Source organism: Diospyros lotus, chromosome 9 (assembly GCF_014633365.1).
Source record: "Diospyros lotus cultivar Yz01 chromosome 9, ASM1463336v1, whole genome shotgun sequence".
Lineage (NCBI taxonomy): Eukaryota > Viridiplantae > Streptophyta > Magnoliopsida > Ericales > Ebenaceae > Diospyros > Diospyros lotus.
The window spans coordinates 6,090,405-6,162,493 of NC_068346.1; the positions used below are offsets into that span (position 1 = coordinate 6,090,405).

Here is a 72,089-nt window from a genome sequence, read left to right on the forward strand (position 1 = left end):
AACTACTAATAACACAATTAAGTAATGTGACAACCCATCACTACAAGCAAATTAATCAGCCCATCAAACCACAAACACCCCCTTAATTACTTAATCAGTCCTTCATTCCAGATCCATGCATTAGTCATTTTTATGTCATAAGTTATAATAGGGTGTCTATCATGGATAATATATAGAACACATGAATTTTATGATTTTTCAAGAAGTGTGATTATTGATAAATATGTCATGCAACTAAAACTTCTAAAGTTTATGTAATTTGAGTGAATATAATAATAAAATTAAAATTTGTGATTGCTATTATTATTATTTGGCCGAATAAACTATTGTATCCTGAACTTTTAATTTTTAATTTTATCTAGTTTTGACTTTTGCTTTAATTTAATCATCAAACTTTAACTTTTGTTTCAATTTTACACTATTGTCGATCAAGCATGTGCCCCACCTTACATGGTGGCTGATGTGACAAACCATAAGATAAAACTATATATATCGTTTTGGTGAAATTAATAATCAGATCTGGGTGGGCGAAATGGCGGGTTGGATAACCTAGATCTAAGTTGAGATTTGAGTTGGCTGAAACTTCTTATTAATGGTAGAAAACGAGGGAGCTTTAACGAAAGCCGACAAAGGGTGATGATAGGCGATGGCGAAATGGTCAGAGAAGATGACAAAGTAAGGGGCAGACAGTGATAGAGCTTCCAGAATTGACAACGGTGGGAGCGAGATTGGTCGATCGAACTTGGAGGCCGACACTGAAGGCTCGACCAAATAGATTAGAGATGACCGAGGAGTCGATGGTGACGGCGTGCATAAGCCATAGGTGAAGGTGTGTGAGAGCCAGTGGTCGCAATGGTAAGGTGGCCGATGTCTAATGGTAGCTGGAGGAGGCAGATTTGGGCTATTGTTGGCCGCATTGCAGGAGAAAGATAAGGTGATGGTCAGTGTAGAGGTGATCGAGATGGTGTTGCTCTCCCATGGGATGCCGATTTGTACACTTCACCATCTTTTCCGTTTTGGCTGACCGATGGTTGAAGCATACAAATCGACCACTATGAAAGGTAGAAATGGAAGATGGATAGCTGATTTATTAAAGCGTACAAATTGACCACTATATAAATAAGTTGATCTGTCGAAGTGTAGAGATGGGTGGCCGCTGTTAATGGAAGCAAGCTAATGGCTTGATGAAGAGTGAGGAAGAAGAAGGAGACTGGTGGTGGTAAAGGCAAAAACGATGGTGGCAGAAAGTAGAAGGCAAAAACCCTAAGTGATTTGGAGAAGAAGATGTGTTTTAACTCATTAAGTGTTGGGTTAACTCACTAGGTTGGATTTGAATTAGGGTTAACCTGACATCATTTTGTTGATGTGTCTATTATTGGACACATCAACATGCCATCTTAGTTGCCATATATGTTAGGGCACACACATATGATTGATTGAAAATAAAATTGAAATAAAAGTTAAAATTTGATGAATAAATTGAATTATAGGTCAAAATTGAATACTATTAAAAATTAATCATAAATTTAGGAGATAAAGAGTATATTCGGCATAATTATTAATTTAGGTTGGGGGAAAGGGAGACAATAGGCTACATGAATCTAATAAATTTTTAATTACAAATATAGTATCATTACATTTTTTTGTACTATATATTAAGATGCATTATATTCTCTTTCTCCCTATCTTTTATTGCTTTAATTAACAAAAACTTTAAATTAGTTATTATGCTGAGTATCTTCTCTATCTCCTCTAAGCTCAAAACCCCATTATTGGCCATGTAAAATCCTTGAACCAAAATTAAACTATCACCAAATTCCATCATTTCCCATCACCAATATCAAACCAATCCAAATTAAGTTCATTATTATGAAATATTAATTCTACAGATTACACAGAGCGCATTATTACTTATAAAAATGAAAGGACTGAGATCTAAATCTCAGCATCAATCTCCAGAAGCAAATCATGGGGTCCCAAAATGGAAGCCATGGTGGTGCCTTTGCGCTGGGGAAGCAGGCTGATCTTCTTGGACTCCTCCTCAGTGAGTGACCAATCAAATATATCAAGGTTTTCTCTCATCCTTTGCTTGTTGAAGCTCTTTGCCACGACGCTGGCTCCTTGCTCGTACACCCATCTCAGTGACACCTGAAAATTCCCCACCATCCATCAACCATCAATTCAACTCATCAAGGAAATGCCCTTCCTTTCTTTCTTTCTTTTTTTTTTTTTTTTTAATTTAAGAAAAGTTCAATTTGAACCCATAAAATTTTGAAAATTACACTGAAATGTCTTTTATTAAATACAGAAATTAAGTTGTAGAAACCTGGGCAGTAGTTTTCCCTCTGGCCTTGGCAATCTTCTCAAGGACATCACTCTCTACAATTCTGTTGTCTCCCCATTTGGTGCCGTTGGCTCCCAGTGGAGAGTAAGCTGTGATGTGAATTTTCTTTGCCTTGCAGAACTCTATCAGTTTCTTCTGATGCCAAAGCGGGTTCAGCTCCACCTTAATAACCCACAACCATGAAATCAACAGAATTTTATATGAATTAATTGAACTACTAGATATTTTTGGACGGAATCGTCACGATAACAATAACGTAGTATGAATTTATAATCTGCAAATGATAAGGCCAAGTCAACCCATTTTATATGAATTTTGGGTACAAATAAGTTGTATAAATATAATTTTTCTTGTGAGTTCTACTTTTACACACACACACACACACACACACACACACACACACACATATATATATATATATAGAGAGAGAGAGAGAGAGAGAGAGAGAAATGATTTAAGGATAGGACCCCGATTCATATATATGGTGTGGCTCATTTTTACTGACCCCCCATAAGATTTGGGCCCTATAGTTTAATTAATAAAAAATCTTCTTCAAAAATAACTCAAATCATATGGCAATTAATTAGAAGTGAGTAGAATTAATTACTTGGTTGATGGCCGGAGGGATTTTGGCAACGGAGAGGAGCTCCTCAAGCTTCTTGCAGGAGAAGTTGCTGACGCCAATGCCTTTGGTGAGGCCAAGCTTCTGGCACTCTTCCATGGCTTCCCAAACCGACTTGATATCCAGGGGGACTATAATTTCTTTTGGAACTGGGGTTTTGGTTACGTGTTCAGTCAGCCTCACTGGCCAATGTATCAGATACATATCAACATATTCCAACTGCAGATTCCTGTTCACAAACAAATTCTTTTTAACAATTGAAAATTATATTCTCTCCCAATTTTAAGACTCACAAATCAGATGCAGTGATTAAGGCCCCGTTTAATCCTGGTGTGAATCCCAAAAGTAAAAAATATATTTTGAATCTGGTTCAATGTTAACGACTTAAGTTCACTTCAGAGTTCGAAAGCGACTAGAACGATCACGAATCCAGATAATTACTCACTTGAGGCTCATTTTGATGGCGGGAATGACCTGGTCACCATGCGCGAAGCTGCTCCACAGCTTTGTGGTGATGAAGAGCTCGTCACGAGACTTGATAAGGCCGAGCCGGAGGGCCTCGGCGACAGCCTCGCCCAGAGCCTGCTCCGACCGGTAGGCGAAGGCCGTGTCGAAATGGCGGTAACCCGCTCTGATGGCTTCGAGAATGGCCTGTTTCGTGATTTCCAGGTCTGGCAGCGGATACGCCACCGTTCCCATGCCGATGACCGGCATGGTCTGGCCGGAAAAACTCAGAGTCACCTCCGGAACAACTCCCATTTTTTCTCACTTCCACCCTGCAAGTGCACTGAGACTCGGAAGAATTTATAAACATGTAAAGGCGTTGAACAATTCTCCTGGGGCCCACTTGTTGACGATTTTAAGATTTATTTTTTTAGGATACTTTTCTATCTATCTATCTCCAAAATGAAAATAAAAATGGTATTCATGTAGCAGATGACTGATGTGGCATGTCTGCTGGCCGCTTGTTAATTATCATAATTCCAAAATTATAGAATCTAAATATATTATACCAAATTTGCTTAACCCTATTCCTTTACTATAAAGATTAGCTTTTTTTATATATATATAGAAATAAGTTAATTATAGTGACTATTTAGTTATTAGCATTTTTTATGTTTATTTTATTTTTTAAAACAAATGAGTGTTTGAAAATTTGTTGAAACAATACCCAATAATAATAATAATAATAATATAAAAATATGCTTAATCAATATATATACCCCAGGGTTAGTGACTTTGACACCTTATTAATAACCCTAATTAAGAAAGAAAAAAATAGTCATATATTTGGTGAAAATAAAGGTGGGTTTCATACTGAGATGGTTATGAAATATCTTAAAAATAATAAGATATTTATTTATTAAAAATCTTCAAAAATGGTTCAATGTCCACTGTTTTCTTTTATTTATTTATTTTTTTTATTCATCAATGGGCAGAACCAGAGACAACTATTCAAAAATGGGCAGAAGCCAGACACAACAATCGAAAGTGGCCGCCTTCTGGAAGGGTAATTTATAAAAAAGATTTTGAGTCATAAAATATAATTTACTTCTCAAACATGTGAAAGAAATTCATTTTTTTTTAACTTAAATCAAAATATTTATTTTTGTTGATTTCAAACACGAAGGGTTGATTAGTTGAAGTGGAAGTGCCCAGTCAACATGGACGGCTTCCAAATGTCCCCCAAGCTTGACGGTTCACTCATGCATTGTACGCCACGTAAATCATTATTAAATTTTAACATACAACGTTTACATAAATATATGTGAAAATAAAAATTTAAAATAGGCCCCTAAAATATTACTGACGGATAATGTCATTTTTATTTTTGGCCTTTTCTGGAAGACTATTCGGAGCTTTGGGCCAGGAAGCCGGGCCCAGTTTCTGAACCCAGGTTCAGCCCGTTGATCAAAACTGGGCCGCAACTAAAAAAAAAGAAAAAGGAAAAAAGATGATGCATTTACACATATATTTATAGATTAGCTAATTAATTATGCTCCCTAAACGTTGCCTACCTTCTACTATTGTTATTGTTTTCTAGGGTGCACGTTTGATTCCCACGGGAATGTTGAGGGTTTAGGGTTGTTACGGGTATTTTTTGGACCACTTTTTATAGATTGGACTTGACTCAGTAGATTGGTTCAATCTCTCAAATCTCAATAGGGCCAAGGCAGAGGTCCTCAGAGTAAGGTTGCACATCATCGAAACCTGAGCTTAGACCACAGAACCAAGCGAACTCTCAGCGATGTTTCTAACTCGCTGGCTTAATCGTTCAACTCACTGGCTTAACTGTTCAACTCGCTGGTTTAACCATTCAGCTCACATAACAACACGGTCGCTAAATAAACGGAAGCGGAACCCACCTACCCTACCTAAGGCAAACCAGATCCTTAGTAATGTGGAATCAACTCCCGATTTTATCGAATTGACGATGACATCTTGTCACCATGATTTTATCCTATTATTTTGGATTTCATGTAAATTGTAAATACCCCATACTATAAATAGGGATCAAAAAACCATTGTAAAAAAGAAGAAATGAACAATAATATACTGTTACTCTGCCGGAATAACCAGAGGACAGTCGTGGACTAAGCATTTGTAACGCCTTACTTTTTCGAGCGCGTTATAACTTGGAACAATTTTGGGATAATAATTTTTTTTCCTTTCAAACTAATCCTAAATCACATCATACCTTGAATCCATCCCAGAATTCCCAATCATTTTCTTGAAAGAGAATCATTATACACATCAAGTGCGAAAGCAAGGATTGAATCTGACATCTTAACATTGATCATAAATCAATTCTTACATCATCCTACCTCAACATAACTTAATACAAAACATAAGTTCTCAACATTAACCCTAAATAGGATTATACATCACCATTCCTTAAAACATTCAAATTTCAAAGTAGCAAAACTTAAATACATAGGCTACATAACATACATTTCATTCATCATGCACCTTGCTAAGTACCATTTCATACCTCATTCATCCTCATATCTGCAACAATCTCCATCTAGAACATTTGAATATTCTAGGGGCAAATCTCAAATTAGATGATGAATCATTTAAGTAAGGGTACAAAAAATATATTTTGTGTATGAATGCAATGTCTTACTTCATCGTAAGGGTTAATTGCATCATTTATGCTACTCACTATTTTTGCAACCACCTCTTTCGAAGCCGGGGTGTATGGGTGCACCCTTGATAAAGCAACAATGCCAATTTGTACTCCTTACAGCCACTACATATGCATTTCATAGTATGTTATGTATGTAGTAGTCTACGTGATGGATACATATCAGAGCATGTCAATATGATGAAAGTATGCCTGAAGATCGGAGTTTGAAACATAAATCACCTACAATCAATCATTTTCCATAAAACTAAATCCAATTGGGAAGTACCACTTACCTTCTCAAACTTATCAGGCTACCTCGATATTTGCGTCTCACCTCAAAATTCATGTATTGCCTCGATTTGCGTGCCAACATCAAAATTCGCACAAATCACTTCAATTTCAGCCTCAAAGTATCATAATCACCACATTTATTTAAATAAGTATTAAAACATATTTTTTCATAATTTCTTGCATTTTCTTTGTTTTTCTCACTGTTTCTTTCTATTTTTCCTCAATAAATCTAAACTAAATATTTATAAAATATTTTCTCAAATATTTCACTACGAAAATTCATAAAATAATATTCCTGAATTTTTAAATTTTTTAAAAAATTTTACTCACCTTAACTTAGCATCTTCGGCTTCCTCGGTATGCGTGCTCTAACCTTGAAACGTGTGCCTGGACAATTTTTCTTGCCAAAATCTCTGAAAATTACTAAATATCCATTTTCTATTTTTGTTTGACATTTTTCGAGATTTTTCTCTATTTTTTTCTAGTTCTTTCTTTTCTTTTTCTTTTCTTTTCTCCTCTTTCTCTTCTTCTTCTTCTTCTTCCTCTTCTCGTCTGCGCGTGAACCAGCCTCAGCTCGTCGCCACCCATGCACCAGCCGCCTGCCCCACCGCTCTTGACGCCTACCGTCGGCCGCCTTGGCCTCGCCGGACCTCGGCGCCACACACGCACCCCCATGAGTTGCTGTCCATGGCCGCCGTTGACTGCGGTGGGTTGCAGCTCGCTACAACCGGTTGCGACCATGGCTTCCATAGCCGCGCTAGCTCCTCTCGACGGCCTCTCAGGCCTCCACAACCTCCGCCAACCGCTGCGCCACCATCAGCAAGTCGCCCCTAGCTGCAAACCACCATTGTAACACCCCATATTTTCTAGGCGTGTTATAACTTACGATTTCAGGAATATAAATTTCTTTTCATACCACAATCATTGACATACATCACACAAATTCTCAACAATCCTAATTTCACCTTCTCAGCCTAACAAACTCGATAATCATACAGCTAAGACAGGTGATATCATTACAAATGCGAAAGCTCGATCGAACCTGATATGGTACACAACCATAATGTTTTATTTATAATATAAGAAATCGTTTAAGATGTTTACAAACGTATTACATGAATATCATTTCTCGAAAGCGATAACCAAACGCCTCAACATAACCAAATCATACTAAGGTTCGCATCAACTGAATTTCTCATACATACATAAAGATATGCTAAAACATGTTACAAACAGCAAAACAAGCTTATCCTTCAGCCATCTCTTTTCCCTTAGAGCCGCTTGTCGAACTTGGAACATTTGAATATTCCAGAGATATAGTCCAATTAGAAGATGAACCTTCTAGTGAGAACTCCAAAATAGTTTATATCAAGGCATGAATAGGTATAAAACGTATGAGAAAAATGAGGACTACTCCGAAGTGCCTTGTGAACATGTCAACCTCTTCCAACAAGAGTTTTCTCAATGGCGCACGCACAGCGCCTCTTGGGAGGTCCCTAACCATGTCACATTAGCCCGACCTCATAGAACTCATGCAAACACTATATCCATTGTCCCTTAGGCTCACGGTCATCTCCACGAGAGCTTTTTCGATGGCGCACGTATAGCGTCTCTCGGGGGATATTCGACTTTTGCCCTCAGGTAACAACAGATAGGTACAACAGTATGGCCACATGAATTTCATAAATGCAATAGTTGAAAACCAACGGCATATATTTTCAGAAAAACACATTTTATATATGCAACATGATTTCACATAAGGGAACAATATGATTTTGCGTACAAAAACGTTACATAAAACATGTTTCATGCAATAATAGTCTTACATAAGAGAACAAAAATAGGATTTGGAGTATAAGAGTTTCACTTTGACTTAATTCGGGATTCCTCGAAATTTATGTAAATCCTCAAGTCTTCTGACCAAACCTCCTCCTCACACGTTGCCCAAGTGCTTATTCTTCTCTAGGAACAAAAGCCTTCTATCCACTAAGCTCGAAGCACTCTTGTCTAGCACAAATTTATCACAACTTAGAATGAGGAAACCCTTGACCATGAGCACCCTATTTATAGGTTTGGAAACTTGGCCACCAAGTAAGTCACAATCATTTCAAATCTTTTCTAAATCTTCCAAGATATTCTAATCATTTCAAATCTTCTAAAATATTCTCTAATCATTCCAAATCTTTTAAGATATTCTCTAATCATTTCAAATCTTCTTAGATTTTCTGTAATCATTCTTATCCCAATCAAATCTTATCCAAATCAAATCAAATCTCAACAAATCTTATCCAAATCAAATCGTATCCAATCAAATCTCATCAAATCTTATCAAATAAGTCATCATGAGCTTTCATCTTATCTTTAAAGTCATCATAAGACTTTATCCTTAATCTCCCAGATACCCCTAGGAAAAAGGTTTCAATAATTACACTTTGGCCCAAACTTTTCAGGTAATTACACTTAGTCCCTTTTCAAATTGGTCCCTAGGCCAATTTTTAATTGCATTTTAGTCTTCGAAGAAAGGACTAATTACGCTGATACCCTTGATTTTTAGGTAAATTACACTTTTACCCGAATCTCAAAAATTACGATTTTGCCCCTGGCTTAGAAATTGAACTTCTCTCTCAAGACTTTCATAACCATTTGAATTGTCCTAAAAATTTTCCTTGAAGATTCCGAAAAAACATTGTTTCGACCTCCCTCTGTCAATTTTGAAAAAACTGCATTTAGGCCCGGATTTTTGTTTTGACTACAAACCCTTTTGTTTCTTCCAAAATTTACTAAAGGGTTGCTCTACATACCAAATATGAACTTTCTTGGGGTACCATTGACTTCCCGGATGCCCTGTACGATAATTTAGTATTTTAACTTAAATCACAATTATCTTTTTAGCTGTACCGAGAACTGTTCCCAATCTGATTTCTTTCGGTGCCATAAATCATACCTCGAGATGCTTGACGATGTCATATTATTTTCCTTAAGCATCTAGGCTTTAGGGCACTCCTTACAGTTGATTCGGCAACTAATTGCATTTTCAAGCCCATTTTTGGTATTTTAAACTCACTTAAAATACGTGGCAACCTTACGAAAATATGGGATATTACAACCGCGACCAGCTCCCCCTGCCTCACGTGGACTTGGGGCCATGACCGCTTGAAGCTTGCGGCTATGGCTACTTGCTTCCATCGATCGGCCTCTCCCTCTCGCAATCTCCTTTTTTACCTTTCTCTCGGCTCTTCTCTTGATGCTTCTCAATCGACCAAACCCCTTGCCTATTTATAGGCAGCCATTGCTTGCTTGTTACGAACACGTATATATATATACATATATATATATATATTATACATCACTCAATCGACCTCACCTTACTTGACCCACACGTGCTTGCGTGAAGAACCCTCTTAGCGTGCAAATCCTTCCAAGCTTGCAGGGCATGGCCGATTTGGAGTTGCAGAGGGATGGCTAGAGTTAGAGGCATGGCCTCGTATATGCGTACATATATATATATATAACTATATATTACACTTTAAATTAAGAAGAATTACACATTAAACCCTAAATTTCATCCATATTACACTTGTGCAATTCCTTAATTGCAAATACGTCCTCAAACACTGAATTAAATCGGATTTCAATACTGCAAATCTAAAATTAATAACTTTAAGGTTACTTGATTTGGATGATTTTACCCCAGTGTCCTCACCGGGCTATTGTTTCATTTTGAAATCACTGAAGGGTTACTTATTACGAAAAAATAGAGCCCTCTCAAGCTTCCGTTGATGTCTCGAAAGTCCTCTACAATAATTCGATTTTGCAGCCTAAATAACAGCTATATTTTAGCTATACCAAAAATTGTCTCGATTTGATTTATTTCGATACCATAAATCTTATCTCGGAATACTCATCACTGCCATATCATTTTCCTTTAGCATCTCGTCTTCAGGGCATTCCCTGCAGTTGATTCGGTACTTATAACTACTATCAAGCCAATTTTCGTTATTTTAAACTTGCTTATATTATGTGACAATCTCACGAAAATGTGGGTTCTTATAGCATCATTCTAGCCGAACCACGTAAAAACTTCCTTGTGTGTGATTTATTATTCAATTTATTCATTTTTTCTCTTTGTATTTGTGCTTATTTTTTTCATTGCGAGCCTACAAATCACAATCGACCACCTCCAAACATCGACAATGGTTTAATATATAATGACTCTGATATTTTTATATAAATTGAGTTGAATTTGTACGTAGACTTGAGATGTAACATAAATAAGGCTTGATGACTTGAGGTGTAAAATAAAATTAAATCCAATTAAAAAAAACTTTTAAAGTTTTTTATATACCCTAATTTTTAAACTTTATATTAAATAATTCATACATGTTCCTAATTTTTTATTTATATAATAATTCTTTAGGTCCTCTAATAATACATTTCACCTTTTTCCTTTATTGTGTAATTCTATGCATTTTTATGTTCGATCATATTTTCTATATAAAAATATTATTTAGACATAGAATAAAAATATTTTGTCCTAAATTTTTACAAATTTTTTATATACCCCCAAACTTCTAAAATTATATGATATGCCTCCAAACCTTTTAAAATTAAATTTTTTGTATTTGACATAATGAAATTAAATTTCCGCATGCTCTAAAATGTTTGTACCTTAGTGCATAAATTAAAAATGTTAACTACAACATAATTGGATATTAAATGTATATTTATAAAAATATATTAAATAATTTGTACGTATCTTTAATTTTTTTATTTATATATTAACTCTTTGCCTTCAATAATACATGTTGCTTTGAGCTACTCTTAACACCGGAGATTTGTACTTATACAGTGAATACTTTTATTATTTTTAAAAATTATTATTATATTATTATATATTTTTTTATTAAAAATAATGAAACAAATAAATCATTAAATTAAATTGGACTCATCTGATTGTACAGTGAAAATAGGATCAAACGGTTGAATTATTGGTGTAGACAAAATCATAGTGAATTTTGTTTATATCCATAGTCTAAGTGTCTTTCACTCACAAAGAGTTTTTAGAAAGAGTTTTTTTCATATTACATTCATTTTATTTTGTCTGCTAACGTAAATAGATACACTCATATCCCATCTATCCACTTTCTCCATGAATAAAGGAAGTGGGTTCAACTGTTGTTATTGGCAATTTTCTTCGACAACCATTGTGTGAGATTGCAAATCTAGATTTGGGTTTAGATATGGATCTAGTATCAGATCCGAACTTGTTATGGGCGGATCTACTCGGGTACACAACCCAAATTTATTTTATCTCACTCGCACATAATGAGTTCACATGCTTATATACTCTCATTTCTCTATGAGTTTCATCAAATAGGTCATGCGACCAGCATACTTTTTTTCGAGAGCTTGTTGCTATACAACTGTTAGATATATATAGTAATTCCATAATTCAAGTAGAATCTGTATGCTATACCCCAGAACTATCAAATCACATTTATTCATATTTAGATTTCAATTTGATTTATCACTTTTCAATAAAATATGTATTTACAATTATAATTTAACGAATGATTATAATTGGTCGACCTGTGAATACATCCAAATGTGACACTCAAATAGATATTTTCTTTTTCCTATAATCCTTCCATCATAATTCAATCGTTTTTCTAGATACGCTCAATCCAACCGAATCATACATGGTATTTGGTAGCATTCCAAGATAGTTGCACCGAATCATAACTTCAAGAAATAGTTAAAGGTCAAAGAGTATTTTACTAGATCTTTGTGACCTCGAAGGTCTCACACAATTAAAAGAAAAGATCCGTATATTTTGTTATCCTGTTTTGGTCGAACTTTGCACACAAAAGTATGTCATCAACATAAAGAGATAAGATTACAAACTTATCGTTAGATCTTTTGACATGCACACAGTGGTCCTCATCAATCATTTGGAAATCACATGAGATAATCGATTGATGAAACCTTAAGTACCACTGTCTGAAAAATTGTTTCAATCCATAAATGGAACTCATGAGTCTGCACACTTTGTGTTCTTCACCTTATTTTATGAAATTTTTGGATTGTTCCATATAAATTTTCTCTTCCGGTTCGCTATTTAAAAATGTCGTCTTTACATCCATTTGATGTAATTCTAAATCTAAACTTGCCACTATTGCTAGAATAAGGCGTATAGAGGAAAATTTTACAGCAGGAGAAAAAGTTTTCTCATAGTCAATTCCTTCCTGTTGAGTATAGGGGGCTACCAAACATGCCTTATATCTTTCAATGGATCCATCAACTTTGCACTTGATTTTCAAAACCCATTTATTTCCAATAGCCTTGTAATCACTCAGAAGGTCAACCAATGACTAAACTTGGTTTGATTTCATTGAGTCAATTTCTTCTTTCATTGCCTTTTGCCATTTTTCTTTAGCAAGTCTATAAAGAGCCTCTTAGATAATGTTAGGTTCTTCCTCATCTTATGGGGCAACTAGAAAAGCTTCACCCTCAACATCAAAACGACGTTGAGGTATGTGTCATCGACTACTTTTTCTAATTTGAGGTTCACGTGAAACTAATTCAGGAACTCTCGTCTCGCTCTCACTTGGATCAGATTCCCTAGGTACATTTTCAAGTAAATGTACTAAATGATTTTAAACAATGAAATCGTCTCGATTCTCAATTTCATAAAGAGACAAATTCTGATTTATCTCTCCCATGCTAGGAAACTCATTTTTCAAGAAAAAAATATCTTGAGATTCAAACTCAGTAACACTCCTACTTGCCTGATCACCAATAAAAAACATATATTTTTCAATGTGCTGAGTATCTTATAAATATACTATTTTTGTTTCTTGGACCCAACTTTTCATGTTTGTGAGAAGGATCATGAACATAGGCAGTACATCCCTAGGGTCTCAAATGACTTAGATCAAGCTTTCTTCCAGTCCATAACTCATATGGGGTAGAAGGTACAAATTTGGAAGGTACTAAATTGAGTAGATTGACAACTGTCAACAATGTATCACCCCAAAAAGTGATTGACAATTTTGCCCCTGCCATCATTGACCTAACCATTTCTAGAAAAGTTCTATTTCTTTTTTCCGCAACACCATTTTGTTGTGGAGTATATAGAATGGTCAATTATCTCTTAATTCCCTTTTTATCACACAATAATTTAAATTGTTTAGACAAATACTCGCGACTTCTATCAATTCTTAATGCTTTAACTTTTCTGTCTAACTGATTCTCAACTAAGTTCAAATATCTTTTGAAACACTCTAAAGCTTCTGACTTATGAGAAATCAAATAGACAAAGCCAAAACGAATATAGTCATCAATGAAAGTAATGAACTAAACGCCTCCATTCCTGGCCCTAACATTCCTGGCCCTAACATTCATTGGATCACATATGTCGGAGTAAATTAATTGCAATGGATTTTCAACTCTAATTGCTTTGCTAAATAGCTTTCTTGTCATTTTTCCTGCCAAACAACTTTTACAAGTTGGTAGATTCACTTTTGTAACTTGGCCGAATAAGTTTTCTTTTGCTAATCTATCCAATCTATGTTGTCTTATATGACCTAATCTTGCATGCCATATATTATTTTCTTCATGTGAATTTCTAGAAGAAGTAATGAGGGAAAAACTGGTACTTTGTAATTTACCACATGAAATATAATCTACATCAAGTACAATCAAACCATTTTGTAAATTACCATAACCATAATATATTGAATTTAAAAATAATTCAACCATCGTGTCATGGAAATACATAGCAAAGCCATAATTAAGAAGAACAGGTACAAAAACAAGATTTCGTCCAATTTTTTGAGCAAACAATACATTATATAAATACAAGGTTTGACCACCATGCATACACAACTTGCAGGTGCTAATGCCTTTAACTTCAACTCTTGTATTGTTTCCCACATAGATCCATTTAGGTCTACATGGTATTCGATAATATTCCAAGAAGGAACTTCTGTCTCTTACTATATGGTCTGTGACTCTTGAATCAACAATCTACGAAGGATTAAATTCAATTAAGAATACAGAACTCAAAACATAAATAACATTTGAACATGCATTTAAGACATGTACCTTTCTTGATTCAATGCAGTCACGTGCAAAGTACCCCTTATTACCACAATTATAGCACTACACATTCGTCATGTTCTTCTTTTTCGAGAGATTACGAGCTAGTCTCTTACCCTTGCCATGGTGACTCTTTGATTTTTTAAAACGAACACCTTTACTTTTATTTGGGACATAATTCCCCTTATTTCTTTTATAAGGAAATTTTCACTTAAACTTGGGAGCACCTTTGGAGCTAGATGCCATCATATAGACATCAGTATTTGGTTTAGAAGTCTCAATACAATCCTCCTCCAACTCTAAATGTCATGAAGCATCGACCATTGTCTTTATGTTCATGTTGTGGGTAAGATAAATTTTCATGTGCTCCCAATTGTGAGGTAAGGATCTGATAACAGCTTGTGTTTGCTGTTCGTTAGTGAGGTTCATATCAGCATCTTTGAGTTCATTGACCATATTGGTCATCTCTCAAAGATGCTGCCTCATGTTGTGGTTTGTGCGTTTTTGTAGGTATCAAATTTGATAGTTAGTTGCCTTACCTTTGCAACTAAAGTCACCCTAAGTTGCTCTTTAAGAGAATTTCACATTTCATGCGCTAGCTTATACTTTCTGAATTCTCGCATAATATCATTCTTCATACAGCTAAGCAAGGTAATGCGAGCAGTAGAGTTATTTTTCTTCCATGCGTTGTAAGCCTCTCTATTCCTCTTATGTTGCGCAGTGGTTCCTTCAGCAAGTTCTACCATTGCTTGATTTAGAGCTTCTATTGACTCTTGTTCCTCAAGGATATACTGAATTTTTAAATTTCAAATTTCATAATTATCCCCATTCAATTTTTTGCCTTTTATTAAGTCAACAATTATGTTATTTGAAGAAGCCATTCTCAAGGATAATCTATATAAGATTTATTTCATTAATGTCATGCCTTACACGCATTTATCAAATAAAATTAACAATAAATATTCAACTAGATACAGGGTCGAAAGTTCAATATGTTCCCAATCATTGCCCATATTCCAATTGTCCAACTATTGTAAATTTTATTTTTCTTTACCTCAAAAAAAAAAAGGGGAGAACTTTTAATTCCACTTAATAAGGAATTATTGAAACATATTTGATCACATAGATTAAATAATTAATCATAATTCATTTCATAAAATGAACTAGATACATGGATTGAGTAACACATCACTCAATAATTCTAGTTATATGAGGAATTGCATGAATGACATTATAAAAAATGACTCTAGGAGTCATTTGACCAATATCACTAACAATATCAATTGGTAAGCTACTTGGATATAGGGTCATTATAATTTCTCTTATTCTGTATGCATTTACGAAGAAACACAATGTCCCACAAAAACTTAGATGACGGAATTTCCAAATACTAGCTATTAATTTCTTGTCATGTAACAACAACGTAATAAGTAAAGATTGATATTGTGCTTCTTCAGTCCATAATCCCCTATAGCCAGCAAATATATGTTCTTGCATCATATCATATCATGCACAGTGATGATATGCTCACGTATATTTTGCCTTTTCATCATTTGATAATCATTTAACTGTCTTTTTATTTCTATAACTTGGGCTCTTTGAGTAGCAGTTCGAATGAGTTTTAGAATTCGTACTCATGTCATTTTCTTAAAAAAATGAATTAAAAAAAAAATAACATAGTAAGAATTTGAAAAATAAATTCTTTAGACAATTTTATATAAAACAAAATATATGTTATGGACACATCCACTTATAATTAACTAATAATCTCAAAATATGTCATAATAAAATATTTATTATTATTATTAACTAATAACAATAAATATTTTTTATTTAATTTAAATTAAAAATCAACCAAACAAAGCCTTAAATCATAAAACCCATTTTTCAAGATTTTAAGGTCACCTGTTTACAAGTTTAATTTTTTTTTTTTATTTCAATTCTAATTTTAATTTACATTTTAATGTTGATTTAAAACCTGCCAAACATGCCCTTAGATTGATTCGCAGAATCGAGAGCCTCTGCCACCAATCAATTTCAAATTGACTTCATGCATTTCAATTTTACTCAGGACAAAAATGAATAGTAAATTAAGTACATAATCTTTAAATCAAGGCCACCTTTTTTAGACTATCAAGGAGGCTTTTCCTGCGCAACTACAAGGGTTTGACTATTCAATTCATTCACTTGATTGTGCACAGAAATCTCGTAGAAATCTATTTTCATTTCAATTTCTTTTGTAAAATCCACTGGTCACTAGCGACGAGCCAGCAACTGTTGGATAGATCGAGCGGAGACTCTAACCAAATTAAACAAATTTTACAGAATTCGAAAGGGCTTCGATAGATTAAAAAACTATTCAATAACTTCCGAGATAAAATGAATCACAAGCAAATCAAACAAGAAAAAGATACAAAAATTAAAAGAGGGAATTAATGAATTTATCTTGATTCACTCAAATGGTCTATGTTTATGTTGAGCTAAAGAAAAAAAAGTTCACTGCACTAAATCGAATAGGATTACAAAATTCAACCATACAAACTATACATCATTGGTTCGTCTAAACAAAATAGCCTCACAATCATCAAATAAAGATTAGAAGCAAACCTAGAACCAACGATTACAACAAAAACGGAGATATAAGAACAAAGATGATGCTCACCCAAGAATGAGAACCTTTCCCAATTGATCGCTCTCTTTTTTCCCGTTCTTTTCTGTGATTTTTCTCATTTAATTTACCATCTTGAGGCACTGTTACATTTATATGAGAGTTGAACGACTGAGATAGGATCTGATAAAGATAGCATTGATGGCCATTAATTAATTGTAAAGCACGATTAACAGAAAGGCAATAAGGACAAGCAACAGGGCGTCGGGCAGAACAAGAACAATCAAGAGGCGCCAGACAGAGAGGAAAGGCCCTTGATGGTTGCAACGTGACCCTCCATCATCCGTCCATGTGGACTGATGAGGTTGCCAACTTTGCCTTCCAATCAAGACAACAGCGTTTTGATGCTTCACCCACAACAACAACCACCAGCAATGTCTCTATTTTTTTCTGTGAAAAATCTTCGTTTGCAACTACGAAGTTGGTTGGAGAACATGAAGAGAGACAAATTTGTTGGTGGTCGTTGCAGTCACCAAGGAAGAGGTGGACGCGGAGCAACCACAGTTATCCTCACAAAGAAAATGACGGACGAACTCTATTCATCAGATCTCCGACATTACCCTTCTCTGATTGCGTATAGACATACATACACAACAAGATATTTATACTAAAATACACATTTTGTATATACTAATGCATCCATTCAGCGTATATACATAAAAATAATATTGTGTATGTGTATGTTATGTATATGTTGCATTCAACACAAAAAGGACACAAAAAGGACACTGATATCTCAATCAGAAAACAACTTTAGATGCTCTGATACTGATGTTGAAAATAATGAAATAAATGAATCATTAAATTAAACCAGACTTACTGCTTACACAACAGAGATAAGATCAAACGATTGAATTACTAGTATAAATAAAATCACAGTGGATCTTGTTTGTATCCATAGTCTAAGTGTCTTTCACTTACAAAGAGTTTTTCATAGAATTTTTTTTAGATTGCATTCATTCTATTCTTTCTGCTAACGTAAACAGATGCACTCACACTGTATCTCACACCCCATGTATCCAGTTCCTCCATCAATGAAGGAAGTGGGTTCAATTGTTGTTGGCAGTTTTCTTTGGCAACCGCCGTACGAGGTTACAGATTCAGATTTAGATTTAGATCTAGATCTGATACTAGATCTGAACCCATTATGAGCGAATTTACCCAGCTACATATTTCATTCCTCATATTCTATATATATCCTGTCCTACAGTTACAGTACTGCGTAACTGCTTTCCCCATTCCAAACCACAAACCCACATCGCTCTCTACTCAGCAGATACTTGCGAGCTTCGTGTTTCGTCTGACATGGAAATCATTTCAGAAGCGCCCCTGCCCGATGGCAACAACGGAACCATTCCAGTGCTTGGCTTCGGCACCGCTGTCTGGCCTCTCGGAGGCTCCGAGACCATGCAAGAGGCCATCGTCCAAGCAATCAAACTCGGCTATCGCCACTTCGACACTGCGGCGATATACGGGTCCGAGCGGTGCCTCGGCGAAGCCATAGCCGAGGCTCTGCGGCTTGGCCTCATCCAGTCCCGGGGCGAGCTGTTCGTCACTTCGAAGCTCTGGTGCAGTGAAGCTCACCCCGGCCGCGTCCTGCCCGCGCTGCGAAATTCTCTCGAGTAAGGAAGATAATCAACATATAATTAAATATTAATCTTTCTTTTATCGGATTCTTGTAAATAGAAAATAAAAAATTATTATAAAACAAAGTAAATTACACTATTAGTCTCTGAATCATTTTAATTTTTTTTATAATTCAATATCTTTTTTTAATTTTTTATTAAATTCTGTTAACAAAAAATGAAGTGATATATATCGATTCATACAAACCTTTATGATTCATTTAGTTTATTTTTTTTATTTTAAAAAATTCCTTGATCCTTGTTTAAGTCCCTGTAGGTTTAGGTTTACTTTTGATATTTTAGGTTATTATGAGTTATCTTAATTTTTTCATAATTTAAATCAAATATTAAAGTCTCATTTAAACTATTAATTAATTAAATAGAGAAGAGTTTTTTTTTTAAATAACAAAAATTTAAATATTAAAAATAAACCACTTAATATTTGCATAAAAATGTCATTGATTTTCTGTAAAATTCTGTGCGCATATATGACATTGTTCATCTGATTCATCACTAGCTAGGTTTGTTTAATTTGTTTTTGTTTTTCAGGTTTTGTAGATGAAAATATCAAAGTTTAAATCATCGAAATTATAGCTTAGTAGTATAGGTGGTAACATTGGTGAATCTCCAGATCTCAAGTTGGAATCTTGTGAGGCTTGATTGTTCCCCCATTAAGTCCCGAGTAGTGTGATCAAGAAAAGAAAATGCTAAAGTTTATTATTATTATTTTTTTTTAATTTCTTGTGGTTTAGGAGGCTTGGAATGGAGTATGTTGATCTGTACCTTATACACAATCCAGTGAGCTTGAAGGCAGAGGCAGGCTTAGATATGCATTTCAACAAGAAGGATCTTGTTCCCATTGCAGTTCAAGAAGTATCTTAGTAAGGCTGAAATTCATCATTAGTTAACAGTCACTTATTCTCCACAATAAAATGGAGTGACTAAAAAAAAGAACATATCTATTATGGAGATGGACAGATGTTTATTGTTTGACAAAAATCTTTTTAAAAACTTCTGGATTGAGGCAGTAAACACTTTAGTGTATCTCCTCAATAGGCTATCAACCAACGTCTTAACAGGAAAGACTATTTAAAGCATGGTTTGGAGTCAAGCTTTTAGTAGCACATCTCAAGGTTTTTGGGAGTGTATGCTACATTTATGTGCTAGAAACAAAAAGAGATGAGCTAGAGCAAAGAGCTATAAGAAGGGTGTTCTTGGGGTATAGTAGCAATATCAAAACATATAGAGTATTTGATTTGCAAACAAAAAATGTGGTAATTGCAAGATATGTTAAGTTCGATAAAGCTGACACTTGGAATTGGATCAGAGAAATGGTTAAGTTTAACAAAAAAAGTGTAATTGAGGGGAATATTTCCCATGACCAAGACATAGCTGAAGTAGAATCAAACTCTGATACTACAATCAGAGGGACAGGATATTTGGCAAAGATATACGAGAGATGCAATGCAGCCTCTTTGATGGAACCTGTCACTTATGAAGAAGCAACAAGCTTACATGGTTGGGTAAAGGCAATGCGAGAGAAGTTGTACGTGATCAATAAGAATGAAACTTGGAGACTGTTTAACAGACCAAATCACAGGAAGGTAATTGGTTTGAAGTGGGTTTATAGAACCAAATTGAATCCAAATGGTTCTGTAAACAAGCTGAAGGCTAGGCTGGTAGTGAAAGGATATTCATAGCAAGAAGGAATTGATTTCTCAGATACCTTTGCTCCAGTAGTAAGGTATGATACCATCAGACTTCTCTTGGCACTTGCAACACAACAATCCTAGAAAGTATTCCAGCTTGATGTGAAGTCTGCATTTCTTAGTGGTTATCTAAATGATGAAATTTATGTTGAACAGCCTGAAGGGTTCATTGTAGAAAGGCAAAAAGACAAAATTTATTTACTCAAGAAGGCTCTTTATGGCCTGAAACAGGCACCAAGAGCCTGATACAACAGAATAGATGAGCATTTGAGCAATTTGGGATTTGATAGGAGCAAGAGTAAGCATACTTTTTATGTGAAGCTGAATGAAAGAGATGTTTTGATAGTGTCAATTTATGTTGATGACTTGCTGATAACTGCAAGCAGTGACAAAATGATAAAGGAATTCAAGACTAAAATGAAGACAGAGTTTGAGATGATTGATTTAGGTGAGATGTCTTGTTTTCTTGGCACGGAGATTTTACAAATAGATCAAGGAATTTTCATTTGCCAAAGAAAGTATGCACAAGAGATTTTGAAAAAGTTTGGAGAATAGCAAGTGTGTTAGCACACCTGTAGCTTAGAATGAAAAACTAAGGAAAGATGGTGGTGTTCAAATGATAGATGGAAAAGTTTTTTGAAGTCTAGTTGGTTGTTTGTTGTACTTTACAACAACAAGACTTAGTGTCATGTTTGCAACGAGTCTTCTTTCAAGATTTATGGTAAGTCCAATTGAATTGCATTATAAGGTTTCTAAAAGGGTGATGAGATATATCAAAGGGTCTAAGGATTTGGGAATGTAGTTCAAGAAGGGTCAAGGTTCAAGGTTGATCGGTTAATTAACAGTGATTGGGCTGGTTCTGAAGATGACATGAGAAGCACATCAGGCTATTTGTTTACAATTGGTTCAGGTGTGTTTAGCTGGAATTCTAGGAAATAAGATATTGTGGCTCAATCAACTGTAGAAGCTGAATATGCGACTGCATCAGTTTCTATTAATCAAGCCATTTGGTTGAGGAAGATCATGTATGATCTCTCATAGTTGTAGGAAGGTCCAACAGAAATCCTATGTGACAACCAATCAGTAATTGCAATTGCTAAGAATCCTCTCTTCCATGAAAAGACAAAGCATATGAAGAGTTTTTTTAAAAAAAAAAAAAATAACAAAAGCTTAGATATTAAAAATAAGCCACATAATATTTGCATAAAAATGCCATTGATTTTCTGTAAAATTCTGTATGCATATATGACATTGTTCATCTGATTCATCACTAGCTAGGTTTGTTTAATTTGTTTTTGTTTTTCAGGTTTTGTCGATGAAAATATCAAAGTTTAAATCATCAATCGAAATAATAGCTTAGTAGTATAGGTGGTAACATTGGTGAATCTCGAGATCTCAAGTTGGAATCTTGTGAGGCTTGATTGTTCCCCCATTAAGTCCCGAGTAGCTAGTGTGATCAAGAAAAGAAAATGGCAAAGTTTATTATTATTATTTTTTTTAATTTCTTGTGGTTTAGGAGGCTTGGAATGGAGTATGTTGATCTGTACCTTATACACAGTCCAGTGAGCTTGAAGGCAGAGGCAGGCTTAGATACGCATTTCAACAAGAAGGATCTTGTTCCCATGGATTTCAAGCGTGTTTGGGAAGGCATGGAGGAGTGTTACAGACTTGGCCTTGCCAAAAATATTGGAGTAAGCAATTTCTCTTGCAAGAAGCTTCACCATCTTCTTCTCACTGCAAGTATCGCTCCTGTTGTGAATCAGGTATTTAATCTTCTATTTCCAGATATCACCCGTTGCTAGGTCCAAGCGTTTGGGCTTGTTTTAATATTTCAATGTCTTCAATATTGTTTTTAATTCCAAAATTAACCAGGGGGAGAGAGAGAGAACAATATCAAAATATATTCGTACATTGATTCTTTTTACCAAAATGTGCCCCACATTTGTGCGTGTTCATTGTTGTGATTGTGATTTCTTGACAAAACTTTGAATTGTATTATGGGTTGAAATTGAATCCAAGGTGGAGATGAACCCACTTTGGCAGCAAGCAAAGCTGAGGGAGTTTTGTAGAGAAAAGGGCATTCATATTACAGCATACAGTGTCTTAGGAGGCATCGGAACAGCTTGGGGAAGCAGCAAAGTCCTTGATTGTGAGGTTCTCGGAGAGATTGCTCAAGCCAAGGGAAAGACGGTTGCTCAGGTAAGGCTTCGTTCTCTCTCTCTCTCTCTCTCTCTCGCGAATGAAGCCGCAACTGCTATTCTATAGGCGTGGATTGGGTAACACTTACTTTTTTCTTTTTCTCCTTGATAAGGATTATGATAAGGATTCAAAATTTTGTGTACAAGTATTGTGTTCAAATAATATTAAAACGGATAGAAGTCTATCAAACTACATAAATACATCCATATGGGTTTTAGCCATGTAGGCCTTGGGCTTTCCTCCTTCACATAGGAGGAAAACCCAACCCAACCCAACCCAACATTGACATGATTTTGAAATGAAAAGAAGACCAAAGAATGGCTCTTTCTTTGAGGCTAATGCATAATTGCATATCTAGAATTAATCCTTATGGTAGAGACATTACTGAAACTAGCTGATTAATGCGCTCGTTACTGGTACATGAAAACATTAAGGTTTGCCTGAGATGGGTATATGAGCAAGGGGTGAGCATGGCGGTGAAGAGCTTTAACAAGCACAGACTGAAGGAAAATATTGGCATATTTGACTGGATGCTAAGCCCTGAAGACTGTCGAAAAATTGACCAAATTCCACAGCAAAGAATTTTTCCTGGAGATATATACATATCGGATGATGGCCCTTTTACATCTTATGAGGAGCTCTGGGACGGCGAGGTCTGATTTTTTTTTTTTTTTTTTGAGACTGGAAATGTATTTGGAGCTCTTCTACCTACTCTATTTTCATCAGAAACATGTTTTTCTGTTCTTTGATCTTTGTTTTTGATTCTCATTCAGTTTATCATTTGAGCGTCGATTCAATCTGTTAATTATATAGTTGTCAGAAATTGATTTGTCACGCAGCAGCCTTTAAGTGGACTAGTGATGGCGCCCAAGATTGAGCTTTGGCTTATTTAGAGGCATTTGACCGGACCAAGGAGTGATTGCATCTTTTATGGCTTGAATTTATCATTATTCCTTTCTTTAGTTCTGACTATTTTAAGTATTGCGTAAATTCCTCTTATTTGCATGGTAATATTTGTGTACTATTTAAATCCAAGTTTGTCTTTAGGTAGGGGGGATTTTGGATAAATAAATTTGCTAAAACTTTTGAGAAGTTCATCATTCTCTTTTCAATACAATTTTGGTATTTCTACGGAAATCAACGAATTTGTATTTCTAGGATTCATTCTTGCATTTCTGCTCTGCATCATATTGGTATCACAGGCCAGTACACGTTCCAAGAAGATGCCTCCAAGATGTCAACCGGCTTTGAATGTCGACCAACATGCAGAGGAAACTAATCAATTACGTCAACAGATCGAGGCTTTAACGGCGGGACTGGAGGCAATTCGCACACAGCAAGAAGAATTCATGGCGACTGTTCTTGGTCATTGTCGTGAACAAGCACACCGGGATCAACCTAGGGATGGCACGGCGGATGACGAAGTGCGACGACCACCACGACAGCAACACCAAGGGTTTGGAGTGATGGCTCCTTCCTTCGAATCGAGCACTGATGATGATGAAGCTACTATCAACAACCCTTTTGCGCCTTTGAACCCATATTGGCGTGATGTGCGTTGGGGTGGCGCGGATGCAAGACGTTGGGACAGTGGATTTAAACTTGATTTGCCTAAATTTCATGGTGGCTTGGATCCTGAGGATTTCTTAGATTGGTTAGTGGCTATTGAAGAACTATTGGACTTTAAAGAAGTGCCAGAAGATAAGAAAGTACCCTTAGTCGCCACTCGTTTGAGTGGTCGTGCGGCTGCGTGGCGGCGGCAATTAAAGGCAAATCGTGCTCGTTAAGGCCGTTCTAAAATTACTTCATGGAGTAAGTTCAAGAAACATTTGAAAGTGGTTTTTCTTCCTTTTAACTATTCCCGTCTTTTATATAAAAAATTCCATAACTTGAAGCAAGGTTCTCGGTCCGTTGATGACTATACTAACGAATTCTATCAGCTCTTAGCCCGTACCGATGTCATGGAGAATGATGATCAACTTGTATCGCGATATATTGGTGGTCTCCGCATCACTTATCAAGATGTATTAAACTTCTTTTCCCCTACCTCAATTTCAGAAGCACATCAACGTGCTCTTTTGATTGAAAAACAGAGTGCTAGGCGTGGTTCTAGAATTCCAGCTTCACTTACTTCACCTTTGGGTGGTCGAGGCAATTTTTCTCCAGCTGGTGGTAGTTCAACTGTGGTTTTACAGCCTCTTAATGTTTCTGGGCAGTCTGCACAATCGATAATCAACACTCCAACAGCAAATAAAGCCAGGGGCAACAGTAACTCGACGGGAATTTCACGTGGTATGGGTAATACCCAATGTTTTTCTTATGGGGAATACGGCCATCGTCAAGCTGCTTGCCCGAACAAGCCCAATAGAGGACTTGTCACTGGTGACGAAGAAGTTTTGTATGAGAGCAATCTCCTATTTGATACATCTATTGAAGAAGAGTTACCAGAAGCAGTTCTTACTGGTGATATTGGTCCGGCTCCAGTTGTTCGTCGGTTATGCTGATCTCCGCGTGACGATGCGATTGAGTCTCAACGCAATCATATCTTCCTTTCTACTTGCACAGTCAATGAAAAAAATCTGTAAGTTTATCATTGATTCGAGTTCTTGTGAGAATATAATTTCTGAAGACGCTGTCCATAAGTTAAATCTACCATTACAGCCACACATCCTCGTCCATATAAGCTTGCTTGGCTTCAACGTGGTTCTGAAATTACTGTTGATCAGTGGGTATTGCTTCATTTTTCCATTAGAAACAAATACAAGGATAGTGTTTGGTGTGATGTCACCCCAATAGACGCTTGTCACATTCTATTAGGTCTACCTTGGCAATATGATCGTCATGTTACTCATAATGGTCGACTTAACACCTACAACTTTATTCATGAAGGGGTCCGTATTGTTTTGCAACCTCCACCAATGAAGTCTATAGATTCCATTCCCCGTGATTCTTCTTTGTTAGTCACGTGTGGTCAGTTTCACCGTGCTGTTATCGATGTTAAACATGTGTATTTCTTGATGGCTTGTGATGTTTCTTCTTATTTGGAAATTCCAGATTTAATCAAGCCTCTTTTGGATGAGTTTTCTGATATTTTCCCATCTGATTTGCCACCCGATTTACCACCATTGCGTGATATTCAGCATCACATAGATCTTATTCCAGGTACTTCTTTGCCCAATCACCCCCACTACCACATGAGCCCGTCTGAGCGTGAAGAGCTACGCAAACAAGTTGAGGAGTTATTGGACAAAGGCTATATCAAGGAGAGTTTTAAGTCCATGCGTGGTACCCGCCCTTCTCATTCCAAAGAAAAATTGTAATGACCCTAAATTGGGTCTAGGTGTTTTAATATTTAATTTTAACTCAAGGGTATTCTAAATGTGGGTCAAAGTATTTTAACAATTTATTTTGATGACATAAAATGATTTTGGATTAATATGAAATTTTCTTAGTGCATGTGATCATGAATTTAAGTGTATGGGTCTAATTTTTAAGAATTTAGGAAATTAATATTTTGGGCTCTATTTAAATAATTAAATGAGTTCATGAGTTTATCAAGTGGGTTAAATGAATTATTGGGTTGGGCTTGGGCCCAATGATGAAGAGGATTTGAATTCCATGTGAGCCAGAAAAGGAAAAATGGAAATTTAAAATATGTGTCAAATATCAAGAATGTCATAAAAAGATTCCTTGTAATGAGATAAAGGAGGGGCAAATCAGTCTTTTGGGGAGAGGGCACCTCAGCCTGCAACTGTTCCTTCTGCCTCTTATTTTTCTGCTTTTAGCCAGAACGCATCTCCTATTTTAGGCAGTACAGATCACTTCTTTCCCTCACACTGTTCCATTGCCTGCCATCTTCTCCTCCATCCATTTTCTGTTTGATCTTCTTCTTCTCCCATTTGGCGGTTGATGACTTGAGCTCAGTGGAAGGGTTTAGCCACTTCTTTCTGGTTGGAGCAGCTCCTAAGGCAAGTTTCCTTAGCCTTCTCAATTGCGAATCTATATATATATATGTGTATTTGTCTCCCTGTTGCTCTGATTCATCGCGTGGGGAAGTTTATATAAATATAAAAATATACACATATGCACAATCTTGTTGAAGTCACAGCGGGAATAGCATCACCCCTATTTCTTCAAGTGAATGGCATTTTGGTAGGCAAGGGTACAAACCTCCTTCATTTGTATCCAAAAAGCTGAACTATATAGATTCATATATATATACATGTATATATAGTTGTATGTGCATCGCCCCTGTTTCAGCAACCCACTATGACCCAGTTGCAATTTATATATGTATATCCTCTCACTCCATTCGATTGCTCCCTTGTTCTTATTTAACTCAAATGAGTGCTTATATATATATATGCATATACCCTCTGTTAAATGCCTCTGTACTTGACCCACTTGTATATATAATAGCCTCCATTGTTGTACCAGTTGAGTGACCCACTTGAATATCCTTATATATATATGTGCTACCAGCCCTTGTATATACATGTGCGCACACCCCCTGCTTTTGTCCTAGCCAATCCTCCATTTACATATTCATATATTCAGATATATATAAGCATGGCATTGTACTCTCGTTGTTTATTCGAATACCCCCTGCTTATTTCAAATCGTATATATATATATATATACATATATAAACTCGACTTCATCTCTCCCTTGTCATATTCAAATCACTCACTTAATATATATATATATATATCTATGCCCCATTGTAGCATCCCTCTACCTATTTGAGCAACCCACTTATATATACAAATATATATATATATATATTATATAACCATCCTAATGTCCCTGTCCCAGCCAACCCACCCAGTTATATACTCATATATATACATTTATATGTGTGGCAGTGCAGCTGCTCACTTGGGAGTTCTCTCTCTCTCTCTTAAGTCTCTGTTTTGTTTTAACAATCTTATATGCTAATCAAGAATGTAGACCCACTGAAAGCCCAAGCACCCAAATAATATAAACAATATTTATTTATATATATATATATAAGCACATATTAAGCACTCAAATCAATAATATATATAAAGGTATACAAACCCACTAGGGACATAAACACCGAAATAATATATATATATATATATTTATGTGTGTGTTTATGTATACATATGATGCACCCACTTAAAGAATCAAACCCACTCAAATTAAATAATATAAATATATACATATGTTTATGTGTGCATATGTACGCACCATTGTATATTGCCATAAGCATTATTTAATTACCTATTAAATAAATTTTTAATATGCCTAAATTTATGATAATTTATATCAAAAATTTCCTTGTATTTTTTAAAGTCATTGGAATATGGCCAATAAATTAAATGTCACGGTGTGTAAAGATTAATAGAGCTAATGTACATGATGTGGTTCTTTTAGTTGCATGGGAACTCAAATCATAAATTTGAGACTTTTTGTGGAGGTATATTTGTCATCAATACATGATATTAAACCATGTGGATACTTATTTATACATTTGAGAGCATGACATCAAGGTCGGTAACCTTGCGTGATTTCATAAATGGCATGTCAAAATATGATATATATACCATTGCTATTAAATTTTGCGCACCTATTATTTTGCGCGGAGGGAAAGGTACCCTAGAGCACCTGGCACGGGACGAGGTGGCCATAGCCCGGCAGGTAGGATCTATATTGAATGTGAGTTTTTATTCTTTTGATGCACTTCAGCATATGTTATTTAATGGCTTGCGAGCCTACGAGATTGGATTCTGATAATTAATGTTATATGTACATTTGCATAATAATATATGGTGACATGATATATTTAAATTGAAACGGATAATGACATAAATTATGAATCTTGTATGAGACTGTCGAGTTCTTGATTACTCTTTTTGATGCCACCCTATTCTTGATTCTTGTTCGCTATTCATTGCTTCTCGAACTTGCTGAGCCTTGTGGCTCACTTGATCTTCTTTGCCATTCCAGGTAAAGGGAAGGCCGTTTTCGTGGGTGAGTCCAGTGGGATTAAGGCCCAAGGATAGGGGTGTACGGAGACGCGTCCTAACTTGAAGATCCTATTTAGCATTTTGGTAAGGCTTGATGAAATGATTTTTATTTTGTTAGTTAACATTAGAGCCTCTTAATTATTTTGTATGACCTTCGAGCCCCAAACTTATGAGATATTGGAAGTGTAACCGAACCTTAATTTAGTTTTCGCTGCTAGTAATGAATTGAGTTGTTGTTTTATTTATGGTTTGTTCTATATCATCTCTGTGATGACCTCCTTTCGAATATACTATGCTAGCGGGAATATTCGAGAGTGGGCCCTTACAAAAATGGTGAGTGGGGTATGTGTGTGGATAGTTGTGCCATTAATAAAATCACGATATGTTATCGATTTCCAATTCCCTGCCTTGATGATTTATTAGATCAGTTAAGTAGAGCTTCCATTTTCAGTAAACTTGATTTGAAAAGTGGTTATCACCAAATATGGATTCGACCGAGTGATGAGTGGAAAATCGCGTTTAAAACGCGTGAAGGCTTATCTGAGTGGCTTGTCATGCCGTTTGGTCTTTCTAATGCCCCAAGTACTTTTATGAGGGTAATGAATCAGTCTCTTCGGTCTCTTATTGGTTTTTGTGTTGTCCTTTATTTCGACGACATTCTTGTATATAGTAGAATAGTGGCGGATCATTTAGAATATTGTTGAATTTTGACTTAGTAGCTGCTGATGTAGTTTGAAGGAGTCAAAATAAATTAAGATTATCCATAACCAATAAATTAGCAACTATTTGATATTGTTTGTTAGCTGTTTTGGCTGAATAATATATCATATTATTCTCCACTTTATGCTCATTTCAATTTACATTTTAGCTGTATAAATTGGAGTTTACGATTGAATAAAATATATGACTTTTGCTTTGGTATTTTTTTTCATTCCCTTTTCTTCTTTCTTCATAAAATACCAACAAATGGTATCAGAGCCCTTCTTCTTAAGGGACCAGTGAGATTGAGTGAGCCAATATACAACCCAAAACATGTTTCACCTATCCTACACAGTACACAAAACACTACAAACCATTTTAAATGAATTCATTGCCAATATTTATGCCTGAAGGGCCGTGGAAGCAGATTCTCGGTGGAGTAACAACTGCGAAGGGATTCAAAGCTGCGGGAATGTATGCTGGGTTGCATGCCAAAGGAGAAAAGCCTGATCTTGCACTTGTTACTTGTGATGTAGATGCAGTAGTTGCAGGGGCTTTCACGATAAATGTAGTTGCAGCAGTTCGAGTAATATACTACAAAAAAGCATTAGAGACTTCACCAATGGCACGTGCAGTCTTAATCAATGCCGGTCAAGCTAATGCAGCAACGGGTGATGCTGGGTACCAGGATGTGATAGAATATTCAAGTATGCTATGCAAAAATTAACAACAAAATGAAGTTAAAGTAGCAATGAATAGCCAAACATCGGAGGAGGAGTTATTTTAACTCTACTCAAAATCATATTCATGCCTATGCCCTATAACCATACCTATGCCTTATAACCATAAACCATAAAATGCTCATATGTCTATATCTAATACATGCCAAAATTTAAAATTTGCATTTGCAGCCTCAAAGTCAAGGAGGAATGTTGAATTTTGACTTAGTAGCTGCTGATGTGGTTTGAAGGAGTCAAAATAAATTAGGATTATCCATAACCAATAAATTAGCAACTATTTGATATTGTTTGTTAGCTGTTTTGGCTGGATAATATGTCATATTATTTTTCACTTTATGCTCATTTCAGTTTACATTTTAGCTATATAAATTGGAGTTTACGATTGAATAAAATATATGACTTTTTCTTTAGTATTTTTTTCATTCCCTTTTCTTCTTTCTTCATAAAATACCAACAAATATCTCCGAGCTGTTATTTGTATTCTTCGCGAGGCCAGATTTTATGCAGCAACCCAAAAGTGTGCCTTCTTCCAGCCTAAAATACTATTTTTGGGTTACTCAATTTCTGGGGATGGGATTGCCGTTGACGACGCCAAAGTGGAGGCCATTTTGTCTTAGCCAACTCCTCATTCCTTGTTTGCCGTGAGGAGTTTTCATGGCCTCGCCTCTTTCTACCGTCGATTTATTCCCCATTTCAGCACTATCATGGCACCTCTCATAGATTGTATGCAAGCCAATTCATTTGTGTGGACGGATGAGGTAGATCGGGTGTTCCATTCAATTAAGAAATTGCTTTCTTCCGCCTTAGTTCTTGCCTTACCAAACTTTGATCAGCCATTTGAATTACATTGTGATGCTTCCAAGGTTGGTATAGGGGTAGTATTAAGCCAAGGTGGACGTCCTGTGGCTTACTTTAGTCAGAAACTCACGGGTCCAAAGACTCGGTATAGTACATACGATGTGGAATTTTATGCTATTGTGCAAGCCATTTGGCATTGGAGACATTATCTTTTTCAGCAGGAATTTATTCTTTTCACAGATCATGAGGCTCTCAAACATCTCTCTACCCAAGATTCTGTGTCCACACGCCATGCTTCATGGGCAACTTTCCTTTAACAATTCACTTTTGTTGTCAAACACAAATCTGGGTCTGCTAATAAAGTTGTCGACGCTTAAAGCCATCGTCACAACTTATTAACTAATATGCGTCTCTCCGTACCCGGATTTGATTCCTTTCGTGATTTATATGAATCTGACCCGTACTTTGGCCCCATTTGGTTGGCCGTGAAGATTGGCTCTCGCTCGGATTTCCTCATTTCTAATGGGTTTCTATTTCGAGGCGTCCAATTATGTATTCCTTCATGCAGTTTGCATTTGAAGCTTGTTGAGGAATTACATCGTTTAGGCCATATCGGGCGTGACCACTCTATTGAACTTGCTTCTCACTCTTACTTTTGGCCTACACTTCGATGTGATGTCTCTCGTTTTGTGGAGCGTTGTCGTGTATGTCAGATTTCCAAGGGAACAACTACCAATGCTGGATTGTATCATCCTTTGCCTATCCCATCTCAACCTTGGTCGGATATTTCTATGGACTTTGTGCTTGGCCTTCCGCAAACTCAACGGGGTAATGATTCAGTCTTTGTTATTGTGGACCGTTTTTAAAAAATGGTGCATTTCATTCCTTGTAAGAAGATGTTGGATGCCCTTCATGTTGACACCTTGTTCTTTCGAGAAATATTTTGCTTGCATGGGCTACCTTCTTCCATTGTTTATAACCGAGATAGCAAGTTCCTCAGTCACTTTTGGAGGAGTTTGTGGCGCCTTGCTAACACTTCCCTCAATTTTAGCAGTGCTTATCACCCACAGATTGATGGGCAAACTGAGGTCGTCAATCATTCCCTCGGTAGTCTGTTGCGCTGCTTAGTTGGTGATAATGTTAAGACTTGGGATCAAAAATTGGCTCTAGCAGAATTTGCTCACAATTTGGCCCTTAATCGATCTACTGGTTTTGCTCACAAATTGGCTCTAGCAGAATTTGCTCACATCAAGGCCGCGATTGACGCACATTGTCGCCTTCTTGAGTTCGATATTGGTGATTTTGTGTGGGCTATTCTTACCAAGGATCGTTACCCTGTTAATGAATTTAATAAATTGTCTTCCCGCAAGATTGGACCGCTGGAGATTGTGGAAAAGATAAACCCGAATACATATTGTCTCCATTTGCCTAATCGTCTTCGCACTTTGGACATTTTCAATGTTCGTCATCTTGTACCATACCATGGTGATGCTGATTCCAGTGATAACGATGCTTCCAATTCGAGAGCGAATCCTTCTGACCCCAAGGGGAATGATGGCACCCAAGATCGAGCTTTGGCTTATTTAGAGGCATTTGACCGGACCAAGGAGTGATTGCATCTTTTATGGCTTGAATTTATCATTGGTCCTTTATTTAGTTTTGACTATTTTAAGTGTTGCGTAGATTCTTCTTATTTGCATGGTAATATTTGTGTATTATTTAAACCCAAGCTTGTCTTTAGGCAAGGGGGATTTTGGATAAATAAATTTGCTAAAACTTTTGAGAAGTTCATCATTCTCTTTTCAATACAATTTCGATATTTTTATGGAAATCAACGAATTTGTATTTTTAGTATTCATTCTTGCATTTCTGCTCTGCATCAACTAGGGATGAACAGATTGGTGTGGTGGCATCATTTCTCCACCCATTTTTTTTTATCACTGTGGTCTTCTAAACAATCCTTGTGCATTGTACACGCAAATTAATGTTCATTCACTTGATGAGAAAGATATTTGATCAGGTCAAGATATGGTTATTTTGTACTAAATATTTATATATTTCGATTTTAAAATATATAAGTGAGGTCACATAATTTTGTCTTAAAAAGAACCCTTATGACATGAAAAGAAGTGACACATCCTTTTATAAACTATATTGACTTATAATTAATATAAAATTATTTTTTCTTAATATAAAATCTTAATTAATTGTGAACTATGCATACAAAAAAATCATGTAAATGTAATATAATTATATCTTGAAATGACTATTCTTGCGTGATTCTTGATATTCGTGTTCTCGATTACGTCAAGGGAAGTAAATCATAGGTTGACCCTTTAATCCTTGCACAAGACGAGAATCGAACTCGCAATCTATCAAATTGACACCGATATATTATTCATCCAACCGCTCGACCTATGTCCTAAAAACTAATATAATTATATCTTGCATGAAATATTGCCCATTTCAACTCAACCACATAGACATATAAATATTGGTTGGACAATCTAATTGCTTCTATCACAACTCGCCTTTTGCTAACAGTATGTGCAATATGGTGTGTTGTGAGCTTGAGTTAGCAGGCCAATTGAACATAGGATGCACAGATGTGGGCATTGATTTGAAAAGCCCCATTGGCCATGGCAACTGAGATTCAGTTGACAGTTGACACTGGTCATGCGAGCCCCCCTTAGTTTTTGTTCAAAGAGAGGGCACAGAAGTCAGAAGAAAGGCATACATGGGCTTCAAAAATATACTAATTAAAGCATGCATGGTAATGATTCTATTTCCATGCTTTGCTTAGGGGGCAGTGGCTGAGGCATTATGTATATGCACTGTGACTGAAGCCATCATTATTAGTGTTTTCATCACCTCCAAGCAACTCTCCACCCACTTTTTATTAGACTGTCAAAAAGGCTTTTCAATTTCAAGGCTCAGCAAGAATACAGTGCAAGCTAGCTACCTAGCTTATCTCTGTTTCGCCCTTTGGGAGAAATATCACCTTTCATTTCGTCAACCATGGAGGTAGATGAATCCGTGACTTCACATCTATCCGAAACAAAAAATTATGCTTTTATAAAGCATATACACAGTCATCAGAGTTTTGTAATTATTATAATATATTATAATTAGACTCAGATTTTTAATGAACCAATATTAATGAACTATATTGTTTCGTTTCTATTTATATTTAGATTTGGTTTCTATTCAAAAGATAAAAACTTAGACATGCATGTTTGATAATTTTGATTTGTTTTTAGTTTTATTTATGATTCTTTCTTTTTCCTACGTTGCCAAACTCTAGCCATCGTTTTGAAAATGAAAATAAGCAATTAAACTCCATCGTTGGTTTTTGTTTTTGAAATACTTAAAAAAAAAAACTGAAAATAGAAAAAGAAGTGAAATAAAAGAGGTTGCTTGATTGAAATGGTTGCGAGGTCCCAAATCTCTATTTTGGGAATGAAATTCTCCAACCCTATGAGAGCATATTGATATTGAAATAAAGGCTTGCTCTTCTTCGTTCTTGGTAAGCCACAAAGGCCGAAAAGCCTATGGAGTATGGCTTAATGTTCTTTCATTTTCTAATTCCAATACCATGATTGATTCTTTTTACTTTGAAATGAAAAACAAGAAAACAAAAAAAGAAAACATAGTTTGAATGCTTATATATGACATAGTTTCCTCTCATCCTACTAGCCTTTGTCCCAAACAAAACACATATTTGACCTCATATAGATCCTCCAGTACAGTAGCTAGTGAAATGAATGAATGTCAAAAGAAAATAATGCGAATACAGAATCACATGACAGTAACATATTTTTACAAGTAATAAAATGACTTTGCTGAATCTTAGCCAATAAACATCAAGAAAAAATCAACAGAATGCAGCACAAAACTCTAGAAGAACATAGAGAAAGCAGGCTAACAGGAGGGCTTGCTAAGCACGCCAAGGGAATCATCTTCCATGATTAGAAAAGAACAAATGGTTTTGGTGCTCTATCTCTATCTTTAATGGGTTTTGTGGCTTGTGGGGGTCATCACCAATCATTTGGGAGGTGAAATCCCAAAGTGGGAGGCTGTATACTGTGCCTTGGCGTGCCAAATCTCACACTTCTGATCCCCATTCACCTTTGCTATTTCTAACTCTTTTGCATCAAAAGCCCCACCCCAATTAGGCCCCTCCACTCATTGCCATATATTTATTCCCCCAAATTTAAGGAACAAAATAATAATAATAATATCTCCAAAGTGAACCTCAACTGAAAATGTTACTTATAATAGAGATATATCACATAGTACGTATTGGTTTTTGGAATGGTAGTTCAGTAGGATAAATAGTATTAGTATTGGTAAGTTTAAAGATGTTGATGTTTGAGTTTTGAGAGTTTTCATCTCTCTTCTATTGGATTTTAAAGTGAATTCTTATTATACATTTATTTAAGTTTAAAGATGAGAAGATTGACACCGTTGTTGTAGTCATTTAATGAAATATTTATTAAATTTATTGATGACACATTCATATTAGTAGATTCTATGATTCTCACTGAACTATTCATCTAAACAAATCTAATTTAGAAATATGATCGAGAGTGTAGTAGATATTGATCTATTCACCCGAAGCAATATTTATGAGATATTCAATCCTACCTTCTTACTAAAAAAAGGAAAAATAAAAATGAAGCTATGACATTGTTTACTTCACAATAACTGTAATTATAAAACATTAAAGATAATATAATTGCTGTGTAACTGAATAATTTAAAGGAGGGCAAACAGATAGAGAGAGTGAATATTTTCTCTTCTTATTTTTCATGTTTTTGACTGGAAGTTGATATTGTGCCAAAATCATCGGTAATATCATTAAAACATAAGGCTAAGAACAGGTAAAGAGGGTTTATTCTTTCGATGCAAAGATCAAAGTGGGGTCAGTAAATCAATAAAATAGCCGGCCGGCGTGACAAAGTCCATGTCTCAATGCCATTATTCCTTTCTTTTACTTTCTGAGTTTTTCACTTCACATCAGCACAAAACCTTATCCTTTGTGTGTTTTAAAAAGCATCATGTCTGTACAAAAACATTGTTCCATAAGAACCTCTTATTGAAATTATTTACCACAGAACTATTCAATATTCTTGAAATTTTAGGTCATAATGGCACATGTTATATTGTTAAAACTACTCTAGTTTTCTTACAACAATAAGATACCCAGTTTTAATCATATTATTATATAAAATTAATCATACAAATTTTAGTCCACTAATTTGTCTAAAACTTAGGTTAGTTGATTATCTAACACAATCCTTTTCTATTTAAATTTAAGATTGACTATAAGTAAGAATCTAGAGATAGAATTTCAATCTCCACAGAAGAATACCTAGAATTTTGATGAAGCTTTTGAAGAGGCTGCAGTAAAGGCAGTAGTCTTCTCTCACCCAAATGATTTATGAGAAAGGGTCCAACATATTGAACACTAATAATAAACATAATAATGGCATATGCAAAAACCCCTTTGGAAGCGGTCAAAATGTAATCCATGCGACATTATTACAAGAAGAGGTGCATATATGGCTCCCTTCTTTGACAAATATGAGACTATTATCTCTTCTCCTTCACAGTGGCTTTGGTTGCTCCATCTGCATCTTCTAAGTAATTAAGAAATCAAATGGGCTATATAGGGGCCTCCCCCTTGGGAAGTGATTCCTGAAGGCATTTCATGCGGGAAGTGCATGCCTTACAGTGAAAATATATCATTAACCATATGATTTGATGGATGTAAACCCATATGGAACCTTCACCAACCATAGTTTCACCTTGGAACTTCAACAATTACACATTTTAATATATTGCATATGCTAACAAAAACAACAATATATTAAATTTAATCTTATTAGAAAAATTGATTATATGAATTTTAGTTTATCAATAATCTCTATTTATAACTATATATATATATATTGCTAAATATATGTTTACATCTTCCATAAAGCTTAAGATCCCACTTTTGAAGATTGTAATAAAAAGATTTAGAGTTTTATAGATAATCTAGAACTGTTAATGGTTAGTTTGGTAATAAGAAACTATGGAGATTTCATCTAAAATTACGATTCAAATATCTGAAGAGACAAGTTCACGCACAAAATTTTACTTGTTTACTCAATATGAATAGTTATATATGCAATTGCACACGTTTGATGAATTTAGTTAAAACACATTAATTTAAAAAGATAATAATTACGAATTTTTATTGATCGAAAAAAAAAAAAATCTAGTAGCTCAAAACTATGAAGCTTCTTAAAAGCAAACTAAGCAATATATCTCCATCCATTTGACACTTCCTAGTTCCTACTACTGATCTGAGTCTCTCATCATTCAGGGAAGAAAGTATCACCGAACCTTTTAAATTGATATCATCGGCAAGATGAAAGTGATTTGCGTCTATACAAATACACATATTACATGCATATGTAGAGGAAAAGCAGAAGTGGACATATGCAGGAATGATGAGTACTTTACACCCTTTTCTGATAACAAATTAAAAGATTAAAATGAAAAAAAATAAAAGCAAAGGGATAACATAAGTATAGTGGATAAAAATAATAATCTCTTTTGGTTGATGCAATTTGGCCACGCTACCTTGATTCTATATATCATTTTTATATCTCACAAACATCAAAGGCCAACGACAAGGCGGGCAAAGATTATATATACATATCGGACGGTCTACAAGAAGTCAGACAAGCTGATCTTACAGAGGCACATAGACTATCTGTTAGATTTAGCCACACAAAAGGGTGGGCCAAAACCAGCTAAAAAGGTGAACTTTAACGTTAAGATAGCTGATTAAGATGGTTCTGAAACAGGGAAAGGTTGGGAGGTCAGGGAGAATATATAGCATTTGCTTTCAACCCAGCTTCCTGTGCAAGAATGAAAAGGCAAAGGCCAAGGGGGACCAATTTGGAGAAGCATCATCACCTCCAATTCCATTAACCACCAGAGCTCATTAATGATGTTCCTTTGTGGGCCTCCTCCTTATATGTGTGTGTGTGTGTGCGCACCTAAATAAATATATCTTACTCTTACGTTATAATAGTTTCCTTTAAGAATAGAGTTCAAATCCCTCTATACTTATCTAATGTACATAATTTGTGAGATATTGTGTATGAATGTTCTTACCTTGCAACTACATCTACAAATCATAGATGGATCTAAGAAAAGAGAGGAATGAAGGGCCAAGATAGGGGAAAATAAAATAAGGTCTAGGGAATCGGTTACACCAGATACATGCTTTTAACATTTGAAATGTGGAGACATTCTCACGCTCACTGACAGGCAGTGATCCTTGGATCATACACACAATTCACTGTTTTTTTCTCCATAAAGCGCCGATCTAAGGTAGAGCTTGTCTGTGGGTCCCAACCCAACCCTTTTGACCAAAAGTCAAGTCTATCCTCTTCAGTGAGAGTACCTCCCTTCCATTGTCGTCTACAGCTTCATGGTACTCACAAAAACATACTAACATATATATATATATATATATATATATGCTAATGCATTATGTATAAGCAGCGACCTAAATTAAATACATGCCCAACAAAGTAAAATCCAATTCCTTTACTTATTCCCTCTCACGTTCCCTCCTTTCCCATTTATAAAACATTAAAAAAAGAAGCAGCTTTTTCAAAAGCTCTCCACTCTGCTCCTACTTTGCACCAAAGGAATTCTCATCTCAATATCATCACAATGAGCACAAACACACTCTCTCTCTAAGCAAAGACATATTCTCCCTCCCCAATTCTCTCCACCCCTTTGCATCCTGCAACTATTGCTTCTCCAATGGACAGCAACCCTTTACAGCTTTTCCTCCATTTCCCTCTAACACTAATTCTCATGTTGTTTGCTTCAACTTTGGCAGCTGAGCAAGGCGAGTTTGCATCCATCAAGACGGATGCCGAGGCTCTTATTCAGTTCAAGAAGATGATAGTGAGGGATCCCAATGGATTCTTGTCAGGGTGGCAACTCAAGAGGGACACATGTACTTGGTATGGAGTTACATGCACCCTTGGAAGGGTAACTCAGCTTGATCTTAGCCAGGGTTATCTCTCTGGCACATTCTCTTTCTCTGCTTTTGCTTCTCTAAACATGCTATCTCTCCTGAATCTGTCTAGTAATTGGTTTACTGTGAATTCCACTTCTTTGCTTCAACTCCCGTACGGGTTGGAACATCTTGAGCTATCTTTCTCTGGGATTGCAGGGCTAGTTCCAGAGACTCTCTTCACCCAGTACCCAAACCTCGTTTACGTGGATCTCTCTTTCAACAATCTAACTGGTTTTCTACCCGAAAACCTTCTAGTGAATTCTGACAAACTAGAGGTCCTAGATCTTTCTTACAACAATCTAACGGGTTCGATCGCGAGCATGAAAATTCAGACCTGCAACTCCTTGTTGCGCCTTGATGTGTCTGGGAATCGAATCACCGATTCCCTTCCTAAATCCCTTTCAAACTGCACCAAGATCAAAAGCTTGAATTTCTCGTATAACCTGCTCACGGGGGACATCCCTCAATCTTACGGTGATCTCAACAGCTTACAAAGATTGGATCTTTCTCACAATTATCTGACTGGTTGGATCCCTCCAGAGTTGGGGAATGCCTGTGTCTCGCTCTTAGAAATAAAGCTTTCAAACAACAATCTCTCAGGCGCAATTCCAGCCTCCTTTTCATCATGTTCTTGGCTACAAGTTCTGGACTTGGGCAACAACAATGTCACCGGTACCTTCTCCGATTCAATCCTTCAGAACCTTGGATCATTGGAGATCTTGATATTGAGCAATAACAAAATATCTGGAGCGTTTCCTGCGTCGATGTCATCTTGCAAGAAATTGCGGATAGTGGATTTTAGCTCAAACCAATTTTCTGGGATCATACCGCCAACTCTATGTCCAGGAGCAGCGTCGCTGGAGGAGTTGAGGATCCCTGATAATCTCATTACAGGGCAAATCCCTGCTGAATTGTCATTGTGCTCACAGCTAAAAATAATTGATTTCAGCTTAAATTACCTCAATGGTACAATTCCAGCTGAAATTGGGAAGCTTGAGAATCTTGAGAAGCTAATAGCTTGGTACAATGGTTTGGAAGGGAAGATTCCGGCAGAGTTGGGAAAATGCAAGAATCTAAAGAATCTTATTCTCAACAATAACCATCTTACGGGAGAAATCCCAGTAGAATTGTTCAGTTGTGGTAATCTAGAATGGATATCACTCACCAGCAACAGACTCGGCGGTGAGATTCCACGAGAGTTTGGTCTTTTGTCGAGGCTCGCCGTGCTGCAACTCGCAAATAATAGCCTGAATGGCCACATACCGGGAGAGCTAGCAAACTGCAGCAGTTTGGTTTGGCTAGATTTGAACAGCAACCGGCTAGCAGGGGAGATACCACCTCGGCTTGGCAGGCAGCTTGGATCAAAAGCATTGACTGGAATTCTTTCGGGCAACACGTTGGTGTTTGTGCGAAATGTGGGAAATTCTTGCAAAGGAGTAGGAGGCTTACTGGAATTTGCTGGCATCCGACCAGAAAGGCTCCTACAGGTTCCAACCCTGAGAACTTGTGATTTCACAAGGTTGTATTCCGGTCCTGTCCTAAGTCTCTTCACGCAATACCAGACTCTGGAGTACCTTGATCTTTCTTACAATGAGCTTAGTGGTAAGATCCCAGATGAATTTGGGCAGATGATGGCTTTACAGGTTCTTGTATTAGCCCATAACCAGCTATCTGGAGAGATCCCTTATTCGCTTGGCCAGCTAAAGAACCTAGGCGTCTTTGATGCATCACATAACAAATTGCAGGGGCACATTCCGGACTCATTCTCTAATCTGTCTTTCTTGGTTCAGATTGATCTCTCCAACAATGAATTAACAGGGGAAATTCCACCGAGGGGGCAACTTAGTACACTTCCAGCAAGCCAGTATGCAAACAACCCGGGACTCTGTGGGGTTCCGTTGCCTGAGTGCCAGAGTGTCAACAATCAACCAGCAACTAATCCAAGTGGGGATGGTGGGAAAGAAGGGCACAAAGCTCCAGCTCAATCATGGGCTAATAGTGTTGTCTTGGGCGTTCTCATATCTATTGCTTCTGTCTGCATCCTGATTGTGTGGGCGATTGCAATGCGCACAAGGCGGAAAGAAGCAGAAGAGGTGAAGATGCTTCATAGCTTGCAAGCATGCCATGCTGCCACAACATGGAAGATTGACAAAGAGAAAGAGCCTTTGAGTATTAATGTGGCAACTTTCCAGCGCCAGCTACGGAAGTTGAAGTTCTCACAGTTAATTGAAGCGACAAATGGCTTCTCAGCAGAGAGCCTAATTGGGTGTGGGGGATTTGGAGAAGTGTTCAAGGCAACGCTGAAAGATGGATCAAGTGTAGCAATCAAAAAGCTTATAAGGTTGAGCTGCCAGGGTGACCGGGAATTCATGGCCGAAATGGAAACTTTGGGGAAGATCAAGCATAGGAATCTCGTGCCTCTATTAGGATACTGCAAAGTTGGTGAGGAGAGGCTTCTAGTGTATGAATTCATGGAATTTGGAAGCCTCGAGGAAATGCTTCATGGCAGAACAAAGACACGAGATAGGAGAATTCTGACATGGGAGGAAAGGAAGAAAATTGCAAGAGGTGCAGCCAAAGGGTTATGTTTCCTGCACCACAATTGCATTCCACACATCATACACCGAGACATGAAATCAAGCAATGTACTCTTAGACCATGAGATGGAGTCCAGGGTCTCTGATTTTGGAATGGCAAGGCTCATAAGTGCTCTTGACACTCATTTAAGTGTAAGCACACTGGCAGGCACACCGGGATACGTTCCGCCTGAGTACTACCAGAGCTTCCGGTGCACTGCAAGGGGCGATGTCTATTCATTTGGGGTTGTCCTCTTGGAACTTGTAACAGGGAAAAGGCCAACAGATAAGGAGGATTTTGGGGATACTAACTTGGTAGGTTGGGTGAAAATGAAGGTGAGAGACGGGAAAGGGATGGAAGTGATAGACCCAGAGCTGCTTTCAGTGACTAAAGGAACTGATGAAGCTGAAGCAGAGGAAGTCAAAGAGATGGTGAGGTACTTAGAGATAACACTACAGTGTGTGGACGATCTTCCATCAAAGAGGCCTAATATGTTGCAAGTGGTTGCCATGTTGAGAGAGCTCATGCCAGGGACTGCTAATGGAAGCAACAGTGGTTGATCCAAGGAGTTGTTTATTGATTTTGATTAGTGTAAGAGAATTCGGATTTGTGAGATCTTCTCGTCATTTTAGCTGCTTGTAATTACATTGCAACTTCTTCACTTTGCTATAACTCTTGTTAGCCACCAACACTAAATGAGAGAATTTCTTGTGAGCTAGACAACAAGTAGTTAGTTCAAATTCAAAATTTGGGAATTGTGCACTGTAACACTGATGTAAAGTTCAAAATTTGCTTGCAGGTTCAGCTAGGTGAATCTTTTACAGACATTCTGTCAAACAGGTGGTATACATGCACCGTACGAAATCAAAATTCCGTATTTCCCATTAAAAGAAACAGGGATTTTTCAAATGCCACCATGACGATGGTAAAAGCAAAGCCATCAGAAACAACAGGGAATATAAACAGAGAAAAGGCAGTATGCTTTATCATTCAATGAAAAAAGAAGGAACCCTTAAAATCCTAATGACATCCAAAAGAAAATACCAGACAACTGAGTGAAGTTCTTTCAGGGTTTACCTAAGGAACTGCAGTAGCAAGAAAAGAATCTACTGATTAAGCCTTGGGTGGCAGCTACACCAGTGATGAGCTCTTTGCAGATTTAGCATTTCGATCTTTTAACTGAGATCATATGTACAAGAAAATGTTCCCCGTGTATAAATATTTGGTATTTTTCTTATCCTAAAACTGTTTCTCAATATGAGAAGGTAAAGTTTTTTATGGTAATAATCATCAAACTATTATTATTATTTTTTTAACTCATTGTAAACCACCTATTAGAATTGTAAATAATGTCTTATTTACAAAATAGTAGTAATATTGTGTATGAAAACCACATTCTGCTTACTATTGTAGGATGCTTAATCTCATAAGCTGAAAATAAATCAAATATGCATATAGTTATTTGGGTTTTAAGTCAATTTTTCCTTAATTTGTTTTCTTTCAAAAACAACATCTTGGTATCACAGTATTTCATTTTATTTTCAGTTGTATTTCTGTCACATTTATTTTCATTATCTTATGTTTTTCTCACAAGATAATGACGGCCATTCTTACGAGGTACCCTCGTATTAAGGCAACCATCCCCATATGTAGTAGGATATTAACCACTATGTTGGGTACCCACACATACAAGTGATTTGACACAAGCTATTTTGAGTCGATTACAACTCAAGATGGTCTGTTTCCTTCTTGTTCTAGTTTGCTCATGGAACATTTTGATGTTAAAAACTTAAAATATAATACCAAGCAAGATAAAAGAAAACTCCCATTGCATCCATGATAAGACTTATTATTACTAAGAACTAGTAAATTATGTTATCACAACTCTACTTAAGTATAAAAGAATCAATATTTTGCTCCCATGTACCTGGTGCAGTGGTAAAATATTTAGAATTTCACATAGAGTATCGAGGTTCGAATTAGTGCGAGAACTTGAAAAGTAGAATTATTTCTGAAAGGCAACAATAAGGCTGAAAAATAAATCATGTATAGACTGTACCGAATGTCTATTTCTAAGCGTATATAGATTGTGTCTCCATTCGAATTTACTCGAAGAGTATATTAAGGGAGAAAATCACCCGGCCCTGAAGATTAATTGGGCGAAACTTGAACACCCCAAGCAAATCACAAAAGAATCAGTATTTCTCAAGTAAGGGTATTGACATTCTCACATCCCTTACCCGTTCACACTCTTTCTCTACAATCAACATTTATTCTCTGTATGCTAAAATCCTATCATACATTCATATTTTTTACTTTTGCATGCCCCACAATTTTTAACATATAGAACTTTTGAATAAATAGCAAACGATATGTAAAATACCTGAATCGCAGCGGAATAATCGAATGTGATTTGCCTAACAATATTCATGGAAGAAAACTATAAAAACTTTCTTATATGTCCACCCCTTGTTCGTCCAAGGCTCGAATGGTGATGCTGAAGACAATATATGAGCGATCAGAAACTGATTCTGATTGTCGTTATTTTTTCATTAGACTCTATGTCTATTTATAAGTATCACATAGATATAGATAGACATATCTTTATAGGAATTTGAATCTAATTCAAATTCCAATTACTTATCTCAATATATTGTTAAAATTCAAATGTTAATGAATTTGAAACAAATTTAAATTCATAACATTTATCTTATCATTAGGAAACTTATCCCAATGTAACTGCAATTCTAAAAAACTCCCACTCAGGTACATGGGATAATGCTCAACTCATCTTCTCATACAGGACATCAAGAGGTACGACCTTGATGACAATGATAAGAGTACTATATTAAACAATCACCAATGCCAACATAGTACTACTGCAAAAAGAAATAAACAAGGGCAATCCTATCTATGCCTTAGATAATAAATAACACATCTATCAAATGCTTCCAATCTCTCAAGAGTAACTCTAAACAGCATTTGATCATCAATCGAAGTTTTTGCACTCATGATCATCACACAGATGATCGTTCGGACTATAAGTTGCAAACTTACATGATGTGGTATAGATTATCTTTCTCAAAATTCGAAACAATCCATCTCTCGGTTCAACCACTTGCCCAGACATGGCCCGCCTAGCTTCTTTCTTGCTGGCCAATTGGGTGACATGCTAAAGCAGTGTAATTGAACCTCAACTTCATGAAACAATTTTAGGTCAGAAGGCATATGTGAATAGGGTCCCACGCAGTGACAGAGAGAGAACAATCTTGTCACTTCCCTATAGCTGTTGTGCAAGCGTATGCTATATGATGTGCATGCTACGGTAGAGTTCCCACTAATCAGGGATGTCACACTCAAAACACTGTACAGATATCGGCCCAGTCACCACATAGGCACCAGCCTGAGTCACTCAACTTATGAGTACTCACATCCTGCTTTTCTCAGGCTTAATATGAAATTCAGAATATATCCATATTCGACTTCTTCAAATAAGTCTCATCTTAGCCGTACTAAGGCGACAATTACAACCTTGGATACCCCTTATGTATCAAGGCACTTACACTGACCACATAAGTCCAAGAGTAAGTTGTTTCATCTTGCACACCACACAGGTGTCAGGGCGATCGTCTGCGTGAGTGGACCGATCCAAACTTGGTGACATTCACGAATATGTGCAATTATTTTCATGTTTTCCATATCAACAACACAATGTTATAAAATGAAAATAGAAAGAAGATAACAAATATCCATCAGCATAAATCAAAATAAATGTCGTAAATAGTGATCAAATGTAGAACTCAAATTCTACGTAATCCCATATACCTCACATGGGATTCAAATACATTCATGGTAAGTGGCTTTGTCAATGGGTCAGCCAACATTTCAGCGCTAGGAATATAACTTAAAATCACTTCGTTGTCCCTAATCAATCCTCTAATGTAGTGATATCTTCTTCTTATGTACTTTTCTCTATCATGAAATTTGGGGTCATGTGCGAACTGCATCGCAGCCGTGTTGTCGATACAAATTTCGAAAAGTTCTTCAGCCTGAGCTGTTACCCCGAGCTCTCAAAGGAAAGCACTAAGCCAAGATGCATGTCTTCAAGCTTTTGAGCTAGCCACATACTCTGTTTCCATGGTTGACTGAGCAACGCAATCTTGCTTCTTGCTTCGCCAAGAAATAGAGCCTCCACCAAGAGTGAAAACATATGCTGATGTGGAGACATTATCATTTATATCTTTCCGAAAATCAGCATCAGTGTAACCATGAACTTTCATATCTCCACCTTGGAAAGCTAGGGCATAATCATGAGTACCACGTAGATACCTTATGATTCTCTTGACAACTTTCCAATATTTCTCACCAGGATTACTTTGGTATCTGCTTACAAGCCCAATGGCGAAACAAATATCAGGACAAGTACACTTCATAAGGTACATGAGACTCCCAATAGCACTGGCGTATCGTTTCTTTTCCATTAGTTTCCTTTCTTCCTCTGTTTTAGGGCACTGACTAGTACTCAAGGTGCAACCCTTATCAACTGAAGTATCAACAGGCTTTGAGTTATCCATATTAAACCGTTCAAAGATCTTACGAAGGTAAGTCTCTTGAGACAAACTCAAAAGCCTCCTTGAGCGATCCCTCGAGATCTTAACTCTGAGGATATAACTTGCTTCCCCTAAATCTTTCATCTCAAAGACAGAGGATAGTCATTCCTTAATAGTGTTGATCATCTCCAAGTTGTTTCCAACCAATAAAATGTCATCTACATATAAGGACAAAATCAAGAATCCATCTTTTGTCCGTTAGATATACACACAATGGTCTTCCTCCATCATGGTCAAACCAATAGAGGTGACGGCTTCATGAAACCGTAGATACCATTGTCTAGACGACTGCTTGAGACCATATATGGATCGTTTGAGATGGCACACTTTGCCCTCTTGTCCTTCAGTAACAAAACCGATGGGTTGATCCATATATATCTCCTCGTCTAGTTCTCCATTGAGAAATGCTATCTTGACATCCATTTGGTGTAGCTCAAGATCTAAATGAGCGACGATGGCTAGAATCACGCGAATAGAGTCAAATCTCACCATAGGAGAAAATGTCTCTAAGAAATCTACACCCTCCATTTGGGTGTAACCCTTCGTGACCAATCGGGCTTTATACTTGTCAATCGATCCATCAGCTCGGCGTTTGATTTTCAAGACCCACTTGTTACCAATCGCCTTTCTATTTGGTGGAAGATCAACAAGTTCCCACACCTTGTTCTTATCCATCGAGTCCATTTCCTCTTTCATAGCGATCAACCATTGATCTTGGTTTGGGGAGGTTAAGACTTCTTCATAAGAAATCGGCTCACTGTCATCCGACATGGCACACATAAGTACCATTCCCTCAATATCATCAAAATGACGATAAGGCATAAGCCCACGCTGGCTGCGTCGAATTATTTGAGTCTCTGAAGTACTGTCTATGGGTTCACTCCCACTAACTGTAGGAATTCTCCTACTGACAAAAGGCACTTCCTCTTGTAACTCATACAATTGAGAGTCCTTATCAACCTCACCAATTCTTGAGAACTCATCCTCAAGAAATTCTACATCCCGAGATTCTATCTAGTCATACCCCCACTAGGATACCCACTGACAAAAGGCACTTCCTCTTGTAACTCATACAATTGGGAGTTCTTATCAACCTCACCAATTCTTGGGAACTCATCCTCAAGAAATTCTACATCCCGAGATTCTATCTCAGTCATACCCCTACTAGGATGTTCACCATACATGACGTATCCTTTTAACCCGCAGGATACCGAATGAACACCTTTTTTACTGGCTCTTGGTCTAAGTTTTCCACACTTGTGGGACGTGCTATGAACATATCCAGTTGATCCCCAAGGCTGCAAGTAATCCAAGTTTGGGCTTCTACCAGTCCATAACTCATAAGGGGTAGAAGGCACGGACTTGCTTGGAACATGATTAAGAATGTAGGCTGCAGTCAACAATGCATCTCCCCAAAAACTAATAGGGAGATTCGCCTGCGCTAACATCGATCTAATCATTTCCAACAAAGTCCTATTCCAGCGTTCTACAACACCATTTTGTTGCGGAGTGCCAGGAATGGTTAGGTGTCGAACTATACCTTTTTCCTCACATATACTTCTAAACTGATCAGAAAGATATTCATGGCCTCTATCGGTTCGAAGAGTTTTTAAGCTCTTATCCATCTGATTTTCAACCTCATGCACAAAGCGTCTGAAGCAATCTAAAGCTTCTAACTTATGAGAAATCAGATACACGTAACCGAAACGTGAATAATCATCTATGAAGGTAATAAAGTATGATGCACCATGACATGCCCTCACATTCATAGGACCGCATATGTCGGAGTGAACTAACTCCAAAGGACAATATGCATGGGAAGCCTTACCAAAAGGTTTCCTCTTGGCCTTACCGGCTAAGCAAGGCTCACACACAATGAGTCTCACTTTATTGAGAGATCCCAATAGACCTTTTCTCGCCAGCCTTGCCATCATTTCTTGACCCACATGGCCAAGTCTCTTGTGCCATAAATCACAATCAACATTTATGTTAGAAGAAGTAAAAGAAACTAAAGCAATAGAATGGTTATTAAAAATATGATCCAAATTAAGTTTGAAAAAACCATATACTAAGAAACCACCTCCAAAGAATGTATCATCCAAATAGATGTTCACGTCAGTATCACGGAAAAGAAAAGAATAACCTTGTCCTAATAAACATGCTACTGATAATAGATTACACCGGACTCCAGGAACATACATAACGTCCTTTAGGAGTAGAATCTTGTCATTCTTCATTTTGAGCTGGAATGAACCAACTCTAAGAACTTCTTCTTATATGCCATTCCCAAGCGTGACGTATTGAGTTCCCGCTGGCACCCGATGGTAATCAATAAACCCTTCTTTCTCAACACTTGTGTGTTGTGTTGCTCCTTCTTCGGCTCTGGACAATCCCGAGCGAAGTGACCCTTCTTCTTACAATTATAGCATTTTAATTTGGACAAATCTTTCTTTCCACGTGTCCCTCTTTTGGCCTTCTTGCTCTTGCCAATATTAGGTGTAGGACCTGATGCCTTCGATCCTTGTCTCTTGTGTTTGATCCTGAAGCCCTCACGTCTATCGACCTTGGCTACAAAAGTCGCCGCACGGTTCACTTCAACGCGCTCCGCCTCAAGCTCCAAGTGACATGAAATATCATCAAAAGTTTTGATATTTTCGCTGTGTGTCATAAGGAGCTTCATCTGAGACCACTCAGGGTTAGGCAAGGATTTGATTGCCCCTAGAAGTTGTTGTTCATCAGTAAGCGCTACTCCCGCACTCTGAAGATCTTTGATAAGTTAACCCATCACTCTCAAATGCTCAGCCATGTTGTGCCTCGGGCCTTTGACATACTGTTAAAATTTTAATTGTAAAGCACGAAGTTTTGTTGTAGATGTTTGACCAAAAGTGATATTCAACTTTTGCCATATTTCCATGGCAGTCTGGCAAGACTCAAACTGGCCCATGAGATCGGCCCGTATGCTAACAAGCATCGCAAAACGAGCATAACGGTCCCTCTCAAGCCATTTGTCATAGGCCCGCTGTGTTGCCAAGGAAACATTTTCCCCTTGCGGCACGGGATTTGAAGTCTCCAAAACATCCCACACTTTCTCCATCTGAAGTAGTTACTGAATCTGCTTCTCCCATGCGGAGTAGTTGGACCCATCCAACTTATCTATCCTGGTCATGCTTCCAGAAACTGAACTGGTGGCCATTGATCACTGAATCGAGGATAACAAAAGACATTCAATGCACATGTTCAAAGCAAACAATTAAATCAAACATTTAGCTATGCATTTCGGGATCAACAAATTGCCAGGCTTCAAAGTCATCACCCTTAATGCACAACTAAAATATTATAACTCAATTGTTTATGTGGAACTAATCCACAATATCCAACAATATATTAGGACCCACACAAGTCCCAAGATCGGTACTAAACCGAAATTTATTATCAATAAGCAAATAAAACTAAATATTTGCAGACAATAGATAATTAATTGAGTTAGCAAAAATGCCACATCACATTTATTTATAATCTAAAAGAATAAATCAAACAATTATCATGACAATATTAAAACACATAATAAAAGTCATGAAAATAATTTTACTAATTACAAAAATTAATATTCCAGAATTAAATATTCCTAAAATAATTCTATTTTTTTTAATCTCAAAATGGATTTATTATTTAATTTATAATTTAGGCACAAAATTAAACTAATTAATTAATGGCCCAAAAGTATAATCTAAGAAATTAAATAAAAAACCCAACATCATGACCCAATATAAAATTAAGCCCAAATAAGTTTAAAAAACAAATTGATCCATTTGTTAATAAAATAATTGGCCCAAAAGCAAGCCCAAGCCCAGCATAATAAATCAATAACTTGGTCCACCTCTAGATCCATTCATGGGTGTGTTAATGGATTGGGTCAACCCAACCCAGATCAGACCCAGCACTCAAGTGGATCTTCTTCTTCCCCAACACATAGGGTTTGTTGGGCCTTGAACCAGCGCCGTCGTTGCCTTTTTCCTCCATCGCCGTTGAACGCCCCTTCACTTTCTCCATTTGACGTTGCTGGTCACGAAGTCCAACGATGGCTCGCAACAGCCACCATTGGTCATCGGCCAAACCTGAAGACAAAAAGAGCCGCGGCCATGGTGAACACATCAAGCTATGGCCGCCAACGAACATCGCAGAGATCGGTCGGAGAGGCTTGGGGAAAAAGCGCTGGTCGACGATGATACGTGGTGAAGGAGGAGCATGAACCGTCCATGGCAGAAGGGTCACGACCATGGCGTCATCAACCTCGGCTATGGTCGTTTCAGCCTACAGCGCCAGATCTCCCACTGGCCATGACCGATTTCAGCCGCTGGTGATGAACCTCCCACTGGTCGCGATATACGCGGCCATCAGGGACAACTTCAGCCACCGCCAGGATGATCCTCACTTCACGCATCTCCAGCTTCGAAGCCATAACATCGCCCACGAACCGCGACATACGCGGCCGTTGGGAATGGCCTAAGCCATCGGTCGTGACGAACACGGCCTCCTCCGATGGTGCCTCAACCATCGTGAGGCTGACTGAGGAGTTGCAAGCCCAGTGGCCATGACGAACATGGCCGCCAGCAACTACCCTAGTCACGTTTGGTTTGCATGGGGCATACAAAAAATAACACACAAAATAATACGACGCATTACAAATTTCTCACATAAAATAATTTTATGCGTAAAAATATCATGCATTACAAACGACTTGATCATAGCAATCAGACCAAAACTTATTTCACACAGAAAAATATCATGAGTTACTGAAACTGTGATTGTCAACTACAATGGTGTAAGCAAATAAACAATGGCTCTGATACCACTATATATAGAACTTTTGAATAAATAGCAAACGGTATGTAAAATACCTGAATTGCAGCAGAATAATCGAATGTGATTTGCCTAACAACCTCTGTGGAAGAAAACTATAAAAATTTCTTATACGTCCACCCCTTGTTCGCCCAATACTCGAATGGTGATGCCGAAGACAGTATATGAGCGATCAAAAACTGATTCTGATTATCGTTATTTTTCTATTAAGCTCTACGTCTATTTATAAGTATCACATAGATACAGATAGACATATATTTATAGGAATTTGAATCTAATTCAAATTCCAATTACTTATCCCATTATATTGTTAAAATTCAAATGTTAATGAATTTGAAACAAATTCAAATTCATAACATTTATCTTATCATTAGGAAACTTATCTTAATGTAACTGCAATTCTAACATAACAAAAGTATGGAAAAACCTTCTTTTAACTACACATCGTGACAATTTCATAAAAATGACAATACAAATTATTAGTAAAAATGATAAAGTTAAATATTCAAATAAGAGTTTAGTCATTATAACTATAAAAACATGAAAAATTCTTGAGAGCCAGAAGAGCTTATCGAAGGCCTTACAGAATGGAGTCAAAAAGGCCCAAATGCCCTCTCCCAGCCTTCGCCTCTCTCCTTTCCTATAGCCGTGATGCGACCGTTGACCTCTACTGTCTTCGCCTTGCCTCATTGCCAACCGCTGCTATTGTTGTTTCGACGAGATGAAGCAAGACGAAGGCAGCAGCAGTCGACAGTCGCGGCCATGAAAAGAGAGAAAGAAGAAAGGCGAAGACAATGACATTCTTTATAAATTTATATTATGAATAAGGACATTTTAATCTTTTTATTCCTATTCGATAACTTTCTTTGTCAACCTTTATGGCCCATTAGAAGAACCCCGAAAGCATTGTCAAATCAGACACAAGCGTAGAATGGAAAAAGGCGCTCATTCGGGCAACAATTTTTGCCCTATACCACCGTAGAAAATATCATTATTCTATTCTATATTAGATCGAAATAGAGCCCCAAACGCGTGAAAAGGCTACAACTACAAACAACAACAGGGACAAAAAGTCAAAGGGTAATGGGCAGCATCAAAAGTCGAACATGCCTTGTAATTTTGGGAACATCAGGGCCATTTGGCAATTAATGATAAGGAATTAAAGCCGGCCCATTTTTCCAAAACTACAAACAACATGGACCCAAGTCAACCCACATTTCAAGTTCTTCGACCCAAATCCTACGTACCTGGTAATCCAAGAATTAAGCTTAATCTCATTAATTAAATACAATTATGGGCCACCTTGCATAACTTCCCCAAGGAACTTGATTCTTCCTTGTTTCTATCAAGTTGACGGAAAAATATCACCTTTTTTTTTCTTCTTAAAAAGGAGTTGGGTTGGATTATAATATCTAATTCCTCTTAATTTGACTTGCGAAACGTGGAGCTTGGTGTCAAAAAAAATAAATTAGCGCTATATAATTTGATCCAACGGTTTCAGAAAAAAATGATCGAAATTAATGATTAGTATTGAAAACCATTAATTTGATGGAATTAGGTCTCAATTTCAAAATCCATGTACAATCATATATATATATATATTAAAATTTTATAATTTAAAAGGGTTTCGTTCACCGGAAACACTTTAATATCTCTTCGTTTTAGTAACAATAAAACTTCTTTTAACATAATTCTTTTAAAAAATAGCAACATAAGTAGAATAGATAAGTACAAAAACGTATTACTAAATAATAGACATTAATATTGTTTTCATGAGTAGGTTTGGATAGAATTTATAGAGTCGATGATCTAATTCAAATCAAATTCGATATCATTTGTGTTCAGAAAAATGTCAAATTGTTAGAAAAGAATTGAACTGAATTTATCTAGTTGTACTGATCCAAATTGATTTTTAAGTATACCCAAATTCATAATCAAATCTAAATAATGTTGGGAAACCAGAGATTCAATAAACAATGAAAGAAGAGATATAATGAGAGAAAATACAATCTATTGCTCACGAATAAATTTACAGAAGAAATTTCAACCAAAATTTCTCACACAAACAAAAACTCTCACGGATCTCTCACTCTCTTTGGATCCTCTGATCCTCTGATCCTCTAACTTGGGATACATTATAAGAAGAAAATGGGTAGGTATTTATAGAAGCTACAAGGCAAGCAAGTCAACAAGAGTTAGGCAATCTGCCTAACTCGCCTGATGCAGCCAAAAAAATGCCAACCTTCTGTCAAACTCACTGAAGCCTAACAAGGCCAAAATGGCCTAACTCCCTAACATGCCAAAAGATGGTGGCTTGACTCTTCAATTCTCCCACTCTAGCCACATCTAGATCTATTGTCATCTGTCAAGCATTCCAGCTATGTCTCTGCATAGTTCTACCTTTTCTCGAGTAACCACTTTAGTTAACATGTCGGCTGGATTCTTACTTGTATGGATCTTCACTAGTCTCAATAGCTGTTGATCCATTACTTCGCGTATCCAATGATAGCGAATGTCAATGTGCTTTGTACGGGAATGATACATTGAGTTCTTGCTCAAATCCAGAGCACTTTGACTATCACAATGTATCTTGTAATCCTCTTGCATGATCCCAAATTCTTGGAGAAAACGATTTAACCACAACATTTCTTTCCCAGCTTCTGCTACTGCAATGTACTCAGCTTTTGTTGTGGATAATGCAACATACTTCTGCAATCTTGATTGCCATGACACGGCTCCCCCATCAAAAGTGTAGAGAAATCCCGAAGTAGACTTTCTACCATCAAGATCTCCTGCCATATCTGCATCTGTATAACCTTCCAAGATTGGATCAGCTCCCCCGTAACAAAGACATGTTTTTGGCGTACCTTTTAAGTACCTGAGAATCCATTTGACTGCCTCCCAATGTTCTTTTCCAGGGTTAGAGAGAAAACGACTCACTGTACCTACTGCGTGAGCAATATCTGGTCTGGTACACACCATTGCATACATCAAGCTTCCCACTGCTGAAGAATATGGTATTGATGACATCTCCTCGATCTCTTTCTTGGATGAGGGGCATGAACTCTTGCTCAACTTGAAGTGATTGGCTAAAGGAATGCTTACCGGTTTGGCATTGTGCATATTGAACTTCTTGATCACCCATTCAATATACTTCTCCTGAGATAGCCATAACCTTATGTTCCTCCTGTCTCGAACAATCTGCATTCCTAAAATCTGTTGAGCTGGTCCTAAGTCCTTCATGTCAAAGCACTTAGAGAGTTCTTTCTTCAGCTGTCTGATTTTCATCGCATCTTGTCCCCCGATCAGAATATAGTCTACATATAGTAGAAGAGCAACGAAGTTCCCATCAGGAAATCTCTGAATATACACACACTGATCTGCAGCAGTTCGCTTGTACCCTTGACTCACCATGCAAGAGTCAAACTTCTTGTACCACTGCCTTGGTGCTTGCTTCAGACCGTACAAGCTCTTTTTTAGCTTGCAAACAAGGTTCTTACCTGACACCTCAAAACCTTCTGGCTGCTGCATGTAGATTTCTTCATTCAGATCTCCATGAAGAAATGCTGTCTTGACATCCATCTGTTCAAGCTCTAGGTTCAACTTGGCTACCAAGCCAAGAATGACTCTTATTGAAGTCATTTTTACAACTAGTGAAAAGATCTCATCAAAGTCAATTCCTTTTTTTCTGCTGGAATCCTTTGACTACTAACCGAGCTTTGTGTTTTACCACATTTCCGCTGCCATCTTTCTTCAGCTTGAACACCCATTTATTTTTCAAAGCCTTTTTCCCGTGTGGAAGATTGACTATCTCATAAGTGTGATTCTTCTGCAGAGAATCCATCTCATCCTGCATTACAAACAACCATTTTTCTTTATCCTTATGAGATACAGCTTCTTGAAAATTTTATGGTTCTCCATGTTCAGTAAGCAGAATGTACTCGGATTCTGAATATCTCGTCGACGGAATCCGACCTCGTTCAGATCTACGAACTTCTGGGTTCGGAGGTTCACCATCATCTGATCCTTGTGATGGTCCAACAGCTTCTGGTGGAGGGGATTGTGGCTCCCCCTGCTCAACACCCTTTAATTCTTCCTCATCTTCTGCTTTCGGCATTTCTTCAGGCACCAAATCATCATCAATGGCAAATTGTGTTGGTGCTGGTCTTGAAATGTCTTCATGGGTACTAGAATATGGATTCTGAGACATTGTGGGTTTTTCAATGTCAGTTATCGTCTGGCTTTCATGGAACACAACGTCCCTGCTTCTAATCACCTTATTCTCATTTGAGTCCCATAACCTGTATCTGAATTCCTCATCTCCATAGCCAATGAAGATACATGGGGTTGACCTTGCATCGAGCTTTTGTCTAAGCTCCTTGGATACATGTGCAAATGCTAAGCAACCAAATACTCTTAAGTGAGAATACGATGGGTTCTTACTAGACCATATTTTCTCGGGGACTTCAAAATTCAGCGGTGCTGACGGTGATCTGTTGATTAGGTAGCAAGCGGTTCTGACTGCTTCTCCCTAGAATGGCTTTGACAGCTTAGCTATACTGAGCATGCTTCTGACTCTTTCCATAATGGTCCGATTCATTCTCTCGGCAACACCATTATGCTGTGGGGTGCATGGGATCGTCTTCTCATGTCGGATGCCATGTCTCTTGCAGTAGGCATCGAACTCCTTGGAAGTGTATTCGCCTCCATTATCTAATCGGAGGCACTTCAACTTCTTTCCTATTTCACGCTCTACCATGGTATGAAACAGTTTAAAGTAATCAAATATCTGGTCCTTTGTCTTGATGAAATACACCCACACTTTTCGAGAAGTATCATCAATGAATGTCGGAAAGTACTTGTTTCCACCTAATGATTCAGCTTCCAGGGGACCACAAACATCAGAGTGTACCAGACTGAGCAACTCTGATCTCCTCGTTGAAGAGTAACTGAAAGATACTCTGTTTTGTTTGTCAAACAAACAGTGATTGCAAGGATCTGGAGCAGTACATTTGGCAACAGTAATAAGCTCCTTCTTTTCCAGGGTTGACAAACCCTTCTCACTCATGTGACCAAGTCTCTGGTGCCACAGATTCTAAGAAGCCTTCGTTTCAACTATGTTGAGGTTGTCTGTACATATTTTCACATGAGTCTTGTACAACGTGCCACAAATATGTCATTGGGCAACTACCATAGCACATTTTATCAACTTCCATATGTCATTGTTAAACTGATTACCATAGCCCCTGTCTGTCAAGAGCTACTCCAGAAAGTAGATTCAGCCAAAGATCTGGCACATGTCTAACATCCTTCAAAGTGATTGTGATCTCGACGCTCGTTCGTATCTGAACATCACAAATTCTATCTATCTCAGATGAACTGGAATTTCCCATCTCCACTGCTCCAAAATCACATGTTTTGTATGTTGTGAAGAAATCTTTGTGGGGAGTCACGTGGTAAGATGTTGCAGTATCTACCACCCATTCTGTGTCTTCTCTTGACACGTGAAGGCATGTCTCATCTTGGATGGAACAATAGGATACATCTCCATGGATAGTGACTAATGCATCTCCATCATTTTTCTTAGGCTGAGAATTGCCTTGACCCTGCTCTCATTGCAATTTTCGGCAGTTCTTCTTCAAATGACCATCAATGCCACAATGGTAGCACTTGTAAGTCTTTCTTCCATCTGTGAATTTGCCCTTACTCTTGCTCTTTCCTCTCCACTTACCTCGAATACTTCCTTGTTGTCTTCCTCGGTTTTCTGTTACAAGGGCATGAGTCTGGTTCGTGCTCATATCTTTTCTTCCGGCCTCCTCATTGAACAAGGCATTCTTAACCATTGTCATGGTAAGTTTTCCTTCTGGGGCCGAATTGCTGAGAGAGACTACTAGCGTCTTCGAGCTTTCAGGAAGAGAACTAAGAAGCAAGAGGGCTTGTGTTTCATCCCCAAGCGGTATCTCTACAGACGACAACTGGTTTACCAAGCTTTGGAACTCACTGGTGTGCTCGATAACTGAAGTTCCACTATTCAGCTTCAGATTGACTAACCGCCTCATCAATAGGGCTTTATTTCGAGCGGTCTTGGCCTGATACATCTCCTCTAGCTTCTTCTAGAGGGCATGTGCATCTGTCTCTTATGCGACATGGTGGAAGACACTGTGATTAATCCATTGTCGGATCTGACCGATAGTTTTTCTGTTTAATTTATTCCACTCTGCTGGCTTGGAAGGATCAGGGTTTACACCCAATAGCTCTAGCGGATCATACAAATCTCTACAATTGAGAATATCTTCCATTCGAGGTCTCCACAGTGTGTAGTTGGTGGACGTGAGCTTTATTATGGCTTCTGATGCTACAATTTTTCCAAAGTTTAGCTATGTGCTGACGTGGCATTGACTGGTGACGTGGCGTTGACCAGATGATGTGGCTGTTAACTGGATGAGGGTGGCGTTGACAGGTTGAGGTGGCGGATGACGTGGCACCACGTGGATCGTCTTCAACCTCCAGACGACGCGTGTGGCGCGTGGCGAGAATGGGCTTCACTCTCCGATCTTCAGGCGGCGCGTGTAGGCGCGTACGGCGTCCGTTCGGCCTCCGGAAAATTTCAGCGTGCTCGTCTTGGCACGAGAATTCTTCTGGTATGATCAAAATACTAATTGGACAATTTTGAAAAATCAAGTTTGAAGAACAGAGGCTCTGTTCTTCGGATTTTCCTCTACTGCTCTCAACTTATGGCTCTGATACCACTTGTTGGGAAACCAAAGATTCAATAAACAATGAAAGAAGAGATATAATGAGAGAAAAGATAATCTATTGCTCATGAATAAATTTATAGAAGAAATTTCAACCAGAATTTCTCACACAAACAAAAACTCTCACGGATCTCTCATTCTCTCTGAATCCTCTGATCCTCTAACTTGGGATACATTATAAGGAGAAAATAGCTAGATATTTATAGAAGTTACAAGGCAAGCAAGTCAACAAGAGTTAAGCAATCTGTCTAGCTCACCTGATGAAGCCAAAAAAATGCCAATCTTCTATCAAACCCACTGGAGCCTAACAAGGCCAAAATGGCCTTAACTCCATGCCAAAAGATGGTGGCTTGACTCTTCAAATAAAGACGGAAAAACACGCCAGATAATTTATCAGGAATAAAGCCATCTATTTGGGGCTAGTGTTTGTCGCCACCTAAAAAATTCTAAAATTTTCAGGAACCGGTAGCTAGCTAGCTGACAAAAACCCAGTTGCTATAAGAAGAGAGCAACAATGGCAAGGCCGCCAGCCGTTCAATATATTCAGTGAAAAGAAAAGCAATTAATATGAACGGCGGCTCTTCTCGTTATCAGTTTCAAAGCAAGGCTCAGGCGTCAAAGCTGCCGCTAGTGGCGGCTGCGGCGAGAGCTCTCACAATAGTCTCAGTGGTGATTGCACTGGCAATCACAAAGAGTAACCAGGTAAAGCTGCCCGGAGACGATCGCTATAACTACTATCTACTCAGTTACAAGTATGTGATCAGCTACAGGTAAGTATAAACATCGCTCTCTCGCTCCTCTCTCCCTATATATATATATATTGTGTTAGAAAATGATCCATGCTGCGAATAATAAGGTGGTGGTCCGGCTGAGAGTCTGGCTCAAATGAAAATTAGATGTTTTCAGTTTGAATGTTAAATCTTGAATGAGATTTAAGTGGCTCCAAGTGATATTTAAGTAAAGTTTAAGAGCAAAATGACTCATAATGCTGTCATTAGTGACCCAATTAATATTGAAGGTTTAAGGGCCAATCCCTCGTGAGCAGGAGAATTCTCTTGACAAGAGTTTAACCCTTTTACTCAAAAAATAAAAGTTCAAATCATGTGCAAAACATTATACAGAAAGATGACCTGTATGTATATAAAATTTCTGTGTGGAAAACTTATACAGAATCATTTGTTTTTTCTTAAATACATGATTATTAACAGTAATTACATCATTGTGTAATAAGGATTATGAGCAACACTTTGAACTTATATATCATTGCTGTTTTCTGTTTGGATTTTAGGGCTGATGAGCTTGACCTTCTTCTTCTTCTTTTAATAATCAATCACACAGGTATGCACTTGCTGTTATACTGTTGGCTGCAGTGCACAATGCACTGCAAATGCCATTTGCAGTCTATTATGCCATACGAAGGAAGCGTCTCCTAAACCACAGTGTTTTTCTCAAGTTCGAGTTCTACGGCGACAAGGTCCGCTAGCTATTTCATTGATTGTTTTAGCTAGTTTGAAAATAATTTCTCGTAGCAAATTAACCTGTAATATATATATATATATATATATGGGAATAATTATTATATATTTATTCAATATTTAATTGTTTTTTGGGCAGATTATTTCATACGCATTGGGAACCGCCGCCGGAGCATACTTTGGGGTGACGGTGGATGGGAAGAGGAGCATAAAGTATGCGCAAAAATGGGAGAGCAAATACAACGATTTCTACAACCTAGCATTCGTGGCAGCCGGCTTCCTCCTCCTCGGATTTCTGTCTTGTGTGGCATCTTCTTTCATATCCTCTCTCGCCGCCTCCCAGGGAGAAGACGAATAGTTTGCACTGAATTATATACATGAAGATTTACAGATTCCAATATTTAGCTAAAGCAGAGATGTATTGCTAGCTAGCTGTTTATCTTGTTAATTGATATTAAGTATACCTATCAGACTAACCAAAAGTCTGAGAAAAATTATCTCGTGTGCCCAAGATTTGTAAGGTTGTCTAATTAATATTTCTGTAATTTGAGATTAATTAACTATAATTGCTTCTTAAGATGGTTGAGAACTAGTTGTCCATTGGATTTTGTTGCTTAATTTGTAATAAAATTAATCTCTATAATTAATTCTAGTTTCCTTTTCTTTTTTTGGGGGGGGTAATTCTCTATAAAATCAAAGGAATGGAGTCTGGGACATATACATATACATATATATACATATATATAAATTTTATCTAACTTTATGTTATTTAACCTCTATTATTACTATTTTATTATAGTAGCCATGATGACCTTTCTTAGGCAATTCAACGACCTTCACTGATTTTTCTCTCTCAATAAAAACTTTACTGCATATATAACTTCATTTTCTTAGACTTCTGTCCGGACTTCTCAAACTTCATTTGGGATTTGCTAACGTGTTTGGCTCAGCGGTTTCATTGCTTATAATTGTCCCTTCAATTTATAAATTATATAAATTATTTAGTTAGATGTTTATAAAAATTAAAGAGTTTAGACCTTGTCGAGATTAAATAATATTTAAAAAAAAAAATTCTCTCATATTTTCTCAAAACACTATTATCAATTTATTTGGTTGACCAACTGATTTACAATTTTATCTACAAACAACAATCATATTTCTAACTTTATCACTCTCTTTCATCCCTCTGCTTTCTCTTTGTCCTCGCCTTCGTTCGTGCCCTCCATCTTCGCCACTGCCTTCATTTCCTCTATGGTGGCCACCGCCTCCAACCCTGTCCCTGTCACCATCATCGTACCTTTTTTCCATTGCCATAGTCGTGCCCTATGTCCATCGTCTCCATCGTCATCACCATGCCCTTCGTCTGTTGCCTCCATTGCCATCGCTATGCCCTCCGTCCACCTCCTCCATCTTTCTCTATATATATTTATATTAATGTATCAACATATATATTTAATATTTTTATTAATTAAACTTAAATTTTAACATAAAATATTATATTAATATATTTTTTAATAATTCTATATGATTTATCAACATTTAATGATAAAAATTTTATCAGTTAAGTATCAATTTCTAATTTTTTTATTAAAAATTACTATTTTTATAAATTTTATTTATATTATTCAATAACATACTCATGTTAATCTTTTTGTTAAGTTTTAATAGTTTATCAATTTTTTTAAATCAAATACATAACTATATAAATGATAATTTAAAAGACATTTAAATTTATGCAAACACATTATTAATTTTAACGCTAAATAAGAGTGAGCCAAACAGCGTCTAACTTCGTCAAGTTGTGGGTCTCACCTTCTTGGGTTAGTATTGTTTGTGTGTATGTATATATATATATATATATATTATGTGCCACTCCTTTTCAATGTTAGAAGATTATTGTGCAATTTCTATTGTTGCTGCGTGGATTCCTATACTTCTCTTCTCGTTAATTAAAACATGAAAGTGTTAATTAAGTAAGTAAAGATATAGACATTGATACCTTGGGTGCAAAAGGTAAAATTTTTCACTTTAAAAGCCTCCACACACTGTTTTATATACGTAAGAGGGGTTAATCACGATACATGGTGACTCTCAAAGTAGGAGGCACAGTGCATAGTGCCCACAAGAAACCACCCTTACAAGAGGATGAAACTCCTACTGCGACTGCCATGACCCGAACCTGCATCCTTGAGTGCAATCTTTTATCCTGTGAACCATCCGTGTTATGCTCTTAGGGCAACATTGATACCTTTATTGTATGGCACGGTGATGGTGCCATAGGCTCCATTCAAATAAAATTAATTGTTTCATCTGCGTGACACAATATATGAGAATATTGCGGATAAATCGAAGAGCTATATATATATATAAAACCAATCACAAAAACCAAGCCCACACCATCCAATAAATTCAATATAATAAGTTGACTATCGTTAGAAATGAATCTAGCTAGATTAGTAAATTAAGAACAAATACATGGGATTGCCTCCAAAAAAGTATGGATATATATAGAGATATATAAAAGAAGTTTTCTATTTTATGTTGGAATTAATATTGGGTTTAAAATTCTAAAATGAATTTTACTCACGTCTGATCCGAATTGAATTGGTGAGCCGAGGAATGGACTCACCAATTTCACACTTGGGCCAACTAATTGGGGTGGGAAAATCAATCATTTTCCTTCCACGTACGAAAACAACGAAATGCATATCATTGTATATATGTACTTAAGCTAGCTACAATAATGAATGTAAGCATTGGTGTTATCTCTTTTATAGATATTGATTTCCATGATCGATTATTAATATTAAAATTTAAAATAGTCAAAGTTATAATGAACTTTCAATGCTAAAGTTGATGATGATAAGACTTTGAGGGCACATATGCCGGCATCAAATTCAACTTCGTTGTCCCTCAATGAAAGAACTAATTAAGAAGCCATGGTCATGTCATTTTCTGGTTAGCCTTGCCATGAACGCTAAGAAATCTTTTTGTTTCAGGGTCTTGTTTCTGTCAACGTATAACAGATTGATTAGAATAATTAGATTGGCTAGTTTAATTGGAACAATTGTTTTGTTCTCCATTCCTTGTTTCTATCTCATAAATCTATATATGTACGTATGATAATTCACAGCTTAATTAAAGAGGAAGAAGACGACGTTGAATTAGCTAGCTAGCCAGGGCTTGTAACATGCGATATATATATATATATATAATGACACCAAGTACGTAGCAACAACGAAGACTTTTTAATGGTTATTTTGAAAAGCACTCGTTGCTCTCTGATGATATAATGACAAGAAGTGGCGACAACAGATAGTTTTTAATGGTTATTTTAAAAAGGACTCGTTGCTCTCTGATATCTTTAAGGCATTTATTACTTAGTTTACTAAATAAGCTCACAATCAAAATGTTTTGAAACCGTCTACAGAGACAACAATTCATTTTCATCTCTGCACCATAACTTGAACGATCTAACACAAGAGTCATTTTTAATTTGAATGATAATTAATTATATTTGTTAGAGAAGTATCTCACGTGTAAAAAAAATAAAAAAATATAAATTAATTTTTTTTTATGAAGATAGTTTACTTTTTAATTTGTTTAGACAAAATTTTAAATAAATAAGTTGAAATTAAATAAAATTTTAAATTTTAAATATATTAAAGAAGTTTAAAATAAGTTGTGTAAAATTTAAAACTTGTTAATATAGTTTTTTTGCTTAATCTTTTTACAACTTTTCTTGTGTTTCTCGTTCAAAAGAAAGGCATTTGTGATATTATTGGTAAGTTATTATGGAGTCTATTTGCCATCTCAACAATTTACTAACAGATATTGGTGAAATTGAAATATATGTGATAATAAGGATAATCTTAAAACACAAAGATGTAATAATAACCAATTACACCTAATTTCGGGGTAAATAGTAATTGACCTAAAGAATTTTTAAGTTTTCAAATGCAAGACATGGGAGTCAGCCAAGTAAATGACAAGATTGCGTCTGATATAAAAGGACGAAAGAATGTAAGGGCAAGCTAGCTAGGTGAACTACAAATTTGAGACAAAAATGTCGCGAACACGATCTCGGCCTCAACCTCAGCCTCAAACTCAGTCTCAGACTCAGACTGATCAATCTCAAACCGATGATCAGAGTCAGCCCGAGCCTCACGAGACTCAGTACTCTCCTGAGTCTCATCAACCTGTCGGTCAGCTTCTGTCTCATGAACCTCAGTCAACTGAGCCTCAGCTGCCGCCTATGCGGTCATTGCTGTCGATAGCCACACTGGTTGTGAGAATGATCATCTTAGTTTCCCTTCTAGTTTCACTCATCATCGTACTTTCAAATACTGCTTCATATGGGGCTGTAACCTTCCGCTTCAAGGATATCTATGCTTACAGGCAAATTAAACTGCTCTCTCTCTCTCTCTCTCTCTCTCTCTCTCTCTCTCTTTGTGAGATTATGAATATAATTAATTGTTGTTTATGATGAGGTGCATGCAGGTACATGATGTCTACTATATCGCTGGGGATCACGTATAGCTTAATGCAAATCCCAGTTGAAATCGGACGAGTAAGTGCAGCAGGGAAGCCGATGATTAATATGAACCAAAAGAAGCTACTCCAGTTTGCTTTTTATGGCGACAAGGTTAGTTTCCAATCAATTTCTTTTAATCTAATTTCCGCATGCACGATTCATTAAACACTTAAGAAAGAGCAAATAAACAAACAGTATGATGATCCCCTGTTCGGCAAATGGCTAGCTAGGCTGAATCGATGCTTTGATGATCAGCTTCGTTTGGCAAACCATATATATTGTTTCAACCCATCATTAACTAATTAGCTTGATGGAGTGTTAATGCAATATTATTTGTTGTTATAATTTTTGAATAAAAAAACTATAAAATCTTCTCTATTCTCGTAACATTAGAATCCTAATGATCTAGTTTAATCATCTCTTATCTTCAGCTATTAATACAACTACAAAAATCCTATGCCAAAAAGTCTAATTTTATCTAGAATTTGAAGAGTTACCCAATAATTATAATTAGTTCTCTTATTACTTGCATTAATATTTATTTATCTTAATACTTACATATATGTTTTAGAACACGATAATTGAGCTGATCAAGTTAGCTAATTGGGCCGACCGATAAGAGAAAAATGATATAAAAAATTAAGTACGAAATTATCATTTTACCTTTGTCGGTTGACCCGTCAACCCATCAATAATTTTTGTTATGCTTTTAAGAGTTGTTGATGATTGTGGACGTAGTGGCTGGCTGAAACATTTGGGCATGCAGGTGGTGCTATGCCTTCTAGGAACAGGAGTGGGAGCTGGATTTGGGGCAACTTTGGATCTTAAGAAAAACATGGATGATTTAGAGACAATTGCTGAGGTATATTATAATACCCAGACCTTCTACGGGATCCGCCAAAAGCTTGACGATTTCTTCGACTTGGCTTATGTGTCTATCTCTTTTCTTCTCATTGCATTCTTATGCTCAATAGCTTCATCCATCCTATCTTCTTTGGCCCTTTCCAACAAACCTTAATAATCAATTCATATGTGTTTGTGTTTATGAAATCAATATGATTTCTACGTCGCAATTAAGGAAACACATCTTTCTAATTTGTTTCAGTACATTTCTTTGTCCTTAAATTGAATAAGAGATCTATCTCGTTTGCAGAGATTAAATAAGAAAACATCCTTGTCATTTCTGTCTCTTCTTCATGTATTTACCACAAATAAATTTTGAGAAGAGAATCAATATATTGCTTATGTAACTTATCTTTTAGATCTTTTTGAAGAAGGTTCTGTTACTAACATGTTTAGTTCCATTGTGAGTAATGTATTTGGATTCAAAGCCTTGTGGGCTCTATTTCTAAAAGATTTGTGAATCCCTATTTCGTATGTTAAAATTTTCCAAGGACCACCTCATGGTATTCAAGTTGAAAGAGATTATGATATTAACATATATGAGTGTACTAAAATTATTATTCTTGTTGGATAACCATGGTATCACTTGTTAAAAATAAAATTAAAATACATAAATAAATTCTGTAATATACTCACATAAAAACTCAAGCAAAAAGGATATTCCAACTCAAGTTTCATGGAATAATTCTTCCGTTGACAGGCTAAAATATGGGGAAAGAACTAAACTACTCATGTTGGGCCTAAAGGCCCAGTGCTAGTGCCAGACAACCCAAAAAATTGGAAATGGGCTTGGCCATATAATGTTGTTCATGGCCGAAAAGATGAAATCATTTTGGATCGACTCTAATGGTAAGAATAGGGAATGGACATGTCAGAAGTCTCAAATTCAATTTTTTTTAAAAAGTATTATATAAAAATTATATCATAATTTACCTAAAGGTATGAGCCATCTTGTCTGGAGATTAGTCGTGCGAAACTCAAGATATTCTAAGTTAATCAAAAAAATTAAAAGACCACTTTGTTTATGATTTTTGTATCGTAATTTTATTTGTTTTTACTACTAGTTTTAAAACTAAAATCAATTAAAACACTTTTTTTTTTCGAAATTGAACTTTCAAAAAAACATTTATTTTTATTTTTTTATAAATAATAATTTCATTGAGAACCACCAAAAGTGCCTACAACTTTAGGCTAGGACATCTCCTGAGCCACAACCAAAATAAGATCACACTATAAGATTTAAATAATTAATAAAAATGTACAAATATACAAGTATATAATTTTCTTGACATCAAAAGAGATATACAACTGTACTCAGAACAAATTATTATCAACATCACCCTCTAAACATATTTAGACAAAACAATTTTACTAAGGATTATGTTATCTTTGGTTATCCAAGGTTAACTATTGTGCTGCCAACCCAAGATATTCGCTAAAATAATCCCTTGCGTTGTATAAGCATACGTATAACTCAAGCCATCCTTTAATATGAGTATTCGCATTTGTGATGTCAACATCCAGTTATTAAACAACTCAAACTAACGAAATAGATAATAAAACTATATTGAGTCGTCAATTCATAAACTTCCTTAAGGATTATTTATGTTGGATTTGGTCATCCAAGATTATAAATTTTGCTGACAATCCTAGGATACTCACCAAAATAATCTCTTAAGGTGCATGAGCATATTCATAACTCAAACAAGCATAAGTGACTCAAATCAGCAGAGTAAAGAAGATCATTCAGCTAGAAGCCATCATAAATGTCGTAGAGCTCGGCTTTGTAAAATAAGAGGGAAAGAAATAGTAGCTAACCTCGTCCAGATAACAAAGTGGATCTAATGTACCAATCGAGATGTGGATTACTCCTACTCATTAAAGCATGTTGAGAAATTTGTATTTTTATTTATGAAGAAAATAATTTTAGAAAATATATTTTTAGTAAAATTTGGTTTATTGATAATTTTCAAAACTTTTTTTATTAATGATTCCCAAAATATTTTATATATCTTTCTTAAATTGAAAAACTTCATGCTCATACATATTTATGTCTTCCAAACTAATCAAAAATATGTTTTGTATAAGTTGAGCATGATTGATAAAGATGTTTTGTAGCTTATAAAAATATTTTTCTTAAATTGGAGAACTTTAGGCTCATATATTTTTATATTCTTCAAAATAGCAAAATATGATTTTATATTAATCGAGCTTGATGTAAAGCGTTTAAAAAAATATTTTTGAAGATTGGCTAAATATAAAAGCCTTGTTGTTCATCCAAGTATATGTAAAGCTTTTGAAGACAAAGTAGTCAAATATTCTTTCAAAGGTTCTACACTTATTTTCAAAATTACTTTTGATTTGATCATGTATTGTTTTCTGAATAGTTAAGTATTGCTCAGTTTATTTTTCATATTAATTGAGTATTGGTATATTTCAATCAAATATCATAAAAACATACTCGAATGTTCTTATAAAACTATGTTTCTTAAAACAATAATCAAGTATTATTCTTTTAAAACTCGAGTAAGATTTTAAAAAAATTGTGTATCTCTTTAGCTATTAAAATCTAACCATATTTTTAGTCGAGTAATATCTTGTACCTTCTTCAAAATTAGTCTAATATGTGTTTTAGAAAAATTCTTTCAATCGACTATTAAAGTTTTCTACTCGAGTATTTTATGCAAATTCTTTGTTTTTCTAAAATCAATGAGTAAGAGCTATTTTTAATCGAATATCTGTTTTGATATCACATTTCTAAGCATCTCCTTAGTCGAGTATAACTTTCTCATTAATCGACTAAAAATATTTTGTTAATCAATAATAGTCGAGTAAAGGTTAGATGAAATCTAGCTAAGTCTTCGTATTTATAGTTAATCGAGTATCAGTTATCTGTACTCGATTATATGCTTGTGTTAGTCGAGTAAGTTTGGCCAAGTAGTAGAGTGTTTAATGCAAAGTCTATATGACTTTTGAGTCAGTCGAGTAATGATTTGATCATATTCAAGTGAAACATTTATATAATTGATTACATGAGTTTTCCAATTGAGTATGCTTGCATAATAGTTGAGTAAGTCTAAAAGTTAGTAGAGTAATTGGCATCGGATTTTGAAAAATATAGTCGTTACTCATATAACATTTTTGACAGTTAGAGCTTTATTTATTTATTCTATGAAGTCTAACTGTGTTCTCTTATATAAAAATAATATTTAAGATTATGCATAGTATGCTAAATGTTTTATTTATATATTATGCATATGATTTTAACTAGTTTGACTGTTATCAGTCAAATCGAAGAAGCTGTGAGTGTGTGCAGGTTTCAATGCAAGTCTTAAGTTTCTATACAAGCCCAAGTGCTTTAAAGAAATCGATGCTAATGCCACGATTGTGACTGATATATAGTATGACCGTTATTTAAGCAACAAATAGCCAACCTACACATTGCAAGCCTAATTCTTTTTCGACCTATGCCAAATGCTTGAGTGAGCGTTCTACCAATATATTCTTCTTCACTTCAAGCTATCATATGGTATGATTTATTGTAAATCCTTTTAGACTAGATATGTATAAGAGAGTTGAGTGCTTAATTTATTCATCTTTATAACTCTTTTTTGTTCAAGAGAATATTTGGTATCATTGCAGGATCTTATATCCTTCTCTTGAATTTTTCTTTCACAATTCTTTGTGAAACTCTTATAAATGTTACGCCTTATCATTTAAAAGGTACTAGTTGTGTCTCAGCCTACAATGAAAAATCCTCATGTAAAGGTTACAGCTGTTCCTATAAAAGCTAAGGTTCCTACTTACCTTGTAAAAATAGAGGTTTACTGCTTAGCTTATAAAAGTTGGAGTTCTTACTTAGCTCGTTAAAAGTAAAGGTTATTGCTTAGTCTATAAAAGGTAGGGTTCTTACTTAACCCATAAAAATGGAGTTAATATCAATAGTGAATATTTTCAAAATTCTTAATGAGGAGTTAAGGTAGTGGATTAAGCAGTTGGTTGAACAACTCTAATTTGTTATGTGCTTTGTTGTTATACTTTATTGACATTATTTTTCAGTTATCATTCAAATGTTTTCATAATTGAAATCATCCTAATAAGCATATTAGCTTTAATCTTCATACTTCTCATTTGCATAAAAGAACTTTTCTTCTATTTGCATTCATACCATTCAAGTGCATACAATTTTTAAGAAAACTAAAAACCAAACTTAGAAGGGTTAGAAAAATCTTTACCTACCTTTATAATAGTTTTAATTATTATTATCATCAAATACTTCTCTTCATCTTTACATAATCAATTTATGATTAGAACAAGTTTACATCTGATTTCTCATAAAACATTCTTTTCATCCTATATGATGTATTCTCATTTTATTTCAATCATCATCAATCATTTCTATGATATTTTTTTTTAGTATTATTATGCATACATCCGTTTGCATTGCATTAAGAAAAGCTTTTCAAATATATCTTCATGCATTCTCACTTATTAAAGCATACATCCTCATATCAATATTTCCATGCATATCAAATCTCTTTCTTTATTATGCACACATACTTGTATTTATATTATCCGTTGCTGCAATTGTTTTTAGAAAAATGTTAATTTCCACTACAAGAAAAATGTATTTTAGTGACTGAATTATTCCGTCGCTAATTTTTTTAAATATTTTTAAAATTTAGCGACGGAAACCCCGTCCCTAAATTTAGCGACGGAATTAGCAACTGAAATCCTGTCGCTAAAAATAAAAAATATTAAATAAAAAAATTAAAATTTAGCGATCGACTAAATCCTGTCGCTAAAAAATAAAAAAATTAAATAAAAAATTAAAATTTAGCGACGGGCTCAACTCGTCGTTAAAAAATAAAAAAAAAATAAAATTTAGAAATGGGGTCAACCCGTCACTAAAAAATAAAACAATAAATAAATAAATAAAAATTTAACAACGGGCTCAACCCATCGCTAAAAAAAATTAAAATTTACATAAAAAGAATTTAAATAAAATTAAATAAAAATAAAATAAAATTTAGCGATGGGGTTGGGCCTGTCGCTAAAAAATAAAAAAAATTAAAATTTAGCGATAGGCAAGACCCTGTCGCTAAAAAATTAAAAAAAATAAGTAAATAAATTAAATTTTAGCAACGGGCTCAACCCGTCACTAAAAAATAAAAAAAATTAAATTAAATAATTAAAATTTAGCAACGAGGCCAACCCCGTTGCTAAAAATAAATAAATAAATTAAAATTTAGCGACGGGAAAAACCCCGTCGCTAAAAAATTAAAAAAAAATGAATAATTCAAATTTAGGGATGGGGTCAACGCGTCACTAAAAAAATAAATTAATTAATTAATTAAAATTTAGCGACGGGTGCTCCCGTCGCTAAAAAATAAAAAATAAAAAAAATCAAAATATAGAGATGGGATCACCCCGTCTCTAAAAAATAAAAAAAATTAAGTAAAAAATTAAAATTTTTACATTTAAACATATCATAGTAATTTTTACTAACATCAATATTAATAAAAATTAAACTAATAATTTTTAAATATATTACAAATTAAAATCAAAATAAAAACATAATTTTTCATTGCTAATATAATAATTAATAAAGTTTTATTTGAATTAATAATGAAATAAAATTAAAATTAATGTTCATTTCCTTTTACGTTAATATTATTAAATAAATTTGAGAAATTTTGGTGTATAAATATAATTCTGAAATATTTGGAAGAGAATACTATAAATATATTTTATATATAACAATAAACAAGAAGGCTTCCAGATTAGCTGGCTCGCGCGCGAAACTTGGTCATGAGAGGTTGGGAGTTCGAATCCAATAGAAAGTTTGAGAATAATAGCTAGGGGAGTAATATCCCAGCGTTGCCACGTGGCGCACATGAGGGGTGGCTAAGGCCTGACGTGCGCATTGAATTTTGAATTTTGGGGTTGAATTTAGCGGCGGAATTAGTGATAGGGTCAACCCCGTCGCTAAAAAATAAAATAAATAAATTAATTAATTAAAATTTAGCGATGGACTCAAATCCGTCGTTAAAAAATAAAAAAAAATAAAATAAAATAATTCAAATTTAGCGACGGGTACAACTCTTATCGCTAATTCCGTCACAAAAATACCCATCACTAACCCCGTTGCTAAATTTCAGCGATGCCTTTTTTAGCGACGAAAAGGTACTTGTCATTAAATCCGTCGCTAAAAAATTTAGCGACGGATTTTGATGTTTCCGTTGCTAAAACACTGATTTTTTGTAGTGCAAATAATTTTATTGCATTATAATCTTTAATATTTCAAATATTTTCAAAAGTAATAAAAACACCCAATTCACCCATCTCTTGAGTGATCTTTCAAAGCATTTGTTATTGCGCTCTCTTCATAGAAAATAAACCATAACTTGCAAAATCATGGTTAGCAACCTACAAAAAGCCCTTACCTTTTCATTTTGTCACTGCCCAAAATACACTCGTCTCCCATTGACGCCAAGGCCATTCAAATTTTTTTGAGCAACGAAAGAAAGACAACACTTCACGAGAATAGGGACAATCAAAGAAAATGTGATTGTGTCACTCCAATGTCGCCTTGCAAAGAAAACATCTATTCGAAGAAGGAAAATAAAGGTTAATACAATCAAGAGAAGATAACCGCTCTCTGATCACCAACCAAAACGACATTAGGGAACACACAAACACTGCATCAAAAGGCCTTACAAAGCTGAACAAATAGAAAATGTCCCATTTTAAGCAGGCAACCATCTGAATTTATCCTAACACACAGCCTCTAGAGGACTAGCCATTTTCTCTTGGATAATTTCCAAAGATTGTGACAAAGTTATCTCCAACTATTGAGCCAACTTACTTATATTAATTAAGTTTTGATGATTAACAAAAAAAAAATTATGACATAAATATTTTCTCTTACTCCTGCAAAAAGTAAATTTATTTTAAATTAAAAGAGAATTATTTTTAGACATATTTTCTTGTTTTAATCATTTATGTCTCAAAATTTTATATTTGAATTTTTAAATTTTGAATTAAAAGAGAATTATTTTTAGACATGTTTTCTCTTACTCATACAAAAAGTAAATTTATTTTGAATTAAAGGAAATTTTTTTTAGACATGTTTTTTTATTTTAATCATTTATATCACAAAAACTTATATTTGAATTTTCAAATCTTGATTTCTCACGTAAAAAGTAAATTTATTTTGAATTAAAGGTGAGGCATATTTTCTTATTATTTAAGAAAGTCTAAACATTTTTTGAATTTCAAACTTTATATTAACCCTTTTTTTATTGGCTAAAATATTTATAAATACCCCCCAAACTCATTTTTTGAGTATCCAATTACTTC

At 36.0% G+C, this 72,089-nt stretch overlaps 3 protein-coding genes and 1 long non-coding RNA gene across 8 annotated transcripts; 2 read left to right on the forward strand and 2 right to left on the reverse strand.

The window, feature by feature from the left end:
- Positions 1-1,840: 1,840 nt before the first annotated feature.
- Positions 1,841-3,747, reverse strand: LOC127809200 (D-galacturonate reductase-like). The gene is made up of 4 exons (XM_052347959.1): positions 3,412-3,747; positions 2,952-3,195; positions 2,327-2,506; positions 1,841-2,148 (listed from the first exon to the last, which is right to left on the reverse strand). The coding sequence occupies exons 1-4, from the start codon at positions 3,723-3,725 to the stop codon at positions 1,936-1,938; spliced, it is 951 nt and encodes a 316-aa protein (XP_052203919.1). The 5' UTR covers positions 3,726-3,747; the 3' UTR covers positions 1,841-1,935.
- A 14,298-nt stretch (positions 3,748-18,045) lies between these two features.
- On the forward strand, positions 18,046-28,922 carry LOC127810517 (non-functional NADPH-dependent codeinone reductase 2-like). 5 transcript variants are annotated; one of them, XR_008025465.1, is made up of 6 exons: positions 18,047-18,777; positions 22,006-22,252; positions 22,509-22,688; positions 23,123-23,341; positions 23,891-25,269; positions 28,662-28,922. XR_008025465.1 is itself a non-coding variant. In XM_052350044.1 (5 exons), exons 1-5 carry the CDS (start codon positions 18,461-18,463, stop codon positions 24,473-24,475), a joined length of 1,506 nt encoding a protein of 501 aa, XP_052206004.1. In that variant the 5' UTR covers positions 18,046-18,460; the 3' UTR covers positions 24,476-25,628. The 5 variants fall into 5 exon arrangements, 4 of the variants coding, with proteins under 4 accessions (XP_052206004.1, XP_052206005.1, XP_052206003.1 ...); XM_052350044.1 differs by lacking the exon at positions 28,662-28,922 and having other exon boundaries at positions 18,046-18,777; positions 22,048-22,252; positions 23,891-25,628; XM_052350043.1 differs by lacking the exon at positions 28,662-28,922 and having other exon boundaries at positions 23,891-25,628.
- A 7,400-nt stretch (positions 28,923-36,322) lies between these two features.
- Positions 36,323-42,878, reverse strand: LOC127810507 (uncharacterized). The gene is made up of 2 exons (XR_008025462.1): positions 42,668-42,878; positions 36,323-36,735 (listed from the first exon to the last, which is right to left on the reverse strand). It is a non-coding gene; the product is annotated as an uncharacterized LOC127810507 (long non-coding RNA).
- Positions 42,879-58,335: 15,457 nt separating this feature from the next.
- Positions 58,336-59,882, forward strand: LOC127810270 (CASP-like protein 4D1). The gene is made up of 3 exons (XM_052349649.1): positions 58,336-58,585; positions 59,154-59,289; positions 59,430-59,882. The coding sequence occupies exons 1-3, from the start codon at positions 58,383-58,385 to the stop codon at positions 59,646-59,648; spliced, it is 558 nt and encodes a 185-aa protein (XP_052205609.1). The 5' UTR covers positions 58,336-58,382; the 3' UTR covers positions 59,649-59,882.
- Positions 59,883-72,089: the final 12,207 nt, after the last annotated feature.

What these genes read in the sequence shown, in the direction of transcription:
- LOC127810270 (XM_052349649.1), top strand. Translation starts at nt 58,383, where the DNA reads ATGAACGGCGGCTCTTCTCGTTATCAGTTTCAAAGCAAGGCTCAGGCG. An exon ending in AAGTATGTGATCAGCTACAG is followed by an intron (nt 58,586 to 59,153) that starts GTAAGTATAAAC and finishes TCAATCACACAG; the next exon opens with GTATGCACTTGCTGTTATAC. An exon ending in TCGAGTTCTACGGCGACAAG is followed by an intron (nt 59,290 to 59,429) that starts GTCCGCTAGCTA and finishes TTTTTTGGGCAG; the next exon opens with ATTATTTCATACGCATTGGG.
- LOC127809200 (XM_052347959.1), bottom strand. Translation starts at nt 3,725, where the DNA reads ATGGGAGTTGTTCCGGAGGTGACTCTGAGTTTTTCCGGCCAGACCATG. An exon ending in TCCCTCCGGCCATCAACCAA is followed by an intron (nt 2,507 to 2,951) that starts GTAATTAATTCT and finishes TGGGTTATTAAG; the next exon opens with GTGGAGCTGAACCCGCTTTG. An exon ending in GAGGGAAAACTACTGCCCAG is followed by an intron (nt 2,149 to 2,326) that starts GTTTCTACAACT and finishes GGGAATTTTCAG; the next exon opens with GTGTCACTGAGATGGGTGTA.
- LOC127810517 (XM_052350043.1), top strand. Translation starts at nt 18,461, where the DNA reads ATGGAAATCATTTCAGAAGCGCCCCTGCCCGATGGCAACAACGGAACC. An exon ending in GCGCTGCGAAATTCTCTCGA is followed by an intron (nt 18,778 to 22,005) that starts GTAAGGAAGATA and finishes CTTGTGGTTTAG; the next exon opens with GAGGCTTGGAATGGAGTATG. An exon ending in AGGAGCTCTGGGACGGCGAG is followed by an intron (nt 23,342 to 23,890) that starts GTCTGATTTTTT and finishes TTGGTATCACAG; the next exon opens with GCCAGTACACGTTCCAAGAA.